We start from the raw sequence: 72,089 nt of genomic DNA on the forward strand, positions 1-72,089 counted from the left end.
TCACATGATTGCATAAAACTTTTTGGTCAACACAAAACCAGTCAGACCTGGAAGTGTGCAGTGGCAGCAGGATCAGTGCTCCTGCAGCTTAAAGCCCAGTGCTGTATGCTGTTACTTAAATGGAAGATTCTTTCAGAGCAGCATTAAGGTTTAGGACTTATAGCCGAAGAGCTCTAATCCTTTCCAGTAGAGGCCAATGGTGCATGTAAGAGTATTAAACTTGGTATACATTAAATCCTAAACATTTCCAAGTTGCAAGCAGAAATAGATCACAATCAAAGCCTGCATTCAAATATGCTTACTTGAATGAGCTCAAAATGCAGGGTCTGATTTCAGCAGAACTCTTCTCCATACATCGTGAGCTCCAGATCTGGACTGAAGATATTAAATAGCAGTCTCAGTCCTTATCTTTAGCCCATCTGAAGATCAAAGAGAATTGGAAACAAAGCATTCCAAAGTATTGAAGTGATACATTTGTAATGAGTTTCTCCTATTATTCCACACAGTTGGGATTTTTCAGGGGGCAAGGAAGGAGATTTTGGCAGCCTGCTAAGAAGCGACGATGGAAACACATTTTAACACATTTTAATACTAATTTCCTTTCCTCCTCTCCCACTTTCTGCTCAACAAAACCACTGAACACATCCATGAAATTACAGGAGATACAAATCCTTTATCCACAGTTTGCAGTTGTTGACATGCAAGCCCCTTAATATGTAAATAATTTGGGCTGGGCACTTTTTTTTTCTTGTCAAAGCAGCATTGCTCAGCAGATAAACAGCAACAATGCAGCCTGTGTGATGGCCCAAATAATTAGTTCCTGCAACCAGGGCATCTTCTTGAAGCACCTCTTCACATCTAACTGATGGGGAGCAAGAAGGAAGGCGCTGCTCCTCAGCTGTAGGCAAGACAGTAACATGGCTGAGAACAAAATTCAACTTCAAATCATCTGCCCTTTTGAAAATTATGTCCCTTGATCATGAATTACTGTCAAGGCAGATGATAAGGGATGAAGCAAGGAATGAATGAGCAAAAGAGAGCAGAGTGAGGAGAGAGAAAAACAAGGAGATTCTCCAGAGGCTTACGAGAATCATGCCGGTGAAGAGACTGTGCACACAAGCCATCTCCTTCTCAAAGTCTGCATTTTGCCAAAAAAATAAAAAGATCCTGATCCCTAGAAATGTTCCTGTCTGCTGGCTCCTAGAGATAAGGAAGCGATATTTCACAGTCTGACACTAATCATATTTGGGCATATTAACTAAGGATGGTCCAGGGGCTTTCTTTGCAGCATACATATTCCAAGTTCAAAGCGAGAGCTCGTTACTGTGCCTAAAAAATCCTCTTAACTCAGAAACACGAGACAAAGGGAGAAGAGAAAGAAAGAAAGGGAGGGAGGTGCTTGGTGGGGGGAGAGGAGTATCATTATCTTTGTATTGTTCTCCCTACCCAACCCCATCAGTGACGTCTCCTGCAGTGTTTTATGATGGGGGACGCTTCTGCCTTTTCCCCCCATCCATGAAAATGGAACAGGAGGCTTGCTAACATGATATTCCACGGTTGTGATTTACACATCCCCGACTTCATTTCATCTAAAGGTACAACAGCCACTACGGAGCCAGCTCCTGGGGTGAAATCAGTGGGATTACCCCCACTGGAGACCCAGCCCTGCTTGCTCCTACAGCAGGATATTGCTCACCTGGCTCTGCTGCTCCCCTAGAGCAGAGGTCACTGTCTGCCTCTCCGGCTTTGGCTCCTCATTCCAGCCTGCTGCCCAAGGCAAAAAAAAGAAAAACCCTTCACTAAAGCTTGAAACAGGTGGCCTCCTTTACAGGGACCTGGAGGCCAAAGCACAGCTAATGGCAGACTGGGATGGAGAGCCAGAAGAAAACATGTCCCGGCGTGGACCAGCACTCGGGTCCCTCCATAGCACAGCCCATGCCATGATCGACCAACCCTCAGCTTCTCCCCCAGGCTGCTTCACTCTGTTTCAGCTTTGGCTCACAGGATATGAAGCCTTTTTGAGCCCAAAAAGAACACACCTTTAACAATTCCAGTTAGCAGACGAAGGCTTTATCAAATGTAGCCCTCTCTAAAATAACAGTCCTTGCTAAGCTCAGCCCATCAGTTTGTGCTGCATCTCAGTGACAGCCAAAGTGCTTGGCTCAACTAGATCCCATCTGCAGGGCTCAGCAACGGATGGGCCAGGGCAGACCAAAAAGATAACATTTCAGCAAATAGTATATTAAAAGAGTGAATCAGTTTGGAGAAGAGCCAGGAAGGTCACTATGTTGAATCTCAACATTATCCAGAATGAATGTTTCAACTACCTTTTTGCCAAACTATATTTTTAGTTGGAGGCTAACCTACTTTTAATGAGGAGGATGAAATAACCCCCATATGAACTTTGATTTGTTCCACCAATGACAATTCCCACATACTTAATTTTTTATTCTGCCATGCAAGCAAAAATAAAACCCAGACTGCTGTTTACAGCATGAGGTGAAGCTACCACAAGAAAAGGACTTGCCACAAGTCTTTCCCACACCTCCCAAGCTCTTCTGAACACCTCAAACTATGTCCTGCAGACTGATCCAATTGTGGAATAGCTCTGCTAAACTTGGAGTTGCTCAAAGAACCTATTCATTTCACTGAGATTAAACAGCTACAATCGACCATTTCAGGAGCAGCACAGTTGGTCTGGGATTCTCAAAGAGAAGAAAACCGATTAGGATTGAGCTAAAAATCCATCTGTCCTCTGGGGAGCTATACAGGGAAATGGCAAGAGGGAGGTGGATTTTTCTTTTTTTTTTTTACTACAATTGCTGCCTTTGAGACATTCACATGACACCACCCATCACCGTGTCCGGATAGCAGCAGAGTTTGCTTCCACGTGCTAAACCTCAAGGGGGTTTCATCTGAACCACCACCTAGGAGCTGGTTCTGCTCACTAGAGTAGACTCGTACTGCAGCCTCTGCCCCACTCCTAAATGAAAACTAACTTAGTGGCTATACATCAGGATTTAACATATTCCCCGGTCAAGTCTAGGCTAATCCAGCAATACAACATCCTCCCCGGGGCCCACACTGCTCATTCCCATAAATCTGGGTGTGTAGTAAAGCACTCTGAAAGGTACAACCTACATTTTTTTCCCGATGGGAAAAGCCCCCGCTACCCTACACTTATTATATTGTACAGTGCCACTCACATGCTGATCGCTCTCATTCAAAAGGTCAGCATTTCCCACATCAGCTCCCCCCATTCCAAAGACCTCAGTAACTGGAAATTTTCAGGTTAGGGATGACTTTGGTTTTGTGTTTTCACTTCCCAAAGAAAAAGCCTTATGCCTTACCAAGCTAAAATAAAATCATCATCTAGAGTCCATTTCCTCTATAGAAGATACACCCTCAGCTGACTACTGACCAGTTCAAAAGCTATAGGAACAACAAGGAGTATTACTAAACCTGATGGGGGGTTTTGAAAAATTGGGGGGGATTGCAGTTACAGAAGACGCCACATGCCAGAAGGCTACAAGTGGCCCCTTGGTTTAATCCCACAGGGAGAAGACTACTCCTGTTTCCTTCTGTTTAAAAACCTACAACCTGAAATTCACTTCCTAACGACATAAGCCTGGACACAGCCATTCCTGCACCCTGAAGCTACATCAGCAGGCTGGACCTGGGCTATAGCCCCGCTCCTTGTCTCTTCCCTGCTCATGCAGCAGACACTGCAGCGAACCTGCTGTGCCCTACAGTGAGCTGTGAGCACCTTCCAAGCTCCTTTACATTTCTGCTCATCAACTAGAGAACCAGTTTTACTGAAACCCAGCCTTACAGCTACACGGAATGCAAGGAATAAGATTAAAAGGGATTATGTGTTTCTTGCAAGCAATGAGGCTTGATAGCTCAGACAGGCATCGTCTTAACACATCCTCCACTTTGTTTGAATAGTTATTACCCCCCAGCTCTTTGAGTACGAAGGTTTGTAGGGATGAGCCATATGCCATGCAATTAGGATTTCATTTCTGCTTATTGTTCACACAATTTGGAATGGTCTTTTGGATATTTGCAGGTTGCTGATATTTTTCTGTATCTTCGGGCAAGACTGCATGTTTAGTAGTAAACATCCTGGAGGGGGAAGGAAAGCCTTAGGTCCAAGCCTTAGGAATGGATGCTGAACCCAAACTTCCCTCCAATTTAAGCAGGGAAAATTTTCAGAATTAGGTTATCCATTACCAGAACACAGTTTCAGGCAAAGGCCATTCACAAGGCCCAGATGCCCTCAAAAACAGGACCAGGCTTTTTGGTCATTTCAGATTGAGTGTTCATCTGCATTGCAACAGGATCCATGTGGTTAATAAATATAAGCAGTTGTACCAAATAAAATGCATGTATTTTATAAGATGTCAGAGGAACAGGTCTTTTTCAGGGGGCTGTTTCAGTGACTCTTACTTGAGCAGAGACTTGAGGAATCCACAGCCAGCCATTCCCTGACACAGCACCAAGATATGTGCACGACTGACTGCCCCACGCCAGTGAAAAATGCCTGGAAGCACATACAAGGCTTGAGTGGACCTAATCCCAGCACTGCTCCTCGGCCGATCTTCACCTTATTCTAGAAGTTTAGCTGGAATGGATGGCCCTGCTCTCCATGGGGATGCAGCATTATCCCACCTTACTGCTGGAAACACTTCTCATTTTGCACTTCTCATATCCTAGAGATACATGGCCACAATGTATGTTCTGGGATCCAAAAATAGAAATGTTACTTTTAAAAGCAATATTTGCAGTGGCAGAACCAGAGACACCAAACGCTGCAGAATATCTGTGCACTCAGAAGCACCCCACATCCCACCTTCTCGTGTTATCTCCACCACAGCGAGGCATCAAATCCAGCCAAAGCTTCCTTTTCTTCCCTTCAGCAGAGGAATGCTGGAAAGGTACAATCCTCACAATGGACGGATTGACACAATCAGAAGTAATTTAATTCATGTTTAATCTGCAGCTAATGACTGCAGGTTCCCTCCAACTCTCAGTCCCCTTCCAATTTTTCACTGGTAAATTGCTACGGTTTGCAGTTGAAGCTCTTCACAGTAGATTAGTTAACATTATGTTTTTATTAAAGCCGAAGTTAATATCCTTATTCTCTGAAGGAGACCACTGGGGTTGTTGGAATTATTTTTTCCCCTTCAGTTTTTTACTAAGAGCCTTCTCTGCCGAGTTAGAAACACAGAGCCTGCAGACCCCCAGCTGAAAGCTTAAGGGAGCCCCAAACAGTTACCTCTTAAATGATTATTTACATTGGAATATAAAAATCACTCTGCTGGATCAGACTAGGGGCCTGTCTACCCGGTATCCTGTCTCTGATGGTGGCCAGCTGCTCTAGAGCGGGGCTGGTCATAAGTTTTCTGTCAAAGCTTTACTGATAGATACATTTTTTTCATTACATAACATTCTTCATAAAAAAGCAGCCTGCTGCCTACAGAAAATGTTGACTTTGCAATGAAAAAACCAGAGGTCTCTAACCTGCATGATTTTGTATTTTGGACATAAAGCTTTCCATTTCCTGATCAAAGATAATTGCTTTTCAGCGAAGAGTCAGAATTTTCTGGGAAAAAGATGTAATATGAAATTTTGTTCATATTCATCAGTATTTTCCATTAAAATATTCCCAGTTTATAAAATATTCCAAGAATCTCTTTATAAAAATATCTGATCTGAAGAAATCCTCAAGAATTGTCAGACAGAAAATTATGGTACAAGTTTCTCCATAGAAGTTTCTCCTAAACCTCACAAAGCCATGGCTACAATGCAATGGAGAATGATGTTTTCTGTGTATTATTGGCCTTTTCTAAACTGACTCAAAAGTCAAAGATGTCACGGGACCCAGAGGAGTGCTGTTGGCCAAGCAACAGAAGGTGGGGATACCTGACAGAGACAGCTAAGGAGGGGGTTAACATCTCTGCCACAGGCCATCCCCTAGACAAGCGGTTTTGAACCAGCCTGTGAATCACCGGGGCTTAGAGTTACTGTCACTGAGCTCCTACAGGCAGCTCCAGATGCCCATTCAGGGCTAAAGCTCTGCTTCTTCCATGCCATTTCCAGAGCCTTCCCCCTGCTCCTTTCATGCTTTCCTTCCCCATCTCTGCTCATGGCAGGACTGACGCCTCCAAGTCCGATGTTACATCCTGCTCTGCAGACCAGCACTCCAAACCGTCAAGAAGTGTAGCTCGAATCAACAAATGGCTGTTTTGAAGCCATTCTATCTGTGGAGGATTTCCATCCCATGCCAAGAACTTCTCAAGAGCTCCCTGCCTTCCTCTCCCGTTCTTCACACACAACTTTTGTGACATGAGAATCAGAATCAAACTGTGCCAAATATCTGGTGTCCTTTACACTGACGTAAATCACAAAAGACTCCTATAGCACCAGCCACACCACTCTGATGTGAGCCCCGAACCAACATGTAGCACGTCCAGTCGACTCATCCCTGATGGCTGCTCCTTCAGCTGCTGGAGCAACTTTACCCTTGGTTAAACGTTACACAGATCAATGAACTGCCTCTGACAACTGCTTGCATGGATTTAACCCCCAGCCCATCCCTGGCAAACAGGAGGGGTGTCAGGATCATCCTTCTGTCCTGGGACACCGCACCGGGAAACGTATTAATGAACAGTCGGAGTCCATCCAGGAGAAGCAGCAATTGGCAACACAACTAGAAGAAAAAGGATTGTCTCGGAGAAAGACAGCAGAGCCATTATCGTCTGGGGAGATTTAGGAGACAGCTCTAAATCCCACAGGGATCATATATTCAAGTTCATCTCTTCAATCAGGAGAGCTAGAAATTGCCTTTTTAAAAAAAATTCATGCTGAACTGTCAAATAAGCATGAGATGAGGCTTAAAGAGAAAGCCTAATTTCTCTGGGCTCTCTGTGAAAGGAAGAGAAGCTGCCATACTGCACCAGAACACTTGTGAGCATGCTTCCTGCAGAGACATGGGGGTAACCTAGGGTGTGCAGGGACCAGGGCTTGCCAAAAGATGCTGGAAAAACTCACACCAAGATGGACTTCGACAGAGAAAATAGCTTTTTCAACCCTAAAGTTCATTTTACAGAACTTCTTTCAGTTTAATGAAAACAACTGGGGGGAATAGATCAGTTCTACAAATTCTTAAATGTTTATGCGTTTTTTTTTTCCTCTGGCCCAATACTCAAACTCTGTGAGATGCTGAAACCTGAAAAATACTTGTTCACCAGTGAAAACCGCAGAAATGGCACAGAAAAGAGTACAGGGACAGGCTTAGATCTCAGATCCCTTCCCACCTCCAGAGCTACCAGGACAGGAGGGCTCCGCTTTGCAGCCCAGGCTGGCCACAACTTCCAGACTTGCTCTCTCCATCCACAGCCACAAGCCCCATGCTGCGGTTCATGCACCGTCCCACAGCCCAGCTGCAGAGCTGACCCACAGACCAAGCCCCAAGCTGCAAGAGGACCACTAGGAATCGGTGACTTATGCCAGCAATATGTAGGTTTTCTGCCTCTGAGCCCACATAGGATGTGAATCACAGCGCTAGCCAAACCCCAGGATCTGCCTCTCTCCAACCTGACACTCCTGTGCACCGTGTTTTTTAATTAACCTTGGAACAGCAAAGGGTCTTTTTTTTTTCCTTTTTTGCCAAACACAGCCATATTTTACAGGGATGGTGACAAGCTAATTAACTTAATTCTTATGACACCTCTCTGTGAGATGAGGCTAGGGTTGGCTAGCTCTGCAATGCAGTGTTGGGCTAATTAAAAAATAATTACTACTTCACCAAGGACAAGAACAAGAAGTTAATTAAAAGAATGAGGTGTAGCCTTAATGAAACTCATCAGATTGTATTCGTTCAGATGTCCCACAGCCAAATTCCCCCCATTAGAATATAAATCCATGTTGCCTCCTTCACAAGTGTTTGCAAATGGGCTCCCTTCTCCCCCTCCTCCCTTTTGCCTTTCCCTGGCAGAAACGATATGAATTATTTCAGGAGCAAGAGAGTAAACTTGGGCTGAGATTTCACACACCCTCAGGGGCTGAAGGATAAGATATGGATCTCCAAATACTACCTGGGATTATCTGCAGTACCTCAAAAGCCATGCGCTGCAAGGGGGCTTATACCATTTGTTTTTACCGAAGTCCTGTGGATAATTTAGCTCCACCGCTGCAGCCAGGCAGAGCACACCTCTTTACAGACAAGCATCCTGAAACACTGGGAGAATGATGCAGAATAGGAGATCTCCTTGGGGAAAATGAGTTTTTACCTGAGTAAAATGGACCCATAGTCCAGATTCAGACCTCTTGCTACATCACTGGACAAGCTGGTAGAGTAACCAAGCAGGCAAGCATTAGCTAGGGATGAAATCCTGCTCATGAACAGTTTGGTGTTTCAGGTTGACTTAAGCCCTTCACAAGTTCAGGTCAAATGCCTCTAATGCTTCCATCAAGGGAAAAACCTGAAATTAAATTTCAAATAGTAATTCACTTCTAAATGAGGGGCAGGTGCCCCAGAGTTGAACTATGCTAAATTTTCCAGAGGTAAGTTCATTCTTTTAAATATATTTTTTAAACCAGAGTGTTCAGCCAGGAGTTAAATTAAAATGTGCTTGGCAAGAATATTTACTTTTTTGGTAAGGATAAAAAACAACTAGGGGTGAGACCAAAACAAAGAGGGTTTTCCCCATATTTTGGTGCCATCACTAACACAAAAACAAATATTGCAAATCACAAGCCACATCCCCATTTATATACAAATGTCCCTACATATGTGCCTCGTCTTAGACGTACACCAGCTCATCTCCCTTCTCGCATGCAAACCACAGAGGTCCCCCCAGCACCCACCCCCAGTCCAGCTGAAGCCAGTGAAAGGTCCAAGGGATGCTCAGATTTCTCAGCACTTGGTGCGTCCCCTCGGGGGATGGTCACTGCTGGGAAGCTGCGATGATGTGAGCGATCCCAAGCATTAGCTAGATGCAGTAGAGCAGGTCTGCTCAAGCAGTATTTCAAGAGTTTGCCAGGCTTGAGAAAATTCAAAGTTTGGAAATGATGGGGGCATGACAATAACGTTCCTCAGCTGATCCCCGGGACAGCACAGAAGACGACAAGCACAAGTTTCCTCACACATACCACTGCCATCTGAAAGAGTATCCAACGGAAAAAAAAAAAATATAAAAAGAAGCAGAGAAAAGCCAAAGTTTCCTGGCCCTGTTCGTTACACATCAAATAACAGCAGCGGGATTGACTGCACTCACAACCCTGAGCACAATCACCTGCGCGAGGCACAGCGCTTTCTCCAGGACGGATCCAGTAGTCCTCAGTAAAAGAGAACAAGACAAAGACACAACCGGACCAACCACGCTATGAGGAGCCAGGAGGACCTTCAAACTGTACATTAACAAATGAGATATGAGACTGAGCAGACCAGCACATGAGGCGTTGACGTGGAACGAGCCTGTTCAGGTGACAGCTCTCACTGCAAACCAGGGGAGAAACTTCATCTGCCGGTGGGATCTGTTACTTGAGCACATTTAACTGCTGAAACTCCCAAAGGAAGAAACAACAGGGTGAAGGGGAGAGCATGGGGGGGAATGGAGCGGTCCTTACACTGACAGCATTATCTTCCGGCACACAAGACACCACAGCTGCAGCAGACACAAGCTGCCCTTATCCAGCCTACGCGCCTTTCCAATTTTCAGGGTCCAGCAAGCACACCAAACGCTCAGCCCTCAGCAGGGAGCAGGCATAGCTCTGCCCTGAGCCCAGCAGATATCTCCATCACTTTCAAACATCTACAAGGCTCACACGAGGACCAGAGGGAGATCAGATGTAACTTCTCACTGAAGCCACTGAACAACAAGAGCTGAGCAATCTCACTAATTTACATCATTACAAAAGGGAATCTATTCAGATTCAACGGATATTATACCATCAGCGCTTGGTCTAGGCTTTCTGGACCTGCAGTGGAAGTACTCCCTGTGGCAATCCTGCTTCTTGTCCATCCATAGCTTTCCCTGAAGAGTGAAATTTCATATTCAGGCCACTTGACTCTCATACAAACACTGTCTGCTTCTTACCACTTCTATATTCCTCAACAAATTTCTTCTCTCCCATTTAACATGCCTTGCTCCCTGGAAAGAATCACAACTATAAAAGCAGCAGTTTTGCGGCTACACATATGCATTCACGTGGTCTGACAGACACACATGCATGTAGTGTGTGGACATATGTTCAGATGCATGCAGGTATGCATGTGCCTACACCAGGAGGTGGGTCTAAGTAACATCTTTATGCTTTCAGCTGTACCAGTCTGCTCCAAAGGAGGTCAGCTAAGCCCACCCTCTTCTTCAGGTCCCCCTCAGAGAAGGCTTTTTGCTAGAGGAAGCACTAATCTCTCACACTGTTCATTTTGGGCACTTGCTGATCATTTGTATTTCTTTAAAAGGGCTTTCACTTCAACAGCACCAGAAACCAAGGAAGATGAAACAAGTTTCCCAAGGTCACTCAGCCAGTGTCCTCCAAACTGCAGGGCTGCTGAAACCCAGTTTAGGATGCTATCAAAGAGCTCAGACCCACAGGGGTCCTACACTTTTTGAAAGGTTCATCCACAGATCTTTCCTCATTTCAGGCTGTTTCAAACCAGCAGATTTACTGGCTTCAGCAGATTTACCAGAGTTACATTAGTACAAGCAGGAGCAAAACTATTTGTGTCACTCTGCCACAACAGGCTCACAGGAGGCTTAGTACCTGCGGTCTGAGCAGCGTGGCCCAGTGGGTAGAGATAGGACTTGGGAAGTAGTCTCTTCCCCGCCCTAAGGATTCACTCCCTGGTCTCATGATCCTCTGCAGAGTACCTCTATGCCCCCAGCTAATGCCTGTGAAATAGAGCCTACAGCATTTAATTTTTGAGATCTCCAAGGAAAGGCTGCCCTAAAGTATCACTATCAGCACAAGCAAAACACCACAGATGTGCGGCTTTGCTCTTCTGTTCTTTCCGGTGTGAAGTTAAGAACTGCTCAAGCCTACAAATTCAACAGGTCAAACAACAGAGCCCATCTGAAGTCATAGCTTCAGCTGAGGAAGAGAAAGCTCAAGTGCACACCTCACTATAGTTCAAGAAAGTAATATTTTGTTGCACTTCAAATGGGATGACGATGGAAGAAGTTAGCCAAAGCACCTTGGAAAAGCCCAGTGGCTATTATGTGAGGGGTGGAAAAAGGCTGCAAAACTTTCAGTCTACTTCAGCACTGGGTGGGAAAATCCCCAATTAAACCAGAAACACAGTACCTGTAATCATCAGGCAAGAGAAAAAATAGCCAGGAATGCAAGTAGAGGAAATTGATTCTTGTTGCAATCAAGTGTCTTCCTTCCTCCACTTCCCTGCTCAAATATGATTTTTTTTTTTTTTTTTTTTAATTCAAGTTCACCACAGCTTGTAAAATCTCTCAGCAGACCTGGCTCCCACAGCCTGGTCTGTACTGCCCCATTTGGATTGAGGACACCAGCAAGAAAAATCAGTTCATAGAAGGCAAAGAAAGGATCAGTTTGAAATCGAACCCTTCATCCTAAAAAGGAGCATCAAAGCAATTCAACATCAGAACACTGGCGTCTAAGCATCAGCTGCGAGATGAAGAGATTTCTATCCCATTTTACTGCCTGACAGTACTACGGGGAAAGCTGCTGTTGCTTTGGACAAGGTTTTTGTGTGTCTGCTCTTTCAGTGAGCAGAGAACAGCAGTGGCTCTGCTCCCAGCAGAACAAGTCCTCTGCAGGTCCGCTGCCCATCTGCTGCAGTTTGTCAGGTCCCAGATGGACCAGCTCTCCATTTTATTCTTCCTGGCCATCAGTATTTATTTCTGGAAAGGGTGCAAGAAGGCCTGTACTACACTCCTTCCTAATCCCAACCAACCAGTGATTGCTTCATGCTCTGAAGAACAAGGGTTTGTGCCATTTATAACTGTTCAAGTTGGGAATACTTTTATATCCACCCAGATGTGAATACTATTGAACCAGGACTCAACTTGCCCATTAGCTGTGCAATCACCTGGGTACCAGGCAGGGTCAAGGTAAGCAGAGCTTTAAGGGGTTAATCCCAATGCAATATCAAGGTAAATACAAGGGCTTCAAATGAGGGAGTCAACTGAAATTCTATTATAAATAAAAATAATAATCCTCAAATAAGCTGTTGCCAAAGAGGCTAAGCTTCTGCATCCAATTTGTATGACATTCAGACAAGTGATGTTACAAAGCTGTGTCCATATATTGTACAATTACAGGAATGTGGCTTTCATTACGTGATTAAAGCACTCCTTGTTATGACACAGCCCATACTATCAACAGATGTTGGGCCAGCACATACCGCAGTCCTCCGCGCTTTGGGTGCCAGGTTGCTTCTGCTAATAGAGGCCGCGCAAGGTCAGCGGGAAGCGCCTGCAGGCCCCCCGGCGCGTTGCTGATTGGGCTTAGCTTACACGAGGAACGGGACTCCCACAAGACCCTTCCTCCCCAGCCCTTCCGAAATGTTCTCCTCCTTGTCGGCAGGAGCAAAGCAAACATAAACCAGATGGTCAAGCGGGTATTCCCAGCAAGGAAGAGAACGCATTGGCGTAGGATGTGAATGAAAAGGAGCCCATATCGCATAGGTTAGGCAATCGCTTCTGTGTTTTCAGGGAATACCCTGTGCTCTGTGGACACATCGCTCCTCTGACCAAAGTCAGAGGTAACTATACTGAAACACACAGAAATTTGTGGTTTTATTAACAGTTATCCAGTAGAATAAAAGATCATGATTGAAGCTTCAGTAGTAGAAATAGGACAAAGCTTTGGAGCCCTAGCTCAAATGTTGACTTTTCCTTCCAAGAAAACAGAGTTGGACCAAAAGCCGTTAAAAGTGAAATCCAAATCGCACTCAAAACTGTTTTCTTGTCAATATGTTGTAAGTTACACAATTTCACTTTTCCCCAGAAGTTCTTATTTAATGTGTATTAAAAATACCCAAAATAGTAAGAGGATTAAAGCCTGATTTATAGCTTACATAACAGGTGAATAGTCATTTCAATATAGTTTAGATGGTTCAGATACAACTTGATTTTTTTTTATTTTAAATAGTCATTATAAATGAAAATGTATTTGTAAGCAGTAATTTCCATTCAAGTAAAAAGCCATTTTTCAACAGCCTGAAAGGTTGTTTGGTTTTTTCCCACACACACACTTCAAAACACTAATTGGGTATTATAGATGAAGGGGAGGTTCAAAACTGAGCAGAGGCAGGGGTTGGGGTTATACAAACTCGGAGACAGCCTGCGCTTCCTGCGGTATCAGAACAATGCCACGAAACTCCTGGAAAGTTCATGCAACAGGAACCATTTGGCATCCTTCCACAGCAAGAAGCTGTAAAGGACATGCTTGGATTTATACATATGCTAGATAGAGCCCTAACAGATGCCGTGACCTGGAGCCATAGCCATGCGCTAACAGCCGTACCTCTCAATATCATACCCAATTATACTCATAGCCCCCCTTTCCCCCCCAGCATGCTTCTGGCCTTCCAACCCTTTCTAGCTCTTCCCCACTTATAGTCCCTTTACATCTCCCTGGCCCATGCTGTTCCTCCACCAGCCCTTCAAATCCCCTCTCTACAGGGCTTTCTCCCTGCTACTCTACACTCCAAAGGCGTCCCTGCGGGCTCCCACTAAATGCCAAGGCTTCTCTAAAGTGAAGAGAAGTTTTTAAGCAATCAAAGGAGCCAATTTACAAGTCATCATATCTTTCAGTTGTCATTTATGCCCCTCCCCAGCTGCTCCAGGAAACAGCCCTTGTTGGTTGTGTTTTATTTTTGTGGTGCTCATTTAGCAGCCGCATTCAGTATCTCTCCACAAAATTACACTCATTTAATTTCCCATGTGAATCTGTTGACTGCAGGAGTTCAAAACAGCAGCACTTCTACATAGCTCATGAGCACTTTATAACACATCTGTTGGGCACTGATGGGAAACCAGCGCATCTGAACCGCAGGCCCTTAAGTCTTGCAGAGAGTTCAGCTCATACAAAGAATTCACTTTTTGTTGAAATCTGCCCTAAGGAGAGGGAGAAAAGGAACAGGATTCACCATGGCCAAAATGCCTGACGTGTTAACTGCCAGCCAAAGTTAACCCAGACTCAGACAGAGCTCATTATATTTCTAACACAATACCCTGACGGGTTCCCTCCACTTCGGCCACAAGACAGCCCTAGCTCCTCACCACAGCACTAGGCCCAGATCCAGCTCAGGTTTCCAACTCCCACTGAAATATTTGCATGATCCTAGGCTTTATTATTTTAGCTTAAGCTGCACTGTACAATCAGCTGTACAAGTCCCATTTTCAAATCCTATTCACCAGCACCTGAAACTGGCTCTTGATCAAAACACAACCCAAGCCCAAGTCTCACTTTTATACTGCCTTTCCCAGCAGACAGCCAACACTCCCCCCTTCAAAAGCCATTTAATCCTTGTCCAATTCTAAGCTTAACCCAAGATTTCTTCACTTAAAAGAATTAAATAAGTATAAAACTCATACTAACTGAACAAGGATGTGCCTACCTCAGAACTGTTCAGGCACCCAGCCCTGAACATGAGCTTAGACAAGCCTGGCAATGCTATCATGGAAATTCCTCTGTTAAGACATACCTGCAGGATATATGCTGAAAGAAAAGGTATTTTATTCATTTGTCCAAACAGTTATTGTCTCCAGGCCAACAAGCAGGCAGCATTTTGTAAGGACAGATTAGGTGGTACTTTTATACTGTAACTGAAAAGAATAAACTCAGTACTTTATTTCCACATGGCTGCTTTTAAAATATATATTTATTTTTTTCAAATAGGGATAAATATCTACAGACATAATATATTGTCTAGAAAGGGACAGAAATAGATTAGCACACCACAATGTATCCTAAATGACAACTATGTCCCATGAAAGCACATGTCATCATATAAGAGATCTGCACTAACATAAATACAGAAAAGAACTGAGGATGCGTACTGTAAGAAAAGGGAGGCGGAAGAGTGTGTATAGTAATTCATTTAGCATTCAATTCATCCAAGGCCTTTACAGACACACACCATTCGACAAGCTCCCTGCCAGAGTTCTTAATCCAAGAGCTGACTGACCAGCAAATTCCTCCAGTTCTGATTGCCCAGACACCTGAAAGGGGCCCAGCGCTCAAAGGGCAAGAGCTCAGGGCTTTGCAATAAACAGCCCCATCTAAAATGTGTTGAATGAGGCATCAAAGCTGAGGCACACAACATCACTAATTGCTTGTGAAAATCTAAGCTTCAGTGCCTGCAAACACTTAAGCACATGTATAATAGAGTCCTCCTGTTGACTCTGTGGTTGGCCTTGCTTGCATATGCTGGGAAGTTGCTGCAAATGTACATGCTTGGGATGGGGGAGTGCTATTAATAACAATAATATTGAGATCTTACATAGCCTGGGGCACATCGGAGCTAGATAATTATACAGGAAGGTGAGTCAGGAGAAAACAACAACCTCTCTCTTTCATAAAGAGCAAATTTCACCCTGACAAATACAGCGTAGTGAAAAACAGAGGAAGTAAATGAGTCCTGAACGAATTATATGTATCAGAAAAAGTGCAGTCATTGTGGGCAGCTCTGGGGGGAAAAAAAAAAAAAGAAAAATCACTGCCCAGTGGTCAAAATAAGTAAACTAAAGGCAAATACTGTGAAATCCAAGCAGGAGCAGCACTAAGTCATAAGATGCACTCTGTGTACACCCTGCCCTGGTGCAATACCCTGTCTGCCAAAGGAGAAAGGGAACAGCCGGGTTCAGAAACAACCCTCAGCTAACAGCGTGAATTATTTTAGTTCTGGTGAGATCACCACACAAAGAGATCACAAAAATCATGATTCTTTCATTTCAAATTACCTACAGTTATGAAACAGCTTAAAAGCAGTACACAGAATGATGCACAGCAAAGGTGAATCCACATCCTATTTGAATTTTCTCATTATACAAAAATGGGCCTTTTAGAGGAACTGAGGCATGACACATCTACAAGAACAGCTCTGAAACCAGATTCACCAACTATCCCCACTGCTCAACCCCAGAAGCACAGCCAGGGTTGGATCAGGGATTTAACGAATAAAATACTAGGGAGAAAGCCTTTAGGACATCCTCTCATGAGCCGGTCAGATGGACCAGACACAAGAAGGGCATTTCCCACGCTGCAAAACCTTCATGAGAAGGAATTGTCTTGTTTGTGGCCATTTTCACTGCCTCCTTGTAATAAATGGGAGGCAAGTTCCCAACTGCCTTGAAGCTATCGGATTTGGCCCAAATTATAGAAGGCCACTGTTGTATAAGAAACAGAGCAACAGCCCTGGGCAATAGTCACTGGATCACTTCCCCTCCCAATCTTAAAGCCCTCACAGTAAGGTGAAATCATCCGGAGGCATGTCCCTCCATAGCTAAGACCTTTGAAGAATGCCATGACAGAAGTGTCCACCCTCATGGGCAGAAAAAGGTCACTAGGATTCCTCGTGCCTTAGCTTAGGCTCTTATCTTTAGACAACATTAAGGCTTTCTCTAATAAAATCAGTAACAAGCCTTAATATAGCTTAGAATGGGGTGAATTGCCTTCTCGAGACTCCTATGTCTCTCTCCACTAACAAGGAAGTCTGCAGGACCAGGCAGCGATTTCTACGTGGCTAAGATCAGGTGCACTGAAGTCCTTCCTAAATGATGGAAGTTAACAAAATTAAGTATTCTCCGCAGACATGTTACTGCAAACATTCCTCCACTAACAACTCTTTTTGGTCTTTTCTCTACAGCATCTGGTTCTGGCCACCGCTAGCAGCAAAGTGCTAGACTCTGTGGAAATCAGATTTGACCAAGCATGGGAATTCCTGTGTACCAATAAGTTATCCTTTGATTCGTGGCATATTTCAGATTAAAGTTCCAAGGAGCTACAAGGGGAGAGGGAATTCTCTATTTCAGTCCTGAGGGCTGCACTGATTTATTATTTCTGGCACCATATAGTGCATTGTTTGGTTGAGATTGGCTGTTAAAATCCATACTTATGAAATGTAATATTCCTCTGGAAATGTCCCATTCTGATTCTTTTTTTAAATGGTATTCTTATTCAGAGGAAGGGGCAGGAATGGTGGAATTAGCTTAATAACGATGTTCTAAATCATTTCAGCCCGTAAACTTAGGTAGACTAATATTTTATTTCCATTTGGCCACTTATTTCTTTAACCAAAACAGAGATGAGACCCTCCTGAGAATTCTGGCAGAATAATTAAGGAGAGATGGCTGTGCCTCTTCCTAATAAATTAAAGGCAAAAAAGCCAAAGGACTGGAGCATGGCTCACTCCTCAGTGTCTTCTCACATTAGCACTGCTCAATAGCTAAATAAGGGTAGGTAAATAAGAGACAATCTGAACTCCAGTATGCGAGTGAGCCAGACAGAGGTTCACAGCCACAGGCCCCTCCAGTGAACAGATCAGTCCAGAGCCATCTCTCCACTGGCTCAGGAGAGACCTTGGCGGATTACGCAGGCATCGGGCCGCCAAAAAGTAACTGCAGAGGTTGAGAGACAGCAGAATGGTTTAAAACCAGTTTTCCTGAGCTGTGTGCCATACCTCCATCCTGGTTGATCACCTGCAAATCACACTCATTGCCAAGTTATTAATAACTCCTTGATTTAATTCACAGAGGCCAGATCTTCAGCTCATACTAATCAGTGTCACTTTACTGCAGTTAACAGAGGGGGTCAAGCTTGCTGTAGGTAAGATCCAACCCCCCGCTTGCCAACAGCAACCGCTGTCTGGGAAATCCAGGCAGGACTTTGCAGTACAGGTAAAAGGCAATTTTTAGGAATTGGCCTCCTTTCCCTTCAGGAGGATTTATCCTCTGTTTCCCCAGAGTGACCGGAGGCCTCCACCCTCCCGCTGTGATGGAGCAATCACAGAGGGAAAAGAACTAAGGACAAGCAGAGAACAGCAACAGCCTGCTCTAAACCTGAGCTCACTTTTTGCTTTCCAACATTACAGCCTCTACCAAAGTATCTTCAGAAAGCAGAGAAATGCATCTCCTGCGAACAGCCCTGGGAACAGGTCCCTATGCCCCGGGCTGTGGGAAGCAGTGCTGTGCTCCCCTGCAGTCCCTGGGGCTGGTGACAGCTCGGGGAGCCATGGGACTGCCACCAGGCTTCAGCCAGCACAAGCGTGAGCCTCTTCTGACACCTAGTGCCCAGACTGCTCAGAGCCTGGGCCCGGGCAGCGCCAGCCTCTAACCACACCAGGCTGGGACACGTCCCTTGCACAGCACCCTGGCAGTCACAGGCACCAGGGACACAGGCAAACCACATCACCTGAATTTGCTGTGTTTCAGGGCAGTGTCAGGTTTGCAGGGTCAACCGACATGCATGCTTCAGGCCACTCAAAACAGCGTCCATACAGAATCTGGTTAAAAATCACGACTCCACAGAAGTGAACTTAGTTTTTGATTTTAGCAGGGTCCAGGAACGCACCTTTTCCTTGTCACTCTTACAGGATTCTCTGGGTGTACATACTTAATGGAAATGTTCCCGGAATCACATTACCATGAAAAAGTGTGATCCCAGAAACATTTGCATGAGACAATAGTCTGTAGCTTTGCAGCATCCAAATCCAGATGTTTCTGGTGAGAAAGAAATAGATGACCTGAGAATTAAACCCAGGCCCCTTGGCTCCCCTCCAGATGCTCTACCAGCTGCTCACACCAAGTCCCCTCTGGTCAATTACTTTACTTGATGCTTCTAATCAACAATATTATATATGTGATGCTATAAACTTTTGTATTTAATATTAGCTCATAACTCAGCATCCAAAACCAGATGTTTTTGGTGAGAAAGAAATTGATGACTTATCAGAGGACTGAACCCAGGCCCCTTGGCTCCCTTCCAGACAGTCTACCAGCTGAGCTGCAAAGCTAACCAGTTACCTCCCGCTCCCCCCGCACTGTTTCTTTTCATGAAAGGAAAAGGAAAAGGATTTCACATCTCCCAGTGCAATGTGCAGGAATATGTGAAAGATGTTTTTATAAACACTTTTAAAACATAACACAATGTTGCTTTGAGTCAGGAGAACACACTTTTTCCCAGAGAAGGGCTTTGCAGACAAGCTCCTTTCTTTCCTAATAGCCAGTCGTCGTTGAGGGCTCACGTACAACTGCATGCAGAAGCAGCATAATAGATGACTAATTTAAATCTGAACTTCTTCCACTTCCCCATGCTCTGTTGAAGATGATTATGAGACACTCCCTGCTAAGGCTGCCTTCAGGACAGCTCACTGGGTCATATGATGTAGCAAAATGCATATGTTAAAGGACTTAAAACAGATTTCTGCAGGGCTGAAAGGTGGAATGCAGTCATTTCTGATTTATGGAAATTTTATATGTTCCAACCACGCAAAGCAGTTAAGCAAGTGCTTTACTTCAAACCCATAGTAGATGCATTGAGTTCAGTGCAACTGCTCATATGTTTGAAGTTAAGAACATGCTTAAGTGCTATCCTGTACAAGGCTATACTTCAGGAACCCAGAGCAGAGAACAGTACTGTTCTGCTGTTAAGCTTAACTACTCAGGTGATTGCTGTGATAGAGCATCCTATTTATTTATTTAAGGAGAGAGCATCAATTTTGTAAGTATGTATTCACAGGGTTTTGCTCTTAAATTATAGCTATATAAGATATGATGAAAAGCACCTTTCATGAAAACCCAAAGCCCATAGTCTTAAGAGCTTTGTTTAGGATTAGAGACAACATCCACTACAGAGAGCATGCAGATCTACAAATATTTGCCCACAACTGTCAGAAACAACTGTTAAAATATTATTGCAACAGAAAGGAATCTGAAAGTAAAACCAGCATGCTATGAAAAATCTATTAGAGAATGTTTTCCAAAGAGGCAATTCCAGCTTCCCTAACCGATGAAGATAGTATGTCTTTTCCAAGGAGAAAGTGCTTTTTAAGTACTGCAAACACGCAGAGAATTGGCAGTGGTGTTCAGAGAATTCAATTCTTCTTGTTAGTTAATTTGACTAGATTTTAAAGACCAAAGTCTTGCCTTAAGTTAACTTAATTATAACAATGTTGTGATTTTGCAAACTTCAGTAAGATACGCTATTCATTCGCTAGGGCATCTCACCGTACCCAGAAAATGAAATTAGGCAAAAGCTTGGATAGATCCTACAACTGCTGGAAAAACAAATCTCATCCTCAGTGAAACAGATTTCTAAATTTGGCTCTGTTCTACTCTGAAGACTCGGCATTATCTTGCCAACATTTTTACTATAATCAAAGCAGCTGAAATCAAAGCTCAAATAAAACATTCTGACTAAACTGCAATGGCATAGATAACTTCCCATTCAAGAATTGAGACCTGAAACAGTCCAATTCCATCAAGTCATCTTTTACCAAAAATTTCACATCTCTCTGGTCAAATTACTTTCCGAGATAGCTTCAAGCTATTTTGGAGGATACATTGTACTAAGGCTGTTTAGCATGAAAAGCGGGAAAAGAGAATCTGCATGGTGGGAGGTGACAAAGAAAAGGAGAAACAAAGATGGGAAAAAACAGGCTGAGAGAGCTTAAAGGGCCAGGAGGGTAGAGACAGACACAGGGGCAGGACCAGCAGGTCAGGGAGAAGTCCAGGGAGACCACATGTCTGAAATCACACTCAGTCAGCAGCCGGGGTTGCCCAGACCACAGCATATGCAAGAGAAGTGCTGAGAGCTGCAGAGCATCACAAACATTTCATTTGCAATAGCTGGTACAAATCATGTTGGGCTTGACCCCAGTGAGATACCAAGACCTGCAGAAGCTGATGAGAGACAAGGGCACTCAGTGTCTCCTTGGATGCTGTGCATTTAGCAGGATTGGGCCCACACAAGAGCACTGTCCAAATAACTAAACTAAAACCCTGTGACAAGAAATACCGTTAATATATTTACAAACGCCAATATATTAGTGCCTGATGCACGGCTGGGGCAGAAGCGCTAACCGCAGCACCATGGGAAGAGGAGGAAGGTACACGGCACAGGCAGAACACAGAGAATGACGAGCGACTGAGATGGAGCCTGAAGGCACAGGTCTCCAGGACCAGCCATAGGGCACAAAGCACGTGTGGCCCCTGAAGACACAACTCCCTCATCTACTCTTCTGCAGAGGAAGTAACATTTCAAAGCTCTCAGTGTCTCAGCTCTCCTCACACTTACTTCACCAATCTTTGTTACCCAGCACATCTCACTGGCACAGGATGAATTTTAAGTCAATAGCCCTCAGCTAAGCACTGCAGTGCCTTAGTATTCTCTCACACTTTTTAATCCCCAATGCAGCTGTTTCAAAGCATTGGTGTGACTGATTCTGACAGACTCAACCTATCCTAAGCAATACCAAAAATTACACCACCTTTCCAGAGTTTCCAGCCTTTTTTTTTTTTAACAGACAGATTAATAGACACATGTACATAAGTCTATATGTTTAAGAGGAGAATTACATCAATGGCATATCACAGAGTCTGTCCATCCTGGTTGAATGGCTACTGCAAAGGAGAGGAGACTTAGACACTTGGCCCTCATTTGGTGGTCTGAGTGTTGCAATACCCATCACCTGTGGGAACTGGGATACACATAACTGCAAGAAGCCCCTTGGGGGCACCCAAGCATATCTACGCGAGGAGCAACCAAGCTGGTGGATTGTAAATGCTGTTTTTCACTGGGTGCTCCTGCAAGTTTTTCCTCCCATTCAGCTGGCACAGCAACACACCATCCTCCACTCAGGCACCATCTTTCCTCTTCAGCCACATGCCAAAAGGTGAGAACCTTCTCAGCTGAGGGGTGAGAACCTGCCTCCTGTGACAGCCCAAAGACATGCAAACCAACATGACTAGGTATCATCCAGACAATGCTGTTGACTTTCAAGTCCAAAAAAAAATCCAAGACCAAATGGCAAGAAACACTGCTCTTTCTTAAGATTAAACTTCAAGGTGTGTGGAGGAAGGGCTAACGAAGTGCAAAACAGAAACAAGCACAGTCATCAATAAGTTGGGAGAGAATGCTGTTTCCTATTTCCTTGTTAGGTGACTGCATTTTCAATACCAGCACAGGCTGCCTTTAATTAACCATGATTGCACTGAGCCATAATTTGCAAGTTGTCAGTACCAGCACTCATTCAGAGAAAACCTGCACTGCCCCCCACCCCCACCCCTTTCACAAGCCTACCTTGCCTCCCAGATCATCCAGGGCTTCAGAAAGTAAATTCCAGGTCTTGAACCAGATCTGGAAGCAAAATGAGAATGCCTGGTTGTAAAAACTGAAGCTTTTCAAGAGTTTGGATTTTTTTTTTGCATAATAAACTGATACAGTTTTGTAACAGTGTATGAATATAACTCATTTTCATCTTTTCCATAGATCGTAGATTTTAGAGCATTGAAACATGCTCTAAAATACTTCCCTTAAAGCCTCCTCTCCTCCTCCCAGTCTGTTGTCTGTGGATACAACATGGACCAAGTGATCAAATCTGCTTGTTGCTTCATATATTTTTTTTTAATCATTCACAGACAGGACACTGTCCAGGAATGAGCAGCTGGAATCACAGATGCAAAGCTCTTACTAATGTGACACCACATAATCATACTTGATAGCAGAAGAGTTCTTTGGAGGAGGAAATCACTTCAGGAGATGTGCTGTAATTGAGTGGGGCTCCACCAGCCTTCTGGCATTTGAGGATTTTTGTGTTTGGCAAGCTTTTGTTGAGAACAAAATGCAAAATTTTCTACCCAGACAAATGCACTGAACTGACAGAGATATTTTAAACAAAAAAAAATAAAACAAATTACATACAGGTATAAAGCTGGAAGGTAGACAGCAAGTCTTGAAAGAGCAGATTTGCTGCTAGCCTAAGTGGAGTTACTGCACAGCCTCCAAAGGATATTTATCTCTTTTCACCAGGAAGTAAGATGGCCAACTCTCAGGTTTGTGTGCCAGCCACTTACACACAAAACCCACCAACACTGAGGCAGTTACTTTCATCCAGACCCATGCCCAAACCTTGCAGCCTGCACTAACAGCTTCCCTGGGTCCTGAAGGAAAACATGCAGTTTGCACATAACTTACATACGTGTATTTACCCCAAACAGCCACAATCTCTGTGTTTACTTGCAACCAGCCTCCCTGGGACAGAAAAAAACAACCAAGAAAACCAGGCTCTTTGCAAACTTGATCTTTCAGGAAGGGAGAAAAGGAGGACAGCAGTACCTGGGTCTCAGACCAAGGCTTCGCAGCTCTCTTACCAGCATTTTGCTGGAACTTCAGCATGGAAAAAGCCACGGGCAGCCCTGGTGCGGTCAGAGGGCTACCTCGGAAAACTCCCAACCCTCGCCACTATTTTGGGAGGGAAGAACGATCCCGCCCCTTCCTTTAAACCCTGCAGAGCCCAGTGCTGGTCAAGCAGCCCCTTAACCCCTTCCTGGCAGGTCGACAGCTCTGCCATCTCCGTTAGGGATGCTCCAAAGGGGCAAGTAAAGGCAGGTCCTCCATTATTGCACTGTTTGGGGTATGGCCCTGGCTGGTATAGCCCAAATGCAGAGGTGCTATCTGCTGGAAATTGGGGGGTTTGAGCTGTATTCTCCCCGAAGCAGAGGCTGTCTGTGGTTATACGTGATCCTGCCTCACTGTGGGAGAGGGAGGATTTTAATGAGCGGATGTCTGAGGACCTCTCCCAGCCTAACATTTCTAACAATATCTATAAAAATGCAGGAAATTGCAAAATAGGGACCCAAGGACAAAGTTAGGGCCCAGGCAGGCACGTGTAGTTTATAGCATTACACACACACGGAGCAACCAGAGTGACTCCCGAAGTACCTGAACGTCAGTCAGTGTGTGACACGCCACAGCTTGGGGACATAACAAGTGGTCTCTGTTGGGTGCAACAGAGCCAGAGGGTCACAGCATCCCTGAACATGAGATGGACGGACCCAGGGCATGCAACAAGGGGACAAAACAGCACTAAACTGGTGCCCAAACCCTACATCTCTGAGGCAGGCGATAGCCTCCCCAGGGAATCACCACCCCAGCTGCAGAGCGGTGGGAGCTTTCTGCAGCATCGGGGCCCCTTGGGGAAGGGAGAGCGGGGGTGTCCTATGGATGGGAGGCAGATGGGAAATGCGCATATTTCATGTTGGCAGGATAAGACTTACACCTCCGTGTCTGGCTCTTCTGAGTGGTTTCGAGGTGCTTGATAGGATGCTCATAGGACAGGCTGTCTAAAGGCAGCTGCTGTTCCCTCCCTGTGAGATGAGCCCAGGCTGCAGTAAAAGCACCTGGAATTTTATTGGGACACCAGCAGAACCAGGAGCTGGAGTGAGCTGGAATGAGCAATCAGCTCATTCATCTAATCCACAGTCACAGCCACACTGCAGCTTAATACCTGACAACCAGAACAGAAGACAGCAGATTAATTACAACAAGATAAGAGGGATATGCTCCAACTCACAGTTCCCCAAATCAAAAGAGCAAACACTGCTAAGATTACTGGCTTTGCTTATCAGGAGAACAAGGGAAACCAAGGTAAAAATTAACCTATGTGGGAATAAAACCTTCCTCCGGCAGCCTGTCCTGAGGATCGTACGTGGCATAGGAATAGAGGGGGGACAGGGAGAAGAGGAGGGAAGATGTGAAGTGCAAGCCCCAAAGACAGGTTTGTCCCTATTGTCCCAAAGGACTCTGGCTAGCACAATTCCTGCAGGACTGTGGCCTGCAGTGTCTGCGCTGAGTTAGGACTTTATTTTAAAGTTATTCCACAGTCCGACAGGGATGATGCAGTCTTTCTCAGCAAAGGTTTGTATACAGCAAGGTGAAGCGTCTATAAGCAATGAGACGAGATGCCTATAAGATACTGTTTCATTTCCGTTATTGCTTCTTTCAACCTCGGCTGCGAAGCTGAACTACAGATAGAAAATGTAGAGCAAAGCACGAGCAGGTGGAGGAGCAGAAGGAAGAACACCAAAGCCTGTTCGGCAAGCACAGCATCACACTAACGCGTCTTTCTCCGTGGTCCTTTACCTTAGCACACTGCTCAAAGGTACCTGGCTGTGAAGTTCAGCTGATGGACATGGAAAACTTGCCCAGCGGGGCTGTCTCCGTGGCCAAAGGGGGAAATTGAGCCTGGCTGCACTGTGCTCACCGCGTGTCCCTTGTCAGCCTGTGCGTTGGTGAGACAGCTCTCTGTGCTCTGCCACCACCGTTTTTTCAACTTGTTTAAAAGCACATTTATTTCTTGGAAGCCTCTGAACATCAGATGGAACTAATTAAAACCAGGAGGGCTCAGGGGAGCTGGGGGGAAGAGGGAGACAGGCAATTCGGTTTCCACTTCAAAGTGGTTTAGCAAAATAAAAGCACTCAGGCCCTTTAACACAAGTGCATGCCCATGGGGAGGGGAGAGGAGGGGGCACCCAGTGCTGTCAAGTGGCCACTTTTCCCCCCACTTTTGCTCACCAGGCTCAAAGGAGCTGTGTTTGGATGCTGTGCCAGCTGATTAGACAGGGCATCAGAGGTTAATTGCAGTGATTTCTCCTGTGCCCTCCCATCAATTCTGCAGAGCGGGTGGCACTGCTTGGGGAGGAGGTGGCATCCATGGTCACAGGCATCCCGTTGTCTGTAGGGGTTGGGATCGCCTTCAGACAAGACAGCAACTGCCGCTGCGGGGTTTCTGGGCGAGTGTGAGGAAACGCAGCCGCCGAGTGGCATGGCCACTGCCACAGCTTGGCTGCTCGAGGGCAGAGGTCCTCTGGGACAGGCCTGTGCCGTCCCCCATGTCCCAGCATGGAGGGACGCCTTGCGGGCAGCCCCACTGCCCCGCAGCCGCAGCAGCTGCGCTCTGCCGCAGCCCTCCCACCACCCCCGTGGCAGTGGGGTCCCCAGTGTGGGGTCCCCCGTGTGGGGTCCCCAGGTGTCCCCCCCTGGGGGTACCGAGGCTCCCCGGGCCCTTCGCCCTGCACAGCCCCAGGACCTCACAGCACTGACCCCCTGCCCGGCCCCGACTCCTGAATGACGCCCCGGCCCGGCCCCAACCCCCACGGCGCTGACCCCCCTTCAAGGCGACTTGAGTCCCCCCATCCCCGAGACCCCTCTTGGGTGCCCTGACCCGCCGCGTACCCCAGCTCCAGGGCCGCCCGCGCTGAGGGGGAGGCCCAGGGGGGTGAATTACCCCAGTAATCACTGGGTTTATTACCCCCCAGTGCTGGGGGCTGCGCCAGGGCCCCAACCCCACCGGCTGACCTGGCTCGGGGCCTCCCCACTGCCCCGCTTGGGCCCGGGGCTGGGCACCGGGCACCGGCCCTCACCCCACCGGCCCCCACCGCACCGGCCCACGGCCGTGCCGCTGGGTTCCCTCACCCGGGCAGCGCTGGGAGGCACCGGCGTGGAGAAGCCGCTCACCAGCACTGCCCCCTGCATCTGCTCCATTTGGGGCTTTTTTTGTTCCTTTTTTTAAAAACGTTTCCCCTCTCTAAACTGGCATTTCAAACCCCACTCTAAACCCCGCATTAAAGTGGGGGCTTGCAGCAGGCGGGGCTGGCTGGCAGCTGCGGGGCTGCGCCGTCGCCATCCACCGCTGACAAGGACTAATGGGGCCTGTTCCCACCCCACGCCGCGTCTGAGCTCCTTCCTCTCTCCCTCATTTATTCAACCCTCGTTCTCACTGATGAGCATCCCGGCCTGGGTGCTGCTTTTTCCAGCAGAATCACTTGGACCCTCAGCCGGGGCCAGCAGCTTGGAGGTCGGCAGGGGGCCGGGGGGGTAATGATGCCCGACACCCCCCCTCCAGCCCCAGTTTAACCAGTGACCTGGGGTGACACGCCGAGTCTGACTGCAGTCCCTCGAGCCAGCCGATGTCCCGTCCTCCTGCACCCGCTTTTGTTTGTTCTTCCCTCATTTTGTGTGGCTGGGGGAAATGGAAGGGGAACGAATCAATAAAAATTAATTCTGAAAATAAATAAGGAACGAATTGGCAGCTTGCAAGTGGCAACGGATAAAGTGCCCCGTGATGGCCCCATAAAACATCTCTCTGCACACCATTTATCACCAAGCCAGTATGTCTCAGCATCAAGCTTAATCTAGTCAATATTAAAAGACATAAACCCGGCCTTGCAAATTGGGGAAGAAGATTTTCAATGGCCATTAAGATTTTAATGCACCTGATGCTAACGTGCCTGTGCTTGGGGTTTTCTGTTGTCGGGGGCTTGAGGGGCTTTTGGCTGCGCTGAACTGCTGGGATGGGTCCCTCAGGGGTTTTGGGTCCCTCAGGGGTTTAGGCTCCCTGGCACCTGACGTCTGGTCGCAAAACCTGAAGAGCTCTGGAGACCTGACCATCTCATGCCTGGGAGACTGGGAAAGAGCGATTAGACTCGCTGCCGCATCTGAGGCCTCGGCAGCTTCCAGCTGCTGCAGCCGCCCTGGATGCACTTGCCCGCGGCTCCGGCTCGCTGCGGCTGTAGTGCTGCAGTCGCTGCCGTGTGAAGGGAAGCTTTCTCCATCCCCTGTCTGCCACAGAGGGCTATTGTGAGCAACAAATTACAGCCCCGTCAGAGCCTCCTTGGCCGCAGCACAAGAAGTGAGGATGCTGGCCCTTGAGTAAACCTGACTGGATTTTATTCAGTTGCTTTTCTTTTAAAAAGTTTGTAATACACTCCCCAAGACATAGTACAAGCTCTGTATGAGACATGAATAACATTCACTCATGTGACTGTTTGTACAACCGAGGGCATTACAGGTCAGGCTGAGAAGTGTTGTAAGAATGATGCAAGGCCCCCAGCCTAGACAAGCAGGGAGCATGGCGAAGGAAGATAAAGAGGCATTCACAGGGCTGTGTGGGGTCCAACACACAGTAGCTGAAGGCCCGATAGGTCACAATTTCAATGCATGTTCTTGGGGCTACCCTGGGGAAACGCGGCTTTTTTCTGGCTGCACATAATGTCATTATCAAACTCACCTTTGAGAGCCATCAGCCCTGCAGAGACAATGAGTGTGACTTATGGAGAAGAAACCAAAAGAAATTGTGTGATACACATGGCAGGGAAAACAGCTGAACCTTCTCCGAAACCCTAGCTAGCCATAGACATGTCTTGTGCTTCGGCGTCGCTGCTGTGTCCCCTCACATCTGCTGCCTCACCACGCACCTTCGCAGCCTCCTTGCAGGGACTAGGTTCTGCTGCGCCACTCGAGTCCATCTTCACGGAGTTCTGGTTGGCTCTCTACGTCCTCAGCTGCTCCTAGTCACCTCCTCATTACCTCTCTCCTTGGCATCAAGCACCCTAGGGAGAAAAGGCCACTGAAGATAGATGCGAGGATGGGTTTATTCCAGCTTTTGACAAAGAGCCTACAAGTTGTTCTTCTTGTAACTCACAGCCAGTAGAGGAGGGAGAAGCAGCTTTTCCCTCCCTCTGCTGAAACATTTCACTGCACACATTTTGGAAGTAGCATTTTGGCAAATAAAAAGCCCAACAGCAATACACACAGTGCAGCAGAGGGGCTGTTTTCCTTTAGTACTCGTTCCCGAGAGCCACTGCTGCTGGTTGGCAATCGTACAGACTCACGCTATTTTTTTCCTCCCCGCCCCAGTCCATCAGTTCCTGCTGCCACCGCGCACACCCAGCCTGCCCCTTTACATCCAGCCCCCCGCTTCCCCTTCCCTCCGCATTTCTACACGCAGTGGTGGTGTTCTGGTAATTCAATCCACCCCAGCAAAAACAACTTAGCTTTGGAGGGGTGGGTCTTCTCCTTAATTTATGTAGGGTCAACCTCATAATTGTACCCCTTTTTTTATTCCTTCCTCCATATAAATCATCTATGTTACATTTTAGCAGAACGGCAACAAATTGAGCATGATGTTCTTATCACCGGCTTAATAATTTAATTCAAAAGGGTTTTGCATCATTGCACACTGGGATCAAGAGGAAGTAAAATAAGGCCATCCCTGTGGAGCAGAGCTCCTCCAAGCTGGGCTGGCATGTCACACAACCCTGCATTCCCGGGCTGTTTTTCTTTCATTTAAAGTTTTATTTGGACTCTGGGAAGAGCCAGCTGAGTGCCCAGCAGAAGCAAAGGCTGTTCAGCCCAGAAGTGGAGATAATGGGCTCTGTAGTGCTGGATGCTGCTGAAATGCCCATGAAAGTCAAGAAAAAGGCATTTTTCGTACCTGCAGCTCAGAGGAAGAATGGCCTTTGCGCACAGTGCCCAGGCTTTGCCCATTGCCTGGCCAGAGCTGTGCAGGTATGGAAGGTGATCGGCAGAGCAGGAGGGGAGAGTCAGATTGTGTCTGCAAGTCCCTATGTCCTTCCTTCTCACACCGGGCAATACTCATCCAACACAGAGCAATGCTTTACCTCCCATTTGCAGGCACCTGGCTAAGAGAAGGTCACCAAAAAAAAAAAACACACCACCACAACAAAAAAAAAACAAACACAAAAAAAAAAAAGCAGGAGTTTTGTTTTCAGGAGATGAAAACTGTCCATCTTTGATCTCAAGGTCTCTTCCTGTGCTCACCATTTTCTGGTGAGAGGCTGAAGAAAAAGAATGAAGCCAAAACCAGGAGGAGCTTTGGAACTGAGACAAGCAGAGCCATGTGTGAAGGCACCCGCAGAGCCGCACGATGCTCACGCATGGCAGCATGCGTACCTGCAGGTGTTTGCCCCGGTACCAGACAAACACCCTACGTGCCCCAGCCTGCCTCCCTGCCCAGGGTTTGTGCCAGCTCCCAGCCTGCCAGCAGACCCACGCCACTCGTTTCCAGCCAAACAAGCCAGGCTTAATCTATCACTGCTGGGGAACAGGCACGAGAGCCGCTCAGCAGCAGCAGAAAGGGCATGATAAAGAGATAGGGCTCCCCCCAGCATAGCTGCAGCTGGGAAAGGACAGCATGTGTGTCTGTGCACGCTCCAAGGGATGCTCCATGCGTCCTGCTTTCCTTAGGCATTGTTGCTGGAGGTGAATTGACCTACAGATGGAAATGAGACAGATTTGATTGATTACTTGGTGGGAGCTGGGCTGTGAAAGTAGAAGCCCCACCAGCATGGCTGTCAGCAAAGCTGGATCTGTGCATCTGTTGGGTAAAATGGTCTAATCAACAAAGTAAGATGATTTTTAAATGGTCTTCATAGTGTTTAAAGCACATCAAGAGCTCAGGGAAAGCAGCAAGCTCTCCAACTAACAGCCTTCACCAAACCCAGGCTCTGTTTGGGACCCCCTGGGTCCCTCTCTGTCCCCTACCTAACTGCAAAACATGGAGCCAAAGCCCTCCACCCTACAGCCCAGAGTCCCTGGAGGGTGATTTTCCAGCCTGCCCTGAAGGCACACATCTGACATACCTTCATATCATGCAGAAGCTGAGAGCAGGCAGGGAAGAGAGCTCCTCTCAGGTCCAAGTATTCATAGTTTACATTTCATGAGCCAGACAGCCTCCTGGACAGCAGCACGTCACCCACAGTGTGTGGGCTTGGAGAGCTGCTCAGCTGTGATCTGCAGACCACTGATGGTCCATGAACGTCAGCTGGTCCCCAAAACAAATGCAATTACAAAGTCACGTACTTCCATTTCTGTGCAATGGAAAGGGAGGGTCTGTTCCTAGTTGCTTTCTGTGCCCAGCTAAAGTGTTTGCAATTATAAAGAGTAAACTATGGTTTAATAGAACAATGGAAACATATTTACCTAAGTGTTAAGTACTTTAACACCCCATTTCCAACCCATCATTGGGGTTAGAAAGTAGATTTTTCTTTTTTTTTTTAAAGAGCTATGTGATCCTTTAAAAAGTTGAGAATTTCTGGGGCACTGCCTGGGGCAAAGACATAGGTGAAAGAGGGATAAAGATATGCCATGGGAAAAAAAATAAAACAAAACAAAACAAAACAAAACCAAAGAAATTCCTCTTTCCTGCTTTGGCATTTCATACCTCTGACCTTGGGGCTTGTGTTGCAAAAGAACTTGGCTGTTGGTGTAAAGAAGACTTAACCTTTCCTCCCAAACTGCCATTGTTGGTCATGTTAACAATTTCATCACATAACTATTTCAGAACCATTTGTTCTAAAAGCTGTTTGAGGAATATAGTTAGGCTTCCTTCAAAAGGAGAGTATTAAGTTGAATTTTCCAAAATGAAGAGAAGTTTCCGTTGACTGGGTGTCCTGACCTGGAGCTAGTTCTGCCTCTGTTTCTCTGCTGCCAGGTCAGGCAGCATCAGGCAATCACATCCCCTCCCCACGGGCATCTCTGGTGCAACCACAGGAAGATATCACCCCACAGCAAGCCCCACACAGGTCCGGCTCCTCTGCACCCCCACCCAGACCAGCTGGGCTGGAGCTAGCTTGGACATCCTCTGTCCACTCACCACACTGCAGTTTGATCAACTGTAGCCAGTTACTGTTCCACCTTCTTTTATTCTTTTTTTTCCAATCATCTAAGCTGTGCATGTCTCCTACCACATGTTCCTACATCTGCACAAAATGGTCCTGCTCTCAGCAGGTTCCCTTTGTACATGTAAACTAAACCAAGCCAGGACACAGGCCTGAACAAGAACTTGCAATCTATAGAGTTTGATTGTTTATGACATTCCTGACCACAGGTTTTGACCCATGCCAACCAGCACCCTCCCAAACCATGCCTGGGCACGGATCAGGGCAGAGCATGGGCCAGGAACTGTTCCCAGGCAGCAGTACGGGCAAGGTTTTACTGGGAGCACAGATACAGCCAGCTGAGCCCCTGGGGTGGAGGAGTCCTAAAATCAGGGAGCTCACAGTCCACTGTGAATTTTGCATCTCTGGCAGCCCTCAGACAGGTTTTGCAATCGAGACTAAAAGGGGATCAAGGCCAGCTCCTTCTTGGGTGGCTGCAGGAACTTGTTCTCAGCCTCCAAGCTGCTGATGCATTTGAGTCCTGCAAGTCCCCGGGCGTAACCACACACCTTGCCCATATGTTACTGCTGACATGTACCCATGTGCAAACTACATGGCAAGCGAGAGAGCGGCATGCATTACAAACGAGGTGAAAAAGAAACCAGAACCCACCACTGGATTCTTGTAGCCCTCTGCTAATTAGGTGAGACATGGTAAGATGAACCCCTGCTATCAGCCAAGCCAAGGGAATGTAAATATTTGGAGGTCTAGGTCACCAGATCCATTATTTACTGCTCTGTCATATGACTTAAGGTTTGACATAAGACTTGAGGTTTTTGGGTTTTTTGTTCGTTTTTTTTTTCCTTTTTGCTCTGAGCGTCCCTTGATTTCTTGCCAGTTAGGTAACTGCAAGAAGGGAGGGCTGCCTTCAATATCCCACACATGCAAAACAATGATGCTACTGTGAACTTTGCCCATTAATCCCAGTTTACTGGGTGACACAAGGTGTTGGGTGCTATGAGCCAGAAAGGAACATGAGGCAGCGCTCTCCCTCCTGTCCCGCAGACACCGGTGCCATGGCAGCCCTGCGCGGCCGTGCGCGGTGAGTACTGTTTCCAGTGGGGGAAAAATACAGCCGCAGCAACGGGGACATCTACTACAAAACCAGGCAGCTCCCACCCAAAACTTGGCCATGGGAACCACAAATTCTCCTTTTCTCTGTTTCGGCAGGAATCTTCAGTTTGTACATTTACACTGGACCCTGTCCACAGGTTCCCATTCCCAATTCCTTTGCCAGAAAGTGGGGAAGGGAAATGGTTTTTTGTATTTGAAGGGATTATTTCACATTCAAGGGGAAAAGCTGTATTCATCTACCCATATTCCCCAGCCCAGGTCTCAAAGCCTCCTGTCAGTCAGTATCACACTGCCAGGGTGATATCTTTTCAAAGTTACTGATTAGATACAAGCATTTCAAAGGTTTATTCTCCCTCTCCCCAGTAATCTGGTTTTGCCCTTTGGGGGGGATTACATCCATCTTGGTGCAGGCATTTTCCACTGAGCAGCCCCCCATTCCCCACTGGCTTCAGGCTTCCCCAAACTGCAGAGGAACTACGTATTGCTGAAGTCCTGCTCTCTGCTCTTCCCTCTGCTTCAGCCTATCCCTGGGGATATAATGTCAGTCATGGCTGGACCAGGAAGAAACAAGACCTCTGTAGCTGGCATATCACAGCGGTAAAGCCACGTACCTCTAACCCAGGTTCTGCAGACTTCCAGCAGCTTTGTACAATCATCCAGCTTGGCCTGGGAGACTGTAGGTATAGAAAAAGAGTGAAGGTCTCCCTCCTTTGGGGCGAGTTCTAAAAATATCAGCTATTTTCCATTTTCACTGAAAATTCTTTTACTTTTCTTCCAGAATGCAAAAATGCACATTTCAGTTTCTGATGGGGAGGGGGGAGCAGACATTTCCTGGAAAATTTTTGTTTCCAGAGTTGTGGTTTGCCCCTGAAAAAGAGCTTGAATTTAAAATTTCCCACTGGTGCAGCCCACTGCTGCTCCCACTGCTCCCCACCCGTGGGGGCTGGAGGCTACAGCTTGGCTCAGCGTGAGTGGATTGAGCTCTTCTGCTACCAGGGACAGGACGGGAGGGCAGAAGGATGGAGTAGGAGATCAAAAAGGGTCGTCTTTGAAACTCTTTGTGCTCTGCTTGATCTTTTCCACGGGTAAGAAGGGCAGACTTTTGTTTGGCTGCATTTGATTTGTGTGGTTTCACAGCAGGAGTGGGGGTGCTGAGGTGCCCTTCCAATGTCCCCCGTGCTCAGAGCAGCTCACATTGCCGGGGCTTTTGTTCTCAGAAAATACGCCAAATCTCAAAGGAAGACCCTCTCCAAATTCCCCCGCCGCTGGCAGCTCTCTACAGGTTCACTGGCTGAACAAGCAGGACCCATCGCAGCCCACCAATCTCCTGCAAATCCAGCTAGCTGGGGTGCACTATCGCCTGCTGCTGTCCTGGGCACAGCAGGCACATTTTAGGGTCATCTTAGCACTGTTCATACCAAACAACATAGACACGCTGCTGAGACCACACTGGGCTTCCCTCTCCTGACCTGGGGAGATGCCCTAAACTATACAGTGTCCTTTGCAACCCCTCCGAGGGACTGCGCGACCCCCAGGCTCTGCACAGCCCTGCACTGCTGCACCAGGGTGGGCTGCCCTCGGCCGTGGCTTCCCGCGGGGTATCAAAGGGGTCACCCCAAACTGGAGACAGCTCAAAACAAGCTGCCACAAACACGCAAAGCTGAGAGGGCACAGCAGGCGAAGGAGAGGAGCTGGGGGAGTTTAATTTTATACAGTCTGTAAGAAAGGAGATTAAATGGGGAGTGTGATAACGCTATAAATACCTCCAGGGAAATACCATCAAAGGAGAAAGGGGGATTATTCAAATGATCTGGAAACGGTAAAACAAGGAGTGCTGGGGCCTGAAGCTACAAATGGAAATATTTCAGGCAAGGCATTAAGAAGAACTGTCTTAGAAGCGAGAGTGATTAGGTGCAGAAATCGGCTACCCCAGCAATGAGTCAGGGCCTTATCAGAGGTATTTGAAGATGGCGTAAGCATAAGTCGGGAGGAGATGCGTATGTGACCCAGGTGAAGGAGGGGGGTCAGACTAGATGACCTGAAAAAGGCAGTTTGGAGCCCCCTCACCCGGGATGCTCCCATCTCTGATACCTCTCCATCAGCCCCGGCTGCGCTGCCTTGGAGCAGAGCACCCGCCTGCAAACAGCGGCAGACCCAAAGGCACCCACGTGTACCAGAGCTGCTCATCCCAAATGTGTGCATTAGCGCCTTCCCAGGCACTCACCTTCCTCTTCCCGTCCCATCTTCCAGCCTTTCTCCATTTTTTTGCATTCATTTCCCTACCCTATGACCCAGGAAAACAAAGGCTGATGGAGCCATATGCTGACTTTTCTGATCCAGGATAAAATGCCATATAAAATATTCCAGCCAGCTCGCCACTGTGTAACTTGGCAGAGTAGTGTAAGTAGCTAATGAGTAAAGCTGAAGTTGGCTGTGTAATTAAAAGTGATATATTTTTATATATAAATGATGAGTTTTCCATCCCCAAAGCTGATAAATTTCTCAGGCTAAATTTCTCAAGCTAAGAGCCTTTTGTGGCCACTTTTTTACACAGCACTATTTTTTTTTCTCTGCTCCCTTCCAAAAAAAATGACCAGTTTTCCCATCTACTTAATGGGCTGTAAATACTTTTCTGCTAAGATGAAAAGTCCATTTGATTTGCATTAAATCTTCATCATTACGAGCTCTCAGCTGCAGCACGGCCCAGATACTGACACAGAATACCGCATCTTTTTCTGGAAACCTCCCCTTAAAGGTCCCCCAAGGGGGAAGAAGAAACAAAAAAGGGACAGTTAAAGGGAGAAGGAAAACCCATGGCACTTTTTTGGTATTGACACACAAATACTTGCTGGCAAGGGTATTGCTGGTCCTGGGGTCTCCTTAACAGCCTCAGTGCTGCTGGGGTGAGATCCTGCCCTGTCCCAGAGCATCTTTGCTGCAGGAGTCCCCCAGACAACAGCACCAAGAACCAGGCAGGATCAAGCCACGATGGCTGGTGCAACAGGACACCCAGGCCACGTGTAGGGCCGTTCACACGTTTGTTTTAACCCTTGGGAACAGAGAGGACCAAGGACAACGGATCTACCAGCCCGGGGTAGCCCAGCAGGGACATCCAGGGAGCTGCCACTGCTGCGCTCTCCATCCCGACATGCTCTGCTTTATAGCAAACACCCAGCACTCCGCTTCCTCCTCACTCCTCATTTCTTCTTAATGACAGAGACTTTTGCACAGAAACAGGTTCATTGCTGAGTGTTCAGAATTCAGGCTTTCCTGGTACTTTTTTCTGACCTAGCTTTAATGCCTGAAGTAGAACTGGCCAGATTTGTTCACAACTTCCAACTCTTCTGAACCATTAAAATACATTTTTTTTCAGGCAAGATTGGGGCCTTTTCAAAATGCTTCACTTCATTAAAGCCATCATGTGTTCCTGAATGCCTCTTACACACTTACAGAGTAGTACATCATCTTCACTCTATCCTCATGCCCTGGACAAACAAGGCAAGCTGGAAACTCCCCAGCTCCCATCCCAGCCCCAGCAGAGCCGGGGCTGTCCATGTTGCTGGTTAAGCACTAGATCAGCCTTGTCCAAGGCTAAACTCACCCACCATCCCTGCAGCAGCCCAAAGGACAAGCCTTGGTCTGTGCTCCAGAGCTCTTTGCAGGAAAGACCCTGAAAGCACCCAATCGCCTGCACATGGTCGCTGGGGGCCCCAGACTGCAACACTGTGTGCACGAGCCAGCACCAGCACTCGGCTCTCCCCCGGATTTTGAGCTGCGGAGACCCCAATGGTCCTGCTGTCTTGCTGCCGTTGTCCTCATCCTGCTCACCCGGAACAGCCTCTAACTGCTGGTCCTCGCCGAGGATTTATGAGCTTCTCCACCTGGCCCTCATCCCTGGCTGCTCATCTTATCAGTTCCTTATCATCTCATTGCTGCTCTTCCTCAGCAGGTCCGGACGGGACTCATGTCCACCCCCACACGAGTGTAAAGCAAGAGGCATTCACCAGCTTCAGGGCAATGTTTTCAGAGGTGTGACAAGGATGTGGTCTAGGTGGGTTTTTTAATGATCACTGGTACCTTGCTCTCCCATCCCGATTTGACCCCAAATACTCTAGAAAAGCATTCAGCAAATGCCTTTATCCTCATGTCTGCAAAGTACTTCCTTTCCTGTATCTCATCCCAGCATCCTACAGAACGTCACCTGCAGGCCAGCCCCTTTTGATTGAGAGACACTAAAGTACCCTAAAAACATTATCTCACACGCAGAGGAGCCGGGTCTGCCCCAAGCACCGCCATGGCGCGGGATGGAAGGTCCTGCCTCTGCTGCAGTTGTGCTGCGTATCTAATATTGGTGCTTCTCACCTCTGTCTCAGTTCCACGTCCTGGAGATGCTCAGCCTGCCGCTGCTTCCTTCAGCATGAGAAGACTTGGCGTCAGGTGCAAGTCCTTTTATTATTTCTCTCCAACTGCACAGGACCCACCACATGCTGCTCTCCCAGGCAGAAGCAGGATTTGAAGCCCCCCACCCCTCTGCTCTTCACCCCAGTATGGATGATGCTGTTTGCAGGAGAGCACAACTGTCTCCTTTGAGGCATCGGACTGTGCACAGGGGGGTTTCTCTGCCTTTTCATGGAAGACAAACAGTTTGGCCTTTAGCTCTGAAACCTCCAGAGAAACAAGTGCTCCCCTGCACAGTGATGCTCACCCTGCTTTCTGTAGGTAGGACTGGTGTGATGGACCCATGGCCCCAAGACCCTGCTCTGCTGTGCAAAGTGCCAGGCCTTGTAAGGGCTTTCCAGCCCCAGTAGGGTAGCAGAGGGTCATTACTGCCGTTTTATTAACAGGTAAGTTGGTTCCTCCCGAGGTTATACACAGCCTGAAGCAGGGACGAGCCCTCAGCAGCTGGGCATCCTTCTGGGGACACTCACACCTGAGCCACCTCCGTGCCCCCCCAGCAGACACGAGCCATCCCTGAGCGGGGCATGGCGGTTTGTCATTACCAGGACACAGCGCTCGGGCAGAGCCAGCCCAGCAGCACGGGACAAGCACTGTGCACACCAGACACGCGCGCTGGTGTGCACAGTGACACCCCTGTCCCAGCCACGTTCAGCCCCATGGGCAGAGCTCAGCTATCGCAGGGCGCTGCTCACTGCGGCGCTGATCTGCCTGTGAGCAACAGGACCATTCACTCATGATTTTTAAATCCCCGTGTCCCTCTGCAACCCTCGGTGCCTTTTAGACAGCAAAAGGCTGGGACAGCCCCAGCCCTCTCCCCGCACAGCAGCACAGTCACTGCCCCGGTCAGGGCTGCTGGCCCCAGACCATTCCCGGTGAGGAGCCAGCCTGGCGCCTGATGTAACTCCACAATTAGGAGCAGGTGAAGTCAGAATTTCTGCTCCAGACCCACCATTTGGGTACCCTGTTGACCCCCCCAGAAGGGCAGCTCCCCGCTCCCTGGGGCGTCCCCGCAGAGCCATAGCCCGGTGCTTGCTTTCCTCTCAAAACTCCCCATACAAATCAAGCGGGCGACACTGTCAGCAGCAGGAACATGTTTATTAAGTGACAACAAGCCTGTTCCCTTCCACTTTGACTCCTTTCTTGCATCCATTTTTCAAGTTCATTAGCTTTCTCATCTCTCCTTGCAGTCTTCTCCTCCCTCTTACAATCCCTCTGTCTGGTGAAGAGACCAGCAGCAACAAGAAGCCGAGTCCCCCATGTACAGCTCACCCAGGAGGAGCAGCTTCTGCACGCTCATGGCACCGGCTCCTTCCAGCCCCGTGCCGGAGAAGGACTGGTTGAGTTTTGGTGTTAGCATCAGGCTCAGACCAGGCAGGAAAAAGGAAAGACGAATGAAATCACACCAAAAGATGACTGGCGTTTTCCTAACGAGGCCAATAAGCCCACCAGGCCACAGCAGAGCTGCCCAGCTGGGTCCCTGCTAAGGGCCAGACAGCTGGACTTTGACCACGTCTCAGATCATAAGAGTTTTAGAGCCTCTCTCTGCCCTAGTCCCAGCCCAACCAAGTCCCTGTGCTCTTGTTCCATCTGCATGTGTCACCTGCCAGCTGGACACGATCCCCATCACTGATTGTCATTTCCACCCAGAGCTCTCCTGGGACGTGCCCCTGCCTGAGCATCAGTGCCCTTCCCAGCGCACTGCGGGCCACGGATGCTAACATCAGAGAAAAAAATATCCCCAGGCACAGTACAGCCCTCAGTGCAACAGCAGCTTTCGCTGGGGATGGGATAAATGGGAGATACTTCTGAATCCATCCGTTGGAGGAATCCATCTGTCATCTGCACTGCAACGCTCCACAGGTACAAATTGCCAGCACGGGCATTGGTCCGAGGTAAGCCAGCAGACATTCAATTCATTGATCTTCCAGCCCATGCACAAGTGTGTAGACGTGCACATCAACACTGCGTGCATTGCTGTCCTTTTGGCCCCTACGTACCATGCTGGGTAGTGGCATCTCTTTGGAACAATATTCCGCCTGTATCAATCCCAGCTTAAGCTCCCCTGAAATGCAAAAGAGGACAGAAGAAAGTTCATCGCCAGCAGCTACATGCAGGTCTGGAGAGAACAGTCCTGCCCAGCACCAAGGCTTTTGATCTGTCCTCTAACGCAGGAACACGCACACGGGCTCTTGAGCTGCCCTTTCAGCTTCCTGCGCAGCTATCGCTTCAGCCTGTGATCCTGCTGGGTCTCACTAGCTACGGATTGACCCGCATCAGTGCTTAAAAGCTGCCTGCTTTGCCTTTCTTCTTGCCAAATTACAGATGATTTAGTACATTTTGCTGATTTTTGACAGTGATGAAGAGTAAGGGCTCCAACCGAAGCGCTCTCCGTGAACGTGGCGCTGAGCTCAGCACAGGGCTGCGCTCCAGCCAGAAACCCTGTCCTGACTGCCAGCTCTTCCCTTGCAATTGTATGCAGGTATTCTGTTCTTCTTCGCTTCTTCTCCTGCACAGGCGGGACATAAAGGCTTCTGCAAGCTGTTAAACTATTGGCATGCTGTAAACCAGGAGAGGCCACACTGCAGTTGTTAAATACCATGATCCCAATGAACAAGTAATCCATGTTATGAACAGGACCACAAGCGTTAGCTACTGCTTGATAAAGATAGTCTGTGATCACAGTACTGGGGAGCGGGCACGGGAGAAGACCAGCTGTGAAGCCTGACCTCCTGCAGACCAGAGCCCAGCGAGTTCCCCAGAGCCCCTGCGCTGGAGAGGGTGACTCCGCTGCTCTGCAGGGACCCACCAGCAGCACCAGCTCCGGGGCCTCGGCACCTCAAAACCCATCACAAGGGTGCAAGAGGCTTCCACCCAGGACCTCTCAGTCTCTTTAGTGTTCAAAGACAAAACAATGTGAGAAGGGAGGTGAGGTGGGCAGAGAAACCCTTTCCAGAAGCAGTTGATGCTCACCCTGGAAAGGGCTGACGGGCGCGTCCCCAGGCTGCCAGCGCAGCATCCCCTCCCAGCTGTGGGCGCACGAACGCTCCCACCGAGGCTATTTATTGTCTCTGCCGTAAAAGAGTTTCAATCAAGCTGGGACAGTAAATTCTAGTTCAAATTATACAACCCCATTTACTCGCAATGAAGGCTGTTCGCAACCGAAACCCTGTCTCGGACAAGTAGTGCTTCAGAGCACAGATTTGGCTTATAGCGTTTAAAGCAGCTGTCTTCATAAAAGCTAATAAAATACAGTTGGATAATTAAAAGCTTTAATTAAAAATGCAAAGTCCAAATAGTTTCATATTAACAAGGAAACTTGTTTTGACATCTGAAATTGCTGCACAAGCTAAATTCCCATGTATTCTCTCCAGGCTATTTAGAGTTTGCTGCGTAGCTGGAAATGTCTCCTAACTCAGAGCAATCACCATGTGTTGCTGGGGACGTGCACCAAAAATTGATGCCGCTTGCTTTACAACTTCACTTTTAATTATCACAGTCTGAGGCAGCAGTGGGCTTATTTGCATGCCAATCCCTGAACGCAGCCTGGGGATGGAGCAGCTTGGCACTCTGGGGATAAAATATGTAACTCCCGGGCATGGGCTGCCAAGCTAAAATGAGAGCTGAGCAGAGCAGCAGAGCCAGCTTTGGGTGGAGGTTTCTCCAGCTCTGTTCTTAGCTGTGGCACTGGGGCATGCGGCTACACTGTGCCACTACCGTGAGCCCTGCCTGCGGCTGGGAGCACCCACTACACGGATGCTGGAAAGTGGAATTTGGTGGGGGTATGGTGGGGATGAAGCAGGAGCAGGACTGAGACTGGATACAGGGAGTTGTTTTTGCAGCTGAACATGGGAGTTGGGTCCATGGCTGGTCCCACGTCTGCAAAAGCTCAAGATGAGCAAGTTTTGTGGCTGTTTCTCCTTTCTGTCCATGCCAGGGTGAACTGGAAGCACATCTCTCCTATATGAAATCTTATTTCTGGCAGGACAAGTGCAGGCATGGACACAGCCAGGGATGTTCCAGGTGTGGGTGCAGCGTGCTGCCAGGAGAAAGGAAACTTCAGCCTGCAAAGAGAGGAGAAGCAACGCTCTACCCCATCCCTGGGATTGCTGGAGGCTCACTGAAGCCCCAGTGCTTCTCATATCCTCATTTCAAAGCCCCCTGAGGCCACGCAGCCAGTGGGAAGCCTCTGCTTCAGCCACGCTGTCGCCTTTGGTCCCTCTACAGCATCAGATCCTCTTCTGCCGGGGTTGATGCATGGGTGCAATTTACAGCCCCTTTGCTCTAGTTAGTGTCTTGGAACAAAATACTCTCGTAACGAGAAATGGTGAAATGGCAGTAAATCCATCAGTGCACCCTTAGGATTACAGATCCATAAGGCTTAAAACCAACAGGGACTGATTTAATTGTGTAATTTGACATTTCTCATAACACAGACCAAAGAGCCTCTCTAAGCACCAGCTGTTACAAACCCATCACCACAGCAACTTTTCTTTTAGCTACACATCCGCTCATCTGCTGGCCTTTGGCAGTGCAGAAGCCACCCTGGACCCGCTAAGGGGACCTGGTTGTTACTGCCCTCACTATGGAAAAGAGCATCTCCTGTCCAGATGCCACCGTCCAGCTTCATCTCCGAGACACTGGATCTTGTTGGACCATTTTATGAAACACTAACTCTCCACTTATTGGGTCATAAGAAAGCAGATTTCTTTTTCCATTTCGCATATTTTTATAGAGGTTAAATGAGAATAAACTTAAAACATTTGGATTTCCACAGCCAATGGCTTTGGTTTGGCCTTGTTCAGTGTTTTATTTGTCTTTTTCTCCCCAGGAAAACTTTCAAAAATTAAAATCTGGCTTCTGGCCAAGCCTTTGGTGAGCAGTAGAAGAACCATGTGCAGCTCCCCATGCCTTGGTGCCTTTTCTTTTCCTCTACCTTGCCACTTCTGTTTTTGTTTTGCACAGAGAGCACAATAAACATTTATCCATCACAGCCCCAAGGCTGAAAGTACCTGGGATAAAGGCAGTAACGTGGTGCTAACACTGCACTTGGCCCAGTGCTGACCAGGCACCCTGAGACCTAGATGCATTTCTCTGCTAGGTGACCGCTGGCAAATGGTTTCCCCAATCCCTGCCTCAGTTTCCCCACTTGCAGAATGGGGCAATGGTGGACTCGCCTCCTCTGCAAAGTGCTTTGTAAAAGCTTCTTTCTCTTTTTCTTCTGGCTCTGCTGACTTCTGGAGGGTGGAAATTTTTAGTTTCACAGCAGTCCCCGTAGCTCCACCGATCTGCCGCCTGCAGCTTCACCCATCCTGCTGAAGAACAACCGTGTGGGGGAATTTTCTCTGCTTCCCACCCATTTGTTCCCTGGCCCTGGGCGCAAGGGGGCTGCAAAGGTCACTTTGGGTCCCCAAAGGTCACTCTGCAGAATGCACAGCTAAATTAGCCCACAATGGGACCCTCTTACAGCAGTCCCTTCTGCTACCGTTGGGCTCCGAAAGCTGTGGTCAAGCCGAAAGCCGCCAAGGGGAAGGGGAAGGGGAGCGTGGGCAGGGTGCAGGGGCACCCGACACGAGAGCACCCATGTCACCCATCTTTAACGTGGGACCTCTGTGGGGCCCCACGGCAGCCAGCAAGGAGGATGCAGCGGCAGGGCTGGGAGCCCGAGGGACAGGGGAGACCCTCGGGGTGCCCGTGCTGTGCGGGTGCTGGGGGCTGCGGGGCCCTGTCCCTGCTACCCGGGGCAGAGGAGGAGGGAGAGGAGGAGGGCGAGGAAGGCAGCGGAGCCAGCAGCGGGCTGAGGGCTCCCTCCTGCGGGGTGCGAGCCGCGCTGCCGCTCCTCTGCTCGGGAACGCGCCGGCCCGGGGCCCGCCCGCCGGCCCGGGGCCCGCCCGCCGGCCCGGGGCCCGCCCGCCGGCCCGGGGCCCGCCCGCCGGCCCGGGGCCCGCCCGCCGGCCCGGGGCCCGCCCGCCGGCCCGGGGCCCGCCCGCCGGCCCGGGGCCCGCCCGCCGGCCCGGGGCCCGCCCGCCGGCCCGGGGCCCGCCCGCCGGCCCATCCTTCTGCCTTCAGACTTCTGCGGGCTCCGCTGCTCCCTGCCCTCCACCAGCGCCTTCCACCCGCTCCCCTCCGGAGGAGGAAGGGGGTTTGGGCTGTTCCTGGGGGACGCTGCAGGGACTCCCTCCTGCCAGAAGCAACGCCTGCACCAGCCTCACAGCTCTTTGTTCTCGGTGCAGACCTGGGGGTGGGAGCACCAAGAGGGACCTTTCACCGTCCCGGTGCCACCCTGATCCTGAAGCCAGCTGAGAACTGAGCTGGGGGCTGCGACCGTTCATCCAGGCGCAGCAGGGAAAATGGCAACACAGCCTTGGTCTGCCTGGCTTCTGTCTGCTCGCTCACACCAGCACGGGAAGACCAACGTCTCAGGGCAGTGACACGCCACCACCCTCGGCAGGGGAAAAAAAAAATTTAAAAAAAAAAAAAGTCTTTAACTCATACTAAACAGCGTATTAATGGATATACTGCTGGGAACAATCTGCTCTGACCCCTGGACAAGCAACTGCGTGAACTCTCAAGCCTTGTCCACCTCTAAAATATGGGATGCTCAGACCCACATTCGATTACAAGAGTCTTTATTGAAACATTTCTCCCTTCTTCAGCCAGCCACCTGCAGCAAAAGCATTGGCATCGCACCATAACCTAAGCACTGGCCAGTTCTTCTGTCTCAGATGCTTTCAAGAGAGCAGCTCCCCAAAAGGAACGCAAGGAGGCTGGGATCTTCTCAGTATCTTCCCCCAGCCACATTATCCTGACAGTTTTCTTTCTTTAAAAGCCAAAAGTCAGCACAGAGGGGCTCAACAAAATCATACTCAAACTGGTGCATCAAGGTCATGTCATCATACGTGACCCCATCAAAGGACAAGGTCCTGGGGGGGTAGTTCGGGTAGACCCCTATCCTACCAAACACATCCATTTTGAGGGGCATCTCCACATCACTGTGCCACGCAGAAAACCCTTTCCCATTCTGCAGGATGCTCCAGGAGTAGTTGTTCCCTGAGGTGCAGCTGCTGCTCTTCTGTTGCTTTCTGACCTGTCTGGTCAATGCTGCTGTACATCATGCCAAGGTAAACGTCAGCCCCAGATATCGCAACCTCGAAGTAGTAGCGGCTAAAGTACAAACTCTTGTCCGACATCATTTGGCATCTATGTTCAAATCCTTTGGGATGATCTGGGTACAGCTGTTCCCAGGAGCATGTTGGTCACTTTGTCATTGTTTCTGGCTCCACATCACATGCTAAGGGACACAGAAAAATAGAAAACAGTGGGTTTGAAACATAAGAGAAACCTTTTTTACTGTGAAGGTGGTCAACCATTGGAAGAGGTTGCCCAGAGAGGTTTTGGAGTCTCTGTCCTTGGAAATATTCAAACCCAGCTGGACATGGCCCCGAGCAGCCTGCCCCAGTTGACCCTCCTCTGAGCAGGGGGGCTGGACTCAAAACCTCCAGAGGTCCCTGCCAACCACAGCAATTCTGTGGAATGGTTTACAGGACCCATCCAGGAGCATTCTCCGTCCTGATTACCTAACGTATGAGCTTTGTATTTAAAGTCTGCACATAACCACAGGAGCATTTTCTGTGACTGATGGAAGCTACAGTCATGCTAGGCTTCAGTTGTGCACAATAAAAGTAATTAACATGTGAAAAATCAAAGGCAAACTATGCAAGACACTCAAGAAAATTAATCTGAATTGATTTTTCAAGTGGATTAAGATAAGCCACATTAAACTTCCTTGTACCATTTTTAGCAGAATTAAAATAACCATGACTCAGTTTAGTTCTCCTTAAATGAATGAAAGTAAACTGAATTCCTTGTAAGAGTCTCCTATCAGGGAGTTTAATCCATAAACCTTTATTTAATTTGGATTTTCTTTCCTAAGTGTCCGTATGAGTCTAAGCCAGTCCCTGAGGCGCTCTCTGCTGTCAGTGGAAGGAGACAGACACCCCCCGCGCGTGCTGCACCATGCTGAAGGAGATGTGTGTCCAAGACAGGTCAGATGGATTTCACTCTGCATCTCCAGAAATTGCTTACCAAAATTCACCTCCCCCTAAAAGGCAGGCCAGTATTAAAACCATTGAACCCAGGACACTTGAGGAAATCACTCCTTGTCTTTGGCTGGGGGGTGGAGATGTGATGGTTGGGTGGTCCAATTGCAGGCACCATCATTTTGATCAAGCAGATCTCTTCAGCAAGAAAAGGAAAGAAGGAAGTGATTGCTGCCCCAGCGCTAACCATGGGCCGTGGCACCTGGGGCTCGCACACCGTGGGGACAGGGGCAATGGTCCCCGGTGGTGCAGGACCAGCTCCTCACATTGTCCGGAGGATGAGGACCTGCCAGCCAGTGCTGCAGAGGTTTCATCCAAACGGGGGATTTTGTGAGCACATGCAGATGTGGGGCCTGATTCCAGTTTCATGCTGAGCAACCCCACATCAGCCTCTCAGCACTTCGGGACACAGCCTGGGGCTCGGGGTGCTCTGCACAGCACCCCGTGCTACCTCCAACCCACGACCACATACAATGACGGGGGTCAGCGATCAGAAAGCATTCCCCGACCGGGATCCGCAAGCATTTCATGCAGAGCCAGACAAGAAGCAAGGGGCTGCATCTCCCGCTCTGATCAGACACACTCTCGTGCCGCCTAGAGGCATTCGAGCTGTTTTGCAGGGCTGCCTCAACCACCATTTTTATAAGAAATTATTCCTGCCTGAAAACAGGAGAGATGCCGGTTCAACATCCCAAACGCACTGCAGCACTGGTGCTCGAGCCCCCATCTCTGCTGACATTTGGGGTGCAAAGCGCTTTTCGAGTGACCCCAGCAAGCGCAAGCCCTTCTCTTCATTGCTGCTGGCACCTGGTAGTTTTTCCTTTGCTGAGGAAACTGGGCTGATTCGTATAAATCGGTGGAATTTATGGGGCTCAGCCACGTTACCTTGTGTGGGTACAAACTCAGCCTGCTGCTTGTGAGATTTCTACGGGAGACTTAAAAGGAGCTGGGATAGGGACACCGATAAAGCTCGGGCTTTCCACATACTAAATCATTATCGGCTGACTGCTACTCTTTATCATTTTAAAGAAAGCCCAGGACAAAGCCGAAGGGGGGAGGCAGAAACCCCTGGGCTTTCTTGCCCTCTGCTCTAAGGGGGCGTTGGAGCGAGACTCAGCATCCCTCCTGGTCTGGGGATCCCCTCCCCTCTCCCTTTGATCATCCCACAACCTGCCTCATCACAACCTCTCACTAAAGCCAGGCAAGAAACAGCGCTGTCAGCTCCGAAAACATCTCGTAATCACCAGCGTTTTCCCATTCCCTGTCAAGACGAGACCTGAAATTTTTCACCAGAAGATAAAGCAGAGTTAGCTCCCGGCCTGACCCCAGTCTCGGGGGACTCACCGGGACGGTGGGTTCATGCGTCTTGTCTTGAGCGAGATGAGCAGGGAGTTTGGTCTCTGTTGCTCACACTGCGAGTTCATGCCCTTTTTATCTGGCTGTTTCTCATTCTCTCTAGGTCTGACAAGAAAGTCCGTCCTGGGTTTGAAACGTGTTCTTAAGGGAAGTTTTATCAGAATCTCTGAAAAGTTCCAGTTTCAGCAAATCAAAAAAATTCAAGAAGTTCCTGGCCTGTTGTGCCTGCTGTCACAGCAGCCAGTGTAACCTTGCAAATCCGAAGCGATGGTCTTGTCACAGAGAAAGGGCAGTGCGGCGGGCTCCAGCCTGGTTTGCAATTTTCTGGGCCTTTGCTTTTTCTACTCAGTGACAGCACAGAGCTGTTTATAAGCAACCCCATGTCCTCAGGTGCAGCTTTGCAAAAATAAGTACAAACAGATATAAGGCTCCATGATTCCAGACGGTTTGTCCTTCAGCCCGATGTAAATGCTGGGAAGAGCATCCACCCCGCAGCTCTTCCTGAATTCAGCACTCCAAGCCCGAAAATAAACAAAAAATTCACCTGTTTTAGGCTACGATAGTGCGCGTTGAGGTGTTTGCAGCTGGGTATGGCACGCTGCGGTGGTCAGGGCAGGCACTGCTCTCCCGACTCCACATCCCTCCAGCTACTGTAATGGGACACATCTCCAACTACCCTGCTTTTACGAAGAGGCACTTGGTGTGAGCAGGCATCTTCTCCAGTCCGAGATTATTCTCAGTGAAGGCTCACTGGTGCCCTAAGTGGATCTTTACCCTGTTCATAGCCACGCTCTCCTCCTCCAGAAAGGCCACGACCTCCCGCGGGGCTGTCCCCACTGCCACCAGCAGCAGCTTAAGCCCTCCCATGAGACCTTCCACATCTGAGACTCCCATGGGACAGAAGTGACCCATTGTACTGTCCTTCAAGTCGTCTCCTGCTGTCGTTGGCCCCTCTCCACCTCCCCTGCAAACACTGGCACGTCCAACGCCTTTTTGGAAATGGAAAACTCAACAGCACAGAGGCAGTTGTGGCTGCAGTAGCTTTGAAACAGGGACCGAGGCTGTTTTTCAAGGAAGTTTGTTACAAAGCTGGTCACACTAGGCAGCCACTGTGACTATTTTGGTCCTTATAACTTCCACTGTGGCTCACACTTTGCTGAAGATGACAAGTGATGTTGTTAGGAGCTCTGCCCGTGCTTCTCTGATGATGCCACCCAGGAGCCACCTGATAGAAATTGGGCAGACTATCATCATTTTACAGGGAGACAGATCATCTGTGACACCAACAGCAAGCTGGGAGCAAACCCAGCTCTGTTCTGCCTTACCGGGCGCTATTCTGTAGTTTGAGACTTGCTTTCTCAAGAGACTTCAGCTTCCAGTCGTACTCCAGGTGGGTCTGAAGAAGTTCATTCTGTGAACAAACCAGAGAGCCATCACTGACCCACCTTCTCTGGGGTCAGAAGACCAAGGAGAGGAAACTCCCTGAGCCCTGTGGTAGGTGTTGGATGCCTGGAGCTGGAGTGGAGTCCTCTCCAGCAGAAAGGACCGGGTCATAGAATCATGGAATGGTTTGGGTTGGAAGGGACCGTTAAAGGTCATCCAGTCCAACCCCCCTGCCATGGGCAGGGACATCTTCAACTGGATCAGGTTGCTCAGAGCCCCGTCCAACCTGACCTTGAATGTTCCCAGAGACGGGGCATCTACCACCTCTCTGGGCAACCTGTGCCAGTGTTTCACCACCCTCAGCATAAAAAATTTCTTCCTTATATCCCTCTTTTAGTTTAAAACCATTCCTCCTTGTCCTGTCACAACAGGACAATCTTGGATGACTTGGATGACAAACTTGGATGACTGCACCTTTTTAACAGCACCAGAACTCATCACCCCGTATTGCCCAGCCTTGCCTTCTTCTCTCAAAGCCTGAGAAAGCTCTCCACCAGCAGCAGGAAACAAAACATTTGTTAGTAAGTGAACACAGGCGATGTGCCCGTAGGAATGTAATCTTGCCATCCGTGATTTTAAAAAGTGCTGGAAGAGGAGTATAAAACAGCCACCCCATCCAGGCTTTCACCTGGAGGGAGGGATTCAAACCCACCTTCCAGCCCGAAAACTGGAGAGGGATGGAAGAAGAGCTGCCCAGCAGTCAGTGCCCGGCCTCAGGGAACCGGTGCATGATCCAGCCCTGCCAACTGCTCTAGAGCACCTCAGGCCAGGCACCTAAAACCGGGCGGGAGGGATCCCTGCTGGGGTCAGGTCACCGGGGTCTCTGAAGACCTGGACTCACGCCTCAGGACGTTTGACCCTCACACATCAGCAGAGCTTTCCAGGCAGCCGGGGCGGCAGGCGCGGGATGCCCTTTGCACGGCACTGGCCACAACATCTGGTAAATGCACAGGACCAAAAGTTTTATTAAACTTTCCATGCCCACACTGGCAACGACCGCTTCTTTTGGAAGTGGAGCCCTCCTCCTCCCAGGGGGAGAAAGTAAATCCATACAGAGGAAGGACAGAGAGCATCGTTTTTCAAACCTCACTCTTTCCCGCTTACCTATCAAACTTGCTTCTAGGGTTACACCTAAAAATATTTACTCTTCACTTACCCAGGCTGCTCACTCATGACCAGGTTTCTGGTTATAGAGTTACGTGCTCTAACCCGCAGGTCGGCAGCTCAGTGTCCTGGGAGGGTCCAGGCGATGCTCCGGGCAGGCGAGGCAGGACGTCACCGCCGCCACCTCCTTGGCCAAGCAGCAGTCACAGCAAATCTCATCCTTTTTGCTCTCCTGAGCACTGGCTGCTTCCTCAGAGCCGTTCAAAACCAGCCTGCACAGGGCAAATCCGGGTGCACCATCTGCTTCGCCTTCCCCACCGACGATGTCCTCCGGGCCAGTTTGTCCCCAGGGAAGGTGCTGCCCTCGTGGCCCCACGCCGCGGGGACGGGACCCGCCGGCCCCCAGTCTGGGGGCAGCTCTCCTGGGACAAGCATTTCCCAACCTCTCCCCGAAGCCTGGCAAGCCGGTGCTGTTATCCTGGAGGCCAGGAAGGAAAGCGGAGCCGCACCTGAGCTCCCCCAGCAACGCTGCGCCTTAACTCTTTCTGTCCCCGCCATGGCAGGGCGGCTCTGCGAGGAACCTGCCTGCTCGGCCCCCCCTGCCCCCCGAGCCATCTCAGCCTGCCCACTTCCACCTCCATCACCCTCTGTGCTGCTACCCGCAGCAGCTGGAGCGTTTTTCTCCTGTTTTAACTTCATGCAGAAAGTAGGAAACTTAAGGGAATGGTGGCTGGAAAGCACCAAAATGGGAAAAATTAACTGCCCTTTCCTATTGTTTTTTGCTGACATGATGTTTGGCAAAAGTTCATTTTGGCAAAAGTTCCATTTTCAAGCAGTTTTTAAGCAAAGTTCATTCCAGCTTTGCAAAAAGTAATTTTACCAGTATTAGTTTTCACGCATTACCCAGAGCAGCGCTCGCGATGGGGCCGCTCAGACGCCCTGATGCGCTCTTCCTCCAGACAGCCCCTGCCTCTGCAAAGTCTGAGCAAAAAAGGTGAGATTTGACTTAATAATCACCTTAACACTTTTTTTTTTATTTTGTAAACCTGGGCTGGCGGTAGCTGAAAGCGAGAAGCAGATGGTTTCAACTGCAGAAATAAATTACACCCCACTCAGAGGATATTTTTCTGCATAAATTGGTGGGAAAAAATCTCTCTCCTTTTTTTAGAGCCAAGTCCTTCCGTCGCCCAGGGCGCTCCAACGTGATCCCACGCAATGATGCTTTTCGTTTCCTATCCCATGCTCAAATCATCAACCCGTCCCGAGCAGGGACTTGCTGCCCAGCTGAATTTCTCCAGCAATCATTTCTTCTTTCAGAAAGCCAAAGCCGAGCAAAACTGGTTCTTCTGCAAGCTCACGCAGCTAGAGAAGAGAGAAAAACATGCTGATAAGCATCTCTGATGGCTTCAGGATAAATTTATATCTGATCTTTTCCCTAAGACAAAATATTTCGGTTATTTTCTCTCCTCAGCAATTGTACATTAAAATGAAAGTTAATGAGATGAGGATTAAATACCCTCAGGACGGGGAAATAAACCTTGACTTCTGGCAAGGTTTGAGAGGTTTTTTACAAAATAAAGTCATGTGAACAGCGGTGTAAACGGTTAAGCACGAGATTTCCCACAGCACTTTTTATCTTAAAGCACATTTTATGTGTGAGGACAGAGGAGCGCTTGCCCGTCTCCGTCCTGTGATGTGACACGACAGAGCCCTGAAGCCGCCAGACATCCCATAGCAGTGTTAGGAGGATTTACTGTGACCGGGCTGGAAGGACGCACTCTCACACGGGGCAGGAGCGGGTGCCCCGGCTGGGTGCCGGGGTGCCCAGCCCCAGGGCAGCACCGCCTGTGGGTGCCGTGCTCTGTGCCAGTGACTGTAGGGACAAGACCAGTCAGGATATGGGGCAGGTCTGAATCATGGTCCCCTCTGTCCTCGATGGTACTTTGGGGTGTGCAGAGCTTCCCCACCTCATCCTACAGCAACAGCCTGAGATTGGGTCATTTTGGGTGCTCAAGACCAGCCCGTTGAACAATGGAGGGGTGATAAGGTGATAACAGCCCCGCACGCCAAAAGCTGGGCTCCTATCATGACCTAGGAGAAACACAATGAAAATTTAAACTACCAGGGAGGGAAGCATACAGGAGGCAATGCCAAGGTTAGCCAGAGTCACCTGTCACCTCCAGAGGTGACCACTGTGCCCCCAAGGAACCTCCTCCAGCTCGTGGTTCGGTGCAGCATCGGGAGACGGAGCCACAACTACCAACCCCACGTCTGGGACACCACCAGCACCCTGCAGCTCCCGACACTCCTGTCTATCGAGGCAGACGGCAAGAATACTGGGCCAGGGTATAAGTTGACATTAATAAGCATTATTCATCAGCAGACATTAAAAATTACTTATTTTAACAGGAGAACTCACTGACCTGACCTAACATTTGGAGACCAGACCATAAGCTCTGACCAGAAGCAGAATAAGGGGGAGAGTGACAAACCCAGGGAGCCGCTGGTCCCCGTTCCCCCTCTCCTCCTCATCCAGCACAGATGCACCTTGCAGAGCTGCCATCCCAGAGGTGGACCCTGAACGGAGGACACATCTCCATGATGATGCAGCAGCTCCTTATTTCCACTGGCACGTTCGCCACCCATCAAAACAGAGTGCATTGAGCAGGAGGCTTGGGTAATAATCCACTTCAAATGCATTCTCCTGCTCTGGTTAGGATTAATTTCCAGCAGCTCTACCTGAAAATACCAGTCAGCACCAGCCTGCAGGGTCCCCCCCTTACTGGTGGTCACCTGGGTCACTGAGGCTCCCACAGAGGAACTGGGGGAAGATGCTGGTGCCTGTTTGGCTATGGACATTTAGGGACATGGTGTAGTGGGCATGGTGGTGTTGGGTTGATGGTTGGACTCGATGATCTTAGAGGTTTTTTCCAACCTGAATGATTCTATGATTCTATAAACAGTCCCGTTTGTCCCACATCCAGATTTCCCGACCCACTCAGCGCGCTGCGTTGCAGGTTCTCACACACTAGATGTCAGCAGAAGAATAAAAATAACGCAGCGAGGGCTCTGGTGCACCCGCCTGAGCCCGCCGGCGATTGCCACCGGGCCACTAAAACTCGCACTTGTGCAACCCGACACCAGTAAATCCATTTGCTGCAGCAATAACCAGACTGGGCAGAGGGTGGCAGGGAAAAGCCACCCAGAGGAGACCCGGTGCAAGCCCAGACTGACCCGTCTGTGTCAGCAAAACCCTGAGATACTCACAGACCAGCAAAACAGCTTTTATTTTGCAGGTACATTTTTTTTTGGGAGGGGGGATATGCTGCTGGCCCAGGGCCCACCTTCTCCAGTACAGCCGATTTAACGGACCAGCGCTGCTCCCTTGCTTCTCCCGCAGACACCCCTTTGCAGCTGGGGATTACGCAAAGCGGCCCGCAGGTGGGACCTGCCCCTTGCTCCACTAGCAGAAGAACAAACTGCAGTATAAAACACCTTTCTGTATACCAAGAGAAACGGTCCCCTGCTATCAGCTTTTCTATCTTTATAGTTGTAGCAATAAAATCAGACTGCAGCCCTTGCAGCGGAGGGGATTGAATCCGCGCGATGAGGGATTTACCTGCCCTTCCTGAGCTGGGCTGTTACCCTCTCCCAGCAGCTTTTACCCACTTTTTGGACAGGACTGCGAGCTGAGAGGTTTGAGGTCTGTGCTAGCCTCTTTGCTCAAGAGCAGGAGAATGGATCACCAAGCCCTGGGAAAACCCCTGCCCCTAAAATCTGCCCTCACACCCTACAGATTCAGCTGTGGACATTCCTTGCGCTCTTCTTCTTGACTTTGGGCCATCTGCCCGGTCAGGGCAGCAAGCAAACCCCAAAACATCCTTGTGGGGTTCCTAAACCCAGAGGTGGGTTGCAACCAAGTGGTCCCCTTCAAGTTACGCTGGTGCTTTGAGATCCTCAATGCTTTGGGGCATTCACAGTTTTCCTTCTAGACCACACTCCTACCAACAGCAGCTAAACCAGCCAAAATGGCATCGCACGTAGGGTGGAAGCAGCCTTTCAAAGACAGAGCACCCCAACATCAAATTTGCTCTCCTCCTTTGCCCCAAGCCACCTCCAGCACTCTGGAAAACATGGGTCGCTGTTTTCCAAATTCCTCCTCCTGGCTAATGCCCTGGAGACAGGGGGGCTCTGCGGGCTCTCCCACCGATACCTCTCCCAGGCAATCGGTCTCCCCTTTCCCAGGGTCTAGGATTTCAGACCCTCCCCATCCGAGCCCGAGGTGTCTCCCCGCGCACTGACCCTGCAGGACACAGTTCAAAGCCTCCAACAGGAAAAACAGGAAAAGCCGCCCCGGCTCTCTCCGTTGACATAGTTTCGGTCTAGTTCTTGGTGTCAAAGGAGGTATTCACCTCCGCCTCGCTCGTGGGCCCTACTCGCCGCCTGGTCCCGCCCGGCAGATGCCGGGAGGCCCCTGAGGGATGACAACCGCGGGCACGTTCAGGTGTGGCCCCGTGTCGGGGAGCTGCCGGCGGGTGCCGTAAATCCCTGCTGGAGCAGGTTTGGGGGCATCGAGACTCTGCCCCGCTCCGGGAGGCAAACTCCGTGTTTTAACTGGGACGTGCAAGGGGAAATATTTTTTCTCCTCTCCGTGACTCAGCACACCCCAGGGAGGCACCGGAGCCCATTAAGCATCTCCCGACCGCCAAGGTAACAGCGAGCAAACACCGCGAGGCTGCGGGGTGTGAGACGAAACCGTCTGCTGGGTTTACAGCCAGGAGATGGTGACTCAGCCCATGCAGGGCAGCGATACTTGGGAAGCGTGGAGCCTCAGTGTCTGCAGCGCTGGGATGGCCTCCAGCACCATCGCGTTGCCAGGGCCACGGCAGCATGGGGAGCCCAGGCACTTGGGCACGTTCCCTGGCATGTCCCTGGAGAGCATGGTCCCTGGAGAGCATGGTCCCACCACCACCAGCTTCTGGCTCTGGTGAGGGACAAGGAGGAACCCAAATCCAGGATCCTCCGCTCTGCTCCATCCGGCATTCAAGGTACCATGCTGCAGCTAGGCGAAAGTTTGGAAACTTCTCCTGCGAGAGATCTGTCACCATCCAGAGCACCACGACCGCCCATGTCTCACCTCCGCCCATGTCTCACCTCCTGCCATCCTCAGTAACTGTCAGCAGTTACCATCTATTAATCTCCCCCTGGCCCAGCCCTGGCCTCAGGCCAAGAGGTGGGGAGCAGCTTTCCATGACATAGAGGAGGCTGCATTTCCCGTTGAGCAGGTTCCTGGCTCTGCTCACCCGCGGGGCATTAGCTGGTGCGCCCAGGACGGAGCAGGGCAGCGCCCAGGGAGGGGACCCCGCCCGTCCGTCATCCCTGGGTCATCTGGAAGGGTGACACATTGGCCAAGTCCGGACCTGGAAGAAGGCATGGAGGGCACAGGTCTGAGCATCCCCATGAGCGTGGGGTCAGCACAGCATCCTGGCCATCACCATGCCTCCGGTGATGATATCCCGTTAAAAGGTGCCCCAGTGATGAACCACTGATCCCCTGGAGATCAGGAGCCGTGCCACCCCCACCAGGGACACAGGGGATGAGTGACACCCCCCCAGGACCCTGCCAGGCCACAAGCTCCCCGAACCAAAGCCTCAGCCTCCACAGGCTGCACTAAACGCCTTATTAACACCCTTGCTGAGATCCCAGCCCCACTTCCAATCCCTCACCTACTGATTTCCTCCAGCTGCTTCGCATATGATTTACATGAAGCGTTTCAGATCTGAACAGCGTGGGCCTGGTTTGCGCTGATGAGCGGGAGATGCATGGGAGCGGGCGCGAGGCAGCCCATCTGCGGAGCAGGGCCGGCAGCGCTGCCTTTGAAGAACCTCACTCTGACTTTTGGCTTCTCAAAAACGCAACCACAGAAAAGAATTTTTCTCTCCAGGCTTCATCTGGCGGGGTCCTCGCTCTGAGGTCTCAACTTCCAGCATAAAAGCAAGAAATTCTTCCAGTTCTAACACTGTAACTCCCAGGGGCAGATGCAGCATGAAGTGGGCACATGCAAAGGTCCCCTCTGGCTCCGTCTGCCACCGCCCATCTCTCCAGATGGCACCAATCCCACCTTCTGAACACTCCAGACGCTTTCCTGACTGCAGTTGCAGAAGATGCTCCAGCTCTCCCATGATTTTTGCATCCACCACCTCTCTCCCACATCTCCTTCCCATTCCTTACACTGCCATTTGCTGAGTCTGTCACCAAATCCATCGCCATCACACGTGGATGGAGATTTCCTGTGGGTCACGGACATCCTATTGTTGGCCTCACGCTCAGCCTCCCTGTCCGAGCACACACGGTCCCAGCACTCAACAGCATCCGTCCTTCAGAAACCACTTCCACAGAGCGCATCAACTGGGACCTTGTGGCATTCACCATACATCGGCCCAGGCCAGCGTGTCCTCGGTGTTTGCAGGTCAGTTGATCTGTCAGCTACACCAGCTTGATGACCAGACTGCAACTGTGCCCAAGTCACACCCGGACCAAGAAGGCTCCTGTCCAAAGATGCTCTCAGCCTCTGAGGCAGCCGGTATTTCCCTCCCAGATGGGAGGAACCCAATGCTCTGGAGATACTTCTCCAGGGCTGGTGGGACGTAGAGCCATGGTGCATCTCTAGGTCAGGACAATGCTACATAAATATGCTGGTTTGGACCAACTCAAACACCCTCTTCTAGATCAAAGCAGCTGTGAACAACCTGGGGACAGCAGGGACATGTTGGTCCCACTCTAGGATCATGCAGGGGTGGTCAGGAGAGGGTCCTGCAGCCCCTTCCACCCCCCTGCCCGGCCGGGAGGCACGGAGGGCCCTGCTCAGAGCTGCTGGTGGCAGCAGTCGGGGTGACACCGGTTGTGCCTCCGCTCCTGCCCTGCTCTGGCAGGGAGGCGAGGACCAGAGCGCGATGCCGGACACGGAGAAACAGCCCTTTCCCCTTCCTCCCCCCACCGTGGGGCAAGGCAGCAGTTGCTTCACGGCTTAATGTGAACCAGCTTTGGTAAATATAATGAAATCATAAAAAGAGGGGAAATCTTAGCACTCCCGCACCAAAAGCGCTGGAGACTCTCATGCAACTGTACTTTCCCCTCAGCTAAACTGACGTGGGCGGTGGATGGACCCTGATTCCCATGGGAACTTGTCCACTTGCTGTTTATCTTGAATGCAATAAAAATGATATTAAAAATAGACTGTGGAGTAGAAGCAGCAGAAAAAAATTTGACACCTGATGCTGTTCCTCTCCGTTGTCTGAAACCTAATAGCTGAGCTCTGGGAACAGGCATGTCCGTGCGATTACAGCTCAGACACTCCCAGACCTTGTCTCGAACAGGAGCTGAGACCAAATTATACTTCTAAAGGGCTGAAACATTTTTTTTAGGTTTTTGAAGCAGCAGGTATGACGCTGCCATCTCGCCCTGGGACCACAGCCGCTTCGCTCTGTTCCCTGCTCAAGCAATGGGAAGAACAGATGAAAATACCAAAAACCACAAGGCATTAAGATATCGCAGTAAACAACAGCCTTATAAAAACCTCAGTGCTGCAGGAAAGCCTCGTTTTGTAATATTCAAACACCGTCCAAACTACATAAAAGAGGGAAAGCTGTTGTAAAAGGCTGTTTGAACCCCAGTGCCAGGTGGATGGGGCAGTGCCGCGGCTCTGGCCATGCCCCCAGGCAGGCTGAGCTGCGCAATGCAGACGGGTTTCCAGACTGGTTTGCTGAAGGAGAAGTTTTGAATTAAGACTGGAGGGGAAAAAGGCAGCAGGTTTGGAAATCACTGCAAATCAAAGGTGCGGATGGAGCGAAGTGTTAGTTCATCCTCGTACCGAGCCTTGGGTTCAGATCCGGACCAAATGTCTCTCTGCAGTTTTGCCGGGCAGCGCCTTTGGTGTCACAGAAGTGAAGTTTTTCAGTCATCATTCACTTTTATTTCTTTTTACAAGTTTTAGTAACACTCCCATAAACAGGTTTTTAATGCAATCCTTTTTCTCTGACACGCTGCATGTTAAAGATTAGCAGAGGCATTTTATTGCAGGTAATAAAGAACTCTGATGTCAAATATTTTAACAAGCCAAGTGCTCCATGGGAAAGGCCCAAGGGGCTCCAAACGCATTTCTGCTCCGCAGCCTCTGTCAGGGAGAGGGGGAAGAGATAGGCAGATTTCTGGGAAAATATCTCAGATTTTATCTATTTTTTGGAAAAGAAGAGCAAAACCACAGCGACTCCAACCACATTGGCCATTCAGCGCTGCTGAACTCGGGAGCAGTTACCTGCCACGCTTCCCAGCCAGGCATTTCCCGCGCTCGATGCAGAGCTAGCTTTTCGCCCCCCAGTATCTGTTCAAGGCAGACACCATCTTTTAAAAAAGAGTGAATTTAGGTTTGTCTTTTGGGAGCTGCAGTTTATTCTCCCCAACACATCCTCCCAGACCTGCCCGCAGCCAAGCGGGAACAAGCAGCAGGTCGATGCTACAAGCACCGCGGGGACGAGCCCACGAGGGTGTTTTCTCCCCCGAGCCATGGCTGGAGGCACCGCATGCCCCTGGCTGCGGGCAGCCGGGAGGAGAAGGTGGTGAAACTCAGCAGCAGAACAGCACGTCCTCGCACCACCCTCGTAAAACACAGCGGAGAAAGTGCCACTCGCCAGGGCACGGGGGGACCCCAGCCCTACAGCCGTGGAAATGAGCCTTTGCTACCGTTTGGTAGGAGCATGTCGGGCTCTAATCGGGGACAGCTGGGGGAAGCGGGGCTTGGCAGCCCTGCCTGCTGCTCTCTGCAGCTTTTGCCCGCTCGTTTGTACACCCAGGATCCCTGATGGGTACGTTTGTACACCCAGGATCCCTCATGGGTACGTTTGTACACCCAGGATCCCTGCTGGGTACCAAGTGGGGAGCAGCACTCGCACAGCATCCCCCAGCCGGCCCCAGCGCCGGAGGGGGAACACGGTGCTGAACATCACGTCGGACTTGCAGAGGAGAAAACGGGGCAGCCGCTATCCCGAACGTGACAGGCACATTCTTGCCGCCCCCGTGCGAGATTAGGTTTCCACGCCTTGGCTCGCTTTCAGAGCGGGGCCGCAGCCTGAGAAACCGGGAGGGGACACACGCACACGAAAGCAGCCCACGCCGTCAGCAGAGCAGCTGCCAAAATTATTGCTGCCCACGGATTGAAAGGGAAGAGCCTTGTGCCGTTCCCCAAGAGCCAAAACCCTTTTTTCCCCGTTCCCTTTCCCCTCTCTTCCCCCACACACCCGTCCCTCCCGGCCGAGGCAGAGCATCGTGCAAGGGCTGACCCAGGCTGGCCCGGGAAGGGTTTGCACCGCTGGCCCGTGGCTCCTCTCCCGGGCAGGGGAAGGAGTCACGCGGAGCAGAACATACATTTGCAAGCGTGCAATGCTCCCATTGTTATTGCCTGCAAAACCAGGCCAGCCCGGGGCTGCGGGTCGGGCTCACAGAGACCCGCAGAAGCAGCGCTGCACCCCACCATAGAACCCTGGGTGCCCTCCCTCCTCCTGCAAGCCCCACCGAAATGAGCAGAGCGGTTTCTTCACTTTCCCATGACCGGATTCCCCCGCAACCAGCAGAAAATACATATGCTGATGGTAATTAATCTGACAAGAAGTCAGGAGACACTGATTAAATGTCTCATATCACTGGGGATCAGGGATAATTGTAAAGATAGCCCCCTTTACGAAGTTGGCAGCCAGTCTCGGTGCGCGTTTAGAAGAGATCAAGGGAGAGATAGCCACGTTCGTACCTTGGGATTCACCGGGGCCTCACAGCGGTGATTCCCCACCGCTGCTGGAGCACACACAGACACGCACACGCCTCGTGGTTTGTTTGCCGGGCTCCCCGTCCCGCTGGCGTGTCAGGCAGACGGGCAGATGTGCCTGACCCGCTTTGGGCAGCTGCCCGGGGAGGGGCTGGGGACGTAGGCACGCTCCTGGGAAGGGGGAAGGCATTTCCAAATGCCTTAGTACTGGCCCATCCCTGGTCCCAGTGAGGTGAACGATCAGAGTGGGACAGAGGAGTTATTTGGCTACTGACCTCCTACAGCAACGGTCCCCGGGGCCCAGGTCCCTGTCACCGCGACTCTCCGGCTGTGCCCCCGAGGGTCTCCCCAGGCAGCGGACGGGAGCTTCCTCAGGCCTCTGGAGGGTCCATTATCTCCTTCCACAGACCGATTCAGGAACGTCCACTAATGCCATACATACATACATATATATATATATATGGTTTGTAAAAATGCAGCCACAGCCCAGCATTGCTGCAGCCAAGTCTCTCTGGCAGTAAGTCAGCAGCCAGCAGTTTCTCTGCCATCCAAGTCCTGCACCGCAGATCTCTACTGGTGGCTCTGGTTAAGCCGACTTCTCTCAGTACCTAAATGGTAGTGAAAACGCTTGGAAGTCGTATTATGTGGCACCCTTTTTTAAGCCCTCAGCACCTGCTTCAGGCCAATCTGAGGAGCTCATAAAAATCCCCACGTTGTGGTAGCCGAGCAAGGCTTGCTGCTTTCCACGTTGGTGCCAAGTAGGAGGTGCCCTGAAGGTGGACACTGAAGAGTTGGGCTGTTTGGCCTGTCGAGAGCAGCACAATCTTGGAAATGGAAGAAACAGTGTCCTTGAAGAAGAGCAGACCATAGATGATGAAGTGTTTGCATAATGAATGTGAGCAGAATACAACAACCGACCCTCAGAAGAACAGAAGATGGGAAAGCTTTGTCAGGAAAAAGATTTTCCAGCAGCATGAGGGAGTTGCATCCTGGAAGGCCATCAAGAGCCAGGACGGGAAGGCAGAAACAGGATCGCAGTGCACTGTCGGAGCTCGTTGCAAAGCCCAGGGAGCTCAGAGGAGCCACAGCTGGAGCCCAGCACCATCACCAGACACCACAAAGATCTCGCTCTTTTATCTCCAATGCAAAGTGCCCAAGACACCCATCTTCACATCTTAAGGCCAGCGATTGCCGAGCTGCCGGGTTCATGCACGAGAGAAAGGTTTTCCTTGGGAAATCACCCTGCACCTTCCTGCAGGACCTCAGACCCTGACCTGTGCCACGGGTACGGCACCACCAACCTGCCTGAGCAGATGGCCCTGCGTCGCACTACGGAAGCTATAGCTGTCGGTGGGACAGCTCACGCCGTCGAAAAGGACCCGTCCTGTTTAGACAAGCAAAGCATCGCCTGTGTTTCTTTTTGCTGGGGCAAAGGCAGGATTTCCACCCTCAGTTCAAATCTGCTAAAATAACCCCAAGAGCTGTCTTCCAACTCCCAGCACCGCTCACCAAAACAGATCTTGCTGGTCGTTGGTAAACTCTTGCTAAACTTGTCAGAGCAAAAAATGCCTTCCAGATGGGCCTGAAAAATGAGGGCTTCGGAATTTGAGCACTTTTTTTGCATACACGCAAAATTGTACAATAAACATAAACACTGCCATATTGCACAGAGCTGTCTTCAGCCCAGAGCCCTGGTATTGGGCTTTGGGCAATTTTCATTAACTAAGGTGGTTTCGAGGATCCAGTATCATCCAGTCTCCCACTGGTCCTATAAAGGGACATTTTTGTTTCCTTGGAATAAAACTACTGGCCAGATTTTTAATTGCCAGCAGATGGCAAGAGGAATAGTACACAAGCTTCCCACACAATGTAACTTGTTGCACTGAAGTAATTGGATCCAAACAAGTTTGCACTTAGTGATGGCCTCCTCGGCAGTCCAGTGCTTCCAGTCTGCCACCGCCTTCGCAGGCGGGGAGCGCTGGGGTCTGTCTGTACACGCCGGGTACTGAGGACAGCCCTTTCCATGTCCCATGTGAGATAACGTATACATGGGACATGTATGCCTATGTCAGCTTTCATGACTACAGCATAAATATATTCTCCCCAAGATTCAAGCTAACACAAAATCCTGAAAGACACGGTAGGGGACAGAATCCAGACTCCAGATCCAGCCGATCTCAGCAAAGCACTCAAGCACATACTGAATTTCGGACCTGTTCCTAATCCTCCCCCAAGCAGAGGGGCTGCAGCACCTACCTCCATCTGTTGCTGACTTTGCATTCCACTTCTCACCATACGTGATGGTTCGGTGTATTCGGTGTATTCAGGAGGGTGTGTGATGCTTGAGCCATCACCAGCAGCTACTGGAACAAAATCCAAGCTCAACCGCCCACCTGAGATTTAGTAGATATTCTGCTTTCAGCTGCCAGTACCACTTACTTTCCGATCATTTTTTCTGGTAGCAGTAGATATATGAAGTAGACACTTAGTGACCCATCTGCAACTGCACATCATCTTTTCGGGACAATCCATGAAGACTTTGCAGCCAGTATCCATAATCCCACAACCCATCCCTAGGTCCTGCATCACCACTGCCTTGGCCGCGTCTTTAGGAGGACTTTCCTTTTTTCTCTTAAACATGAAAAGCTGAACTTGGATCGGAGGGGTTGTCCTTTAGCTGTGCATTAGGGTTTGCTGAGGCTAAACAGGCCCTGACAGCAAAAGCAGAGACGTGTCTCTGAGCAAACCAGCCTGGGCTGCGGCTCGTCCCTGAGCAGGGGGATGGCTACGGCTGGGTTGGGATTTGGGACGGCTCCTTACACCGCAGCTCTTGATTCCTGGTAATCAGCACAGGGATAAGCTGACCTCACTGCCAATGCAGTCAGCGGCACTTTGATTTCAGAATTATTAAAGGCATCTGCTGTTCGGCACCGACTGGAGCAACCTATTGATTTTCTTTGCTCAGAGCTGCCGGAATTTCTCTTCCTTTCAGATCTGTGTCTGCAAAAAAAAAGCAGAAATTGCCCAGTTGATACATCTGAAAGGAAAACTTCAGGAGAAAGGGCTGAGCAGAGCTCGGAGGTGCCCGTGGGTCCTCTGGCCCCAGCATCCGAGGCTGCCGGACGAGCGCATCCGACTCCCCAGGACATGGGGAAACCTGTTCCTGTCCAATCCGCGATTTCTCCCATCAACATCCCAAACACAGGATGAGCATCTGATCTAAAGCAGAAACAAATGAAAGAACTGCAGAGGGGTTTCTGAGTGTTACATTTGTATACCAGAATGTTTATAGGGACTTCAATGCCGTTTTCTTTCCTAAACATTGTATAAAAAATTCACAGTGAAAATTGCCACGTCACTGAGATGAGCAGGAGGTGAAATCCCTTCCCTTGAGCGTGCATCTTCCCCTCTTCGATGGTGCCCTTGGGGAAAAAGGGGTACCAGCCTTACTTTGCCTCCCCTGGCCCCACGTGCCAGCAGGAACCACCCCGCGAGGCATTGCAGGGGACCACTGTCACCCTTTCAGTGGGCGACCAAAGAAATGGTCTTCCTGGCACAACCTCCTCCTAACACTCACGCCCAGAGACATGAGCTCCCTGGGGAGAAGTTTAGACTTCTGCTACCAGCAGCTTTGCCAGCACCACAAGGAGCAAGAAAACACAGCGTCTGCTGGGGTGTGAAAACGCAGCACCTGCCTCGCCAGGGAGGAGAGGGGGTCGGCAGCCCCCAGGTCCGATGGCTGGTAATTACACCCCCATTTAAATCACAGGCTAATTTGTTCGTGCTGCAGGATAATCAGACAACGTGACTTTAAAGCTGCCTAGAAGGCAGAGTAAACCTCCCTGCTAGGCTGGGCTTTCTGAGGCTTTATTGTCTTCTCTGTATTTTTTTTTTTTTCCTGTTCTGGTGCTTTATTGCTTTGGGCATGGGCCAGGTCGCCTGTCTGCATAGGGCTTCCCCCCCCTTGAAGTTTTCTCTCCCCGAGTGCTGAGATAGAGAGATCAACTGAATTGAAAAATCAATTAAAACCAGAGGTCAGCGCCGTGCTCCGGGGAGCCAAGTCCTCCAAGGGAGGGCTGGGGTTCAGCCACCGCGGCTGGGAACCTGCAAAACCTGATGGCTGCAATTCCCAGAGGCATCTCCAAGCCCATTTCTCTGCAGGGAGCACCGGTGCGGCCGCTGCCCTGCTTTCATCACCCTGACTCAACCCCTCTGCCCACTGCCTGCCGAGGAGAGACCGTCCACCAGACTTTCCAGCCTGGCAGCAGCACGCCCAGTGCCCGCGGTATCACCGTCCCATTCCCACCTCTAGGAACAAGCTCCACCAGTAAAGCACCCTCACAACATTGCTACCATCAGTTTGCAGGGCTTTGATTACAGTCGGGGCAAACCAAGAGACCAGAAGCAGTACAAAACCAGCACAGAAAAGCCATCAGGACCTGCCTGCCCTTGCCCTGCTTCCAGCCACCGTCCCAGCTTGCTGGGGTTTTCTGCTCCCTTCACACAGGGGCAAGAAGACAAGAGGGAACCAGCTTTACCCAGGAACACCACACGTCTGGCAACCTCTCAGTGAGGCACGAAGGTTTTGCTGCTCCTGTTTTTTGGAAAAATACACTGAAAAAGCAGAAAGCTGAGAATTTGCCCAAGGATGTGCAGACCTTGCCAGTGTCTGGGGCAGCGGAGCTGCCGTCCCACTCCCAGCCCTCCAGCAATACTTTCTCCTCTAAGACCCAGCACGGGAAGGAGAAAAACAAACTCCAACACATCAATCTGAGCCGAGCACAAAGCAGCCTGCCTCTCTGCATACAGGCTCCACAGAGTCTTGACAAGGTCCCCCCCAAAATCAGAGCGAGCCGCTTCTCCCCGCAGCCAGATCCGCTCTTGGTCCCACCTTCCTGACCATGGCCAAGGCACAAGGATCACAGGGTCGGTGCCACTCAACTGTTCCCAACCCCTCTGTCCACAAACTGTGCAGCTGCATGAAATTTCCCCAGAAAGCTCTTTTCCAGGCTGGCCGGTAGATGGGGATGGAAGAGCAGCCAAGGTCTGATCCATGGGCGACCGTGTCCCCCCAGCCTGGCTGTGTCCTGATGGCCGTCAGGGCTCAGGTGGCACCGGCTGCTGCGCTGGCCGTGCTTGGAGCAGGGCAGAGAGAGGGGCTGTGTGGCTGGGAAGCAGGGAAGACACCCGAGGGTTTAGGTCCCTGTTTATCACCTACAGAGCGAGTGTAGGTGATAAACCCTAAAATAACTCCACCAGTTGTCCCTGGGGTCCAGGATGGGGAGACCAGGGGGGTCAAAGGGGACCCCAGAGCAGCTCCAAGACCTCGTCCTGCCTGCAGCACCACCACACGATGAGACTGTACAGCCAAGTGCGGCTCCTTATGGGAAAGAGAGCACAAAGAGCCCATCAGATGCCCCCGCTTGCCTATACCTGCGTGCTGTAACCCCCCAGAGCGCACTCAACCCCCACCTTCCAGATCTGCTCTTGTTCAGCCGAGACGCTGCGTGGAGGGGAGGTAATTTGGAAACCCCAGAAACAGCCTGGAGGAGCAGAGAAAACGCCCTCAGCTCAAACAGCTCGGCCGGGCTCAGCTCTGCCCCGTTGACGGGTGGCCAGCCGTGCTGAATTCCCAGCGGGTCCTCTCCTTCGGGATTTGCCCAGCAGATGAAGGCGGCCAGCTAGCGGGACAGGCAATAGGAAACGCCAGGAGGCTTCCCAGCGGAGCAAAGGGACGTTTGGGTTTCTGCGGGGTGCTGGTGCCTGCTGACCCAGCGCCAGCGCACAAGGCTTCCCCCACCGGGAACCGGGCAGCCAGCTCCGAGCAAACCCCAAAGGCGCCTGCTTTCACGCTCCAAAATAAAGAAACAGGAACGAACAATAAGTGACACTCCGTGCCCTGCCCCGAGCTTTGCTGTGTCAGGAGCCGTCATTATGTCGATGTGTAATTATACCATTAATTACTGACCATAAAGCTCTAAAGAAAACAGACCTGAAATGAATATAGCGCTGCTGCAAAGTCCTAAGAGATAACTCTTTGGCTGCTAAGGTGATGTAGACCGAGCTGCATTTTCTAAACCAAAATTGAATTTGCAATTAGCTCTCCTTGTTGCCTAAGTCCGACAAAAGACCTTCCTGCATTTAATACGGAGAAGGGATGTCTCCGAGCTGCCATCAAATGACAGAGGCTTACAAAAAGCCAACTGGAGCAGAGCGGAGGGACCAGAATCCCAAATGTCTCTTTGGGCTGAGCGAGGCTCTTGTTTGAGTTTGGATTTGCCGCACACTCAATGTACATCTCCGAGCAAGCCACTTAATCTGACCCTGGCCCAAAGTTTAGCTGTCTGTCAAATGTTAGAAAAGGGCTTTGTCTCCCTCACAAGGACTTGGAGGTTTAATTACCGGCTGTGCCAAGATGCCCTTAGGTGGAAGCTGCAATGCAAATGCAAAGTATCATTATTAGAGCTTAGCAAATAACTCAAATGTTTTTCTGCAGCAACTCCCTCGAAAAGAAATTAGATTCCTTTCTGGTGTGTTTGGGCATCTTTCCAGGCTCTCTTGTTGTGACACTCGTGAGCGAGCGGAGAATTAAGAATATGAAGGTAATTCACCAAAAGTCAATGCCCAGCTCCTAAACCTGAGCCTCCGCACGAAGCCTCGCTCCTGCCACAGCCCTCGTCCGTGCGCTCGAACCCGGCACCAAGAAAGGGACACGATGGGGTTGCACCCAGGCAGGGCGTCCCTGCGGACGGATCCAGCCCATCCAAACAGGCCAGGGTCCCTCGGGGATGTGCGGACGTCAGCCATGGCCTCCCCACAGAGGGACCAACGCGGATCCCCCGGGACGGCGCCCACCCCGGGCAGTCGCAGGGCCTTGCTGAGCAAGGTGGACATCAAATAAAACAGAGAGGAGAGAGAGGGGTTTTGCTAAAAACACTTTCACAGGCAACCACACATCCCAATCAGCTCATGCTATGCAAATCCCGATGATTTAAGTCATTTCACACTCGCCTCTGAAAAGCCTGGGACGAACACTTGCATCATAAATTCTTTAGGACGGCTATTCTCCGGGGTTGAGCGGTTGCCATAAAGCTCCAAGAGTTTACGAGGATCTGACAAAACCTCCCGGCTCCCGCTGTAACCACTCAGTACCTTCCTCAGCACCGCGTGCCGGACGGCGGCTGCCCGAGCCCCATCCCAGGGATGCGCGGGAACGTCACCGCAGCCCTGACCTCCCTCACAGCCTCGTGTGAGTGGGAACAGTGCGGAGGAATATTTTCAATTAGCTTTACAGAAAACATTTGCCTGAAACTGGATGCTGTGTGAAACTCCTGAACTCTCCTTTTGCTTTCGGAGGTGGGGGCGAGGGAAGGGGTGGGGGGGGAAATTGGAAGAGCTTTTGATTTTTTCGGAGCACAGAGCACGTGTGGTTTGGCTGGCCGGAGCCAAAGCGTGATTCAGAAGCCGGCAGCTCCCGCTGCTCCCCACACCCAGGCTGCTCTGTGGGGCCGGACCCAGGACACGAAAGCAGAGCACCCGGGTGCCGGTGCAGGAGCCGGCCCACAGGCACGGAGCCCTCGGGCTCAGCCCACGCAATGCTGGCGTGTCAGGCGTGGGCCACCGCCACGATGCACGTTACCCGGTTGGGTCTTGGTGCTAGGACGTTGATGCAAAGCAAAAAGCGCAACAGGAGGAAGGGAGCTTGACCTAACAATTGCCAAGTACCTCCTACTCCCCGACGCCTTCTTGTAACCCCGAGGCTAAACCCGCCGGAGCCCAGCAGCACCTCAAAGCCCAGATCCTTCCCCGGGGCTCTGATGAACATGTCCTCGGTGCAAGTGAGTCAGATCACCCCGACAGCCCCAATCTTGTGACAGCATGTCGGGCCACGCCGTGCCCTCAGTGCTGCCCGCCGCGAAGGCGCTCCTCAGCCGCCGCAGCAATCCTGCACCCACTTACCAGCAAGTCGCAATTTATTCTATCTAATTAACTTCTCCTTCCCTCTGCAGCTGATTTCTGCACTGAGTCAGGACTCCATGGCTTCTCCAGCCTGCTGAGCTGGCAGCACAGCCTTTTGTTTCAGCTCTTGCCCTTCCCTTTGCAGAGGGCAGCCCGATTTGCTCCAGTTCCCCCAAAAGGCACCAGCAGCAGCCCCGGCCCCGAGAGCAGCGTTACTAAAACCAGCCAGGGCTACAAGGCAGCAAAAGCGAGCTCCTGTCCCACCGTGAACTCCTTTGAGGTTTTTTGTTTGTATTTTTTTTGAAACACCAGCAATTAGGAAAACAGAAAGAGCTTTTATTTAATTTGTTTTTCCTCCTTTGGCTGGGCGTTTCCTCCCTACAAGGGTGCTTCAGCCTCCGCACCGCTCTGCGGGCTCCAAAACATTTGCAGCCCCCATCGCAGAGCAGAAACTCTGTTGGGGAGAGATAAAGACGGGCGGTTCTTCATCTTGCAGCCGGCGACTCTGGCTGCATCATTTGGGACTACTTGGGTGTGATTTTCCAGCAGTATTGAGCTTCCATCCTCTTGCTAAGAGCTCCACACACCACTTTTCTCTTTGGTGTTCCCAATGCACGTCTGGTCCCCTGCCTGCAGATGTCCTGATGCCTGTGTGGCCCGCGCCTGCGCTCCCAGCTGAGCCACAGCCTTTACAAATCCCTCATGGCCTAGGCACGTGGTTTCTAAAAAGATGTATCTGCCACGCAGACTGCGATGATGTGAAAAAGTAAGAGCATTTATAATTAAAGAAACCCGCTGCAAATTAGTTAACAGCACAAGCTCGCACCAAGGCCAAAGCTATTAACGGTTTGAAGCCGTTCAGCCAAGCCACATTCAAGCCGTAACAAGTCAAAAAAATAAAGTTAATAAAATATCCTTGAAATGAAACACAGGTCATGTACTTGATCTGCATATTTATAAAAGCCTAGCCTAATCCAGCCAAACTTTCCAAAGAAAAAAAAAAAGATCTCGCTGGTCTTTGATCCAGCCTGTGCTTCCTCAGGGAATATCAATTTACCTTCAGCAAAGTTAGATGGGATTAAAATTCACCTTAAAAGGAGCGAGATCCGCACCGGGTAGAGAAGCGACCGAGCGCCGTCTCTGCGGAGCCGAGGACGCTGACCAGGCACAGCCCGCGCCACGGGAAAGCGGCCGGGCACGCTCTTGCGGCGCTCTCAGGGCAGCCAGACCTTCGCCCTCACGAGCCCCCCGGGTTGTTGCAGCACCAGCCGATCCAGCGTTCAAATCCGTGTCCGAAGCACAGAACCCCTCTGCCCCCAGGGTCCAGCTCAATCTGCTGAAGTCCAGCCTAGAGCCTCACGGCAAAACACGAGACCTTCTCTTGGCAACTCGGTTGCCCAGCACCAGACACGGAGGTGTCTGCATCTCCCACCTTAACTTTAGGGAATCCCCTTCGCACCAGGAACAGGGGGAGCGGGGGTGAGGAGCATCCCTGGGGTTCCACTCCAGGATCGATGCTGCAGGGTGAAGGCAGCCGCCTCCTGGACCAGATTATCCCCCACGGCTGCTAAAACCATGCTCAGGCAATGCCGCAAGGCTTGGTTTCCCCAAAAAGCTCAGCACGGGCAGGGCTGGGGAAGGCAGCCCCCAGGCAACGTGGCTTGTGCCTCCTCCCCCGAGACCCTGGGGAGTGACGTGAGCTGCAAAACCCCTCCATGCCGGAGCACCGGGTAGCTATAAACACTGCGAGTTGTCAGCAAGCTTCCTCCCAGCAAAGCGAGGGATTTGGCAGGGCAGGTGTGAAAGAGCGTGTCGCAGGCTGGGAGATTAACGGCTTCACCCGGGCTGAAGATTCAGGGGGAGGAAAAGTCTCCGAGTTGTCAGGGCTTGGAAGCATAAGATGCTCCTCTGCAACACCAGGGGCTGAGAGTTGCTCCATGTGTTTGCAGATATGAATACTTGTGCAAACACAAGGGAAATTGCAGATATTATCCACCCAAAAAATTGCCCAGGAAGTGGCTCCAGAGATTATCATCTTGCCTACAGGGTAGTAGGAAAACGTGGTTTCATGCCAGCAGGACTGGTGGTCTCAATGTGTTGAGGTCAAGCAGGGGGAATAAAAATGGAAGAACAATTAAGATAAAAAACAATAGTTAGTTAGTTATAAAAAACCCTCTTGTCTAGACCAGGTCCTGCATAGGGTGGCTTAAAACCCTCCTTTCTGATCAGGATCAGCAAACACCATTGCCACAGAGCTCAACGAAAACCAAAGCAGTGGTACCAAGCCCCAGCCCAGCTCCCCAGTTTGGCCAGTGCACATCACCAGTCCGGAGCTGGCGTGACATCACCGCCTGCTTGCCGCTGCCGCCAGCCCGAGCAGCGGTCCCCGCTCTGACCGTCCTCTCTTGCCTGTCTTGCAAGAGCCAAGTCACACACGCTGGGTTGACCAACTCCCAGAGGAGATGACAAGGGACATCTCGCTGTAGCAAACGCCGTCTGAAAGTCTTTGCAGCCCTGCAGGTAAGGGCTGCTGGCAGGGCTCGGGCTCTGGCGCCTCCTGACTTTGAAATCCCTTCCCCATCATCCAGTGTCCCTGCGTGAGTCAGTGCCCACACGTACGATGATGAAAACAATCCTTCATCCCTCTGGCAAGCGCCTTTGCGCTCTGGAGACAGCGGCTTGCATGCTGTCACCATGCAAATATGCAAGTTTCTCGCTCTCTTGGCTGCAGAGAGAACGCAATGTGAGCAAGTACCACTGAGGCTCAGAAATCAGAAGGTAAATCCAGGGCGATGAGCACACGCACACCAGCCGCCACGCACGCTTGTGCTTGCACCATGAGGGTATCCATGGGCTTTCTGAATTCTTGCTCAGCAGTGCAGCAGCCCAGTCCGAATCTATGCTCTGCTCTCTGATCTTTTCCATCCCCTCTTCTCTTTCATTCTCCATTTTAATATATTATCTATTTTAACATATTAAAGCGTGAGCTTTAAACCCCACCACCTGCGGTCTACCCCACACCCATCCCTCGGTCCCTGCTCAGGCCTGGGGCTGGCACGTTGCAGAACAAAACCTCGGCTCCGGCTCTACTCACCAGGGAGAGAGGAGTAACAGGGTGCTGCGAAGAGGGAATCGGGCTTCTCGCCTCCCCAAACCTGGCCGAAGACAGTGGTGACCCAGAGCCACCGGGGCAGAAAGGTGAAACCACCCGTAGCAAGGCTCAGGGCACCAAGCGCGGTGCCAGCGGGCAGCAAGGGACCTGCCGGGCAGAGCCGGGCTCCAGCCGGGACCTTGGTCAGGCTGGGCAGCAGTCAGGGGACACTGGGACACTGCAGCCACCTCCTCCTCATCAGGGATGGTGGCACAGGTACTCGGGTGCTTGGAGGGCATTGCAAGGGCAGGGAAGACCAGCAGCAGGCTGCAGTTCAGCCTTGCTGCCCAGCACACTGCAGGGATAAGGTCACGCACACGTGGAGACTTCTCCACCCAAAAGAGGGCTCGAGTCTGGTTTTATGGCCACAGCAGTAGGCCAGAAGGAAAGCAGGGATTTGCCTGTAGTTACACAAGAAGTTTGTGGGGAGGAAACGAGCCCAATTTTTCCAAGTCCTCGATTAGCCTCGCAATAACGGGATGCAGAGCACTTCCTCCGCAAGCCGCAGAGATGCTCGGAAGCGGGAGGTGCCAGGTCTCTCCTTCCAAGGTCAGGGAAACGCCGGAGGAGATGAATGCCTCCCCCTGCTTTCCCACCTCTCCTCCCGGAGCACGGGGAGCTGTGGGCAGGGGGCTGCCCCACCGCACCCCCAGGTCCCCACAAAGCCCCATCCTGAGTCACAGAGCGCTCCAGCCCCAGCGCATTATATCGGGATGAATCACTCGCTGACCTCTGCCTTCCGCAGTGTTCGGTTTCTAATTTTATGGGCTGTATCAGCGGGGTTATTGAATCCAGATGTCTGCAAAATGCAACTGCAGCACACAGAAACCCGCAAGGAAAGGAGCTGGTGGTGAGGACCAGGGCACGTGGTTCATTTTTCATAATCAAACCCTGGCTTAGGAGGGAGAGGAAGGCACCTCATCTCCCCTGGCTGCCCAGGGCTCTGCAGGAGCAAGTGGGAGGCTGTGATCTCCGCAGGCCATCTCGCATTTCTCTCAATAACTGCTCCTTGCACTCCCTTTTTCTGAAAGCATCTCCCCCCAAGGCAGCGGCTGCACAGTTGCATCAGGCTCGGACGGGCCCCACCTGGGGGACCCCGGGAGATGCTGCAGAAATGCAGGTCCTGCATGGCCTCGGTGTCTTAGCGGGGACACCAGCGCTGCCAGGGGAGGAGCACTGGACCGGAGCAGAGCTTCGGCTTTCCCAAACCAACCTCTCCAACACGGAGCAGTCATGGCACGAGCTGGCCAGTGGCAGCAACACCTGACAGCCATCTGCGATGGGCATCTGGTTTGCATAAAGCGCAGCTGGCTCCGAAACAACAGGAGTGCGTTTGTCCCAGTGAGGCAAGTAATAAAGAAAAAAAGAAAAAAAAAAAATCCAGATTTTGCCTAAACTTCAAACAGAAACTTGCCGAGTGACGTGCCTGCGACAGGGGCGATAGGTAACCCATGGCATCGCCCCTGCCGCATGGGTGATTCCTGAGCATCGACACAACTCAGGACCAGAGGCCCCATGGGGTGGAAAGTTTTTTTTTTGTTTGGTTTGGCTTGTTTGTTTTTAAAGACCTTCCTGCCCCTTCTCTTCTCTGCAGCTCTGACATGGCAAACCTGACCCGAGTCTCTCCAGGCTGGGGATTCCCAAGAGCTGCGTATGGGTGCGCATCCCCCCAGAGAGGGGCTGCCCAGTCCCCTCCATCACCGACAGCTTTCTGCAGCAGGTGATGAGAACGAGCCTGGTTGTGTACAGGACCCACGCTAACAGCGACAGACCACGACACAAATAACTGCACTTTCTGCTGAGCTCTGTCGTACAGTGACCCCAAACAAATCGTCACTTCTAGGCTTTAGTTTACCTGACATCTTGCAGTGACGTATCTCCACCTTTACAAAAAACACTGACCTCCAGGTGGGATATTTCTAGTGGTGGCTCCCTTCGTGCTAACTGGAAAAAAAACCTGCTTGCTTCTTGCTAACCAAAAACGACTGCACGCTGTTGCCAAGAAATGACAAATTTGGCCATCTTGTCCACACCTTGGCCTCCAGTCCTCCTGCATAAGCCCCAAGAGAACATCTGCCTTCTGCAGAGAGGCCAGCCCTGGTCCTCTGCACAGCTCACAAGAGGTGGAA

The sequence above is a fragment of the Calonectris borealis genome, chromosome 20, assembly GCF_964195595.1.
Source record: "Calonectris borealis chromosome 20, bCalBor7.hap1.2, whole genome shotgun sequence".
NCBI classification, from domain to species: Eukaryota; Metazoa; Chordata; class Aves; order Procellariiformes; family Procellariidae; genus Calonectris; species Calonectris borealis.